The 72,089-nt window shown below is 41.9% G+C and overlaps 2 protein-coding genes and 1 long non-coding RNA gene across 4 annotated transcripts; 1 reads left to right on the top strand and 2 right to left on the bottom strand.

The window, feature by feature from the left end:
* The first annotated feature begins 14,707 nt into the window (after window positions 1-14,707).
* On the top strand, window positions 14,708-28,913 carry LOC138951628 (glucoside xylosyltransferase 2-like). 2 transcript variants are annotated; one of them, XM_070323159.1, is made up of 7 exons: window positions 14,714-15,227; window positions 16,038-16,215; window positions 18,074-18,199; window positions 20,088-20,280; window positions 21,013-21,162; window positions 23,135-23,316; window positions 24,786-28,911. In XM_070323159.1, exons 1-7 carry the CDS (start codon window positions 14,998-15,000, stop codon window positions 24,924-24,926), a joined length of 1,200 nt encoding a protein of 399 aa, XP_070179260.1. In that variant the 5' UTR covers window positions 14,714-14,997; the 3' UTR covers window positions 24,927-28,911. The 2 variants fall into 2 exon arrangements, with proteins under 2 accessions (XP_070179261.1, XP_070179260.1); XM_070323160.1 differs by lacking the exon at window positions 18,074-18,199 and having other exon boundaries at window positions 14,708-15,227; window positions 24,786-28,913.
* Window positions 28,914-29,639: 726 nt separating this feature from the next.
* Window positions 29,640-67,442, bottom strand: LOC138951707 (glucoside xylosyltransferase 1-like). Its single transcript, XM_070323269.1, has 7 exons — window positions 67,019-67,442; window positions 65,684-65,864; window positions 59,060-59,188; window positions 53,189-53,381; window positions 33,989-34,138; window positions 33,081-33,262; window positions 29,640-30,018 (listed from the first exon to the last, which is right to left on the bottom strand). The coding sequence occupies exons 1-7, from the start codon at window positions 67,432-67,434 to the stop codon at window positions 29,875-29,877; spliced, it is 1,395 nt and encodes a 464-aa protein (XP_070179370.1). The 5' UTR covers window positions 67,435-67,442; the 3' UTR covers window positions 29,640-29,874.
* LOC138952984 (uncharacterized) lies at window positions 43,093-46,275 on the bottom strand. Its single transcript, XR_011451464.1, has 4 exons — window positions 46,107-46,275; window positions 45,701-45,775; window positions 45,314-45,394; window positions 43,093-44,874 (listed from the first exon to the last, which is right to left on the bottom strand). It is a non-coding gene; the product is annotated as an uncharacterized lncRNA (long non-coding RNA).
* Window positions 67,443-72,089: the final 4,647 nt, after the last annotated feature.

Genomic DNA, 72,089 nt, shown 5'->3' with positions numbered 1-72,089 from the left:
AATTAAAGAAAACAGGTTGAGTATGCTTCGCGGAGATGAGTGTGATCCGTGACGGTTTTCGGGTATGGTTAGCCGAGACTATCTGAATTTAGTCTCGCCGATCGGACCGTTTTTTTTTTTAGTTTATCCTTCAATTTGATGCCTATAGATTGACTACATGTTTTTATATCGCTTTACGCGACTTGTTTTACATTTCGTCAAGTTATGAAATGTATTATAAAATTTGGTACATAACATTCTAAAAATTGCAAATAACAATAACACTTTTGATTACAGATTCAAAAGTTATTGCATTGTATCCTTTGGATTTCCTGGATCCCAATGTATAAACAGATATGTCATGCTTAGTGTGAAAATCTGCTCAAATGAGAAAAATCGCCCGTTTTGTTCATATGCTTCGCGGAGGCAACCCGTCTCGGTCTTCTGGTTTCGGCTAGCCAAATCTCACTAGCATTGTTAATGACTCGTCCCTGATTCCAATGTTGATCTTTTAGTTTCAAACCAACTTAATGTTTTATTATCGCTTCACATGACTTGTTCTGTATATTTTTTTTCGCTGTCATGATGTCACCATTTAGAGGGTAGGGTTACATTTTCAGGTATTTATTCCCCAAGAATATGCACAAAAAATTCCAAACTCGTTTTTTTCTATTGGTCAATGATTCTACTTTTTTTTTAAAGTGAGAAATGGAGTGCAATTAACATTGTTACTTTTGAAGGTATGCTCATGACGTGCATCACAGCGAAATAGCAGTTCAGAAGAACGGAATTCCCATAATTAGTCCTTATTTGCTGCTTTTTTCACTGAGCTCGGAAATGATATTTTGCTTGCATTGTTATTGCTTAATTTATTAAAGCCTCTGGACAATATTCTTTGAATAAATCGTTACCCAATTCTGTTTACGTCTATCCCTTTGTTTGATAGAGTACTGTAACAAGCTATCACATTATGTCGACAAGAATGCGTCTCCATACAAGTTTTTGTCTTGATTCCATCCAGGAGGATGTAAGGCTTTAATAAAAACACTATTTCAAAGATCTCTGTCAAGATTGATTTTGTTGAAAAAAAAGGAAGTCTGTGATTGAAGATTGTGAAACCTGCCTGTAGCGGTCAGAAAGATTCCAGAATCAGTTGGGTCACTGGAAACTGTGTTTGTTTGTTTTTTAACCTGAAACAGTAAGAATTATACGAATTCATGAAATATAATTTTCTTTCATTTTGGTCTGTTGTGTGAAGACTTGCTAACCCGGCTTTGACCGACTCTCTGAGATAGTAAACATTATTCAAATACATTCAAATAAAAATGTCACTTTTCATCTTTTGTGTGAAGGGTACCACAGGCTGATTTCCTGCACCATGGATGTAGAGGAGGCCAGACAGTCTGCTTCTCATTCCAGCTGTGTTGCGTTTTTTTCTGCTCGTGAAGTGTATCGCCACATTGCCAAAGCCATTGGCCAAGAGAAGTCACCCTGTCTGCCCATTTTGCATAGCCTTACAGGCTGTGACACTATGTCGTTCTTCAATGGTATTGGGGAATCAGAAGGCTTGGGAAGTATGGCAAGCATTTGACGACGTCACTCAAACTTTCTTCAGGTTGTCTGCTCCTCTTTGTAAGCTGAGTACCACTGACAGGGCAGCACAAGAGCTTTTTGGTGTACATTTGTAGGACAAAACAAGAGGCGAAGCCTTCAAGGCTCCCGTAAGAAATCAACAAACAGTAACATAACACAAACTCACTCACTCCGTAACACACACACACACACACACACACACACACACACACACACACACACACACACACACACACACACACGCACACACACACACACAGTTAAAACTAACGCATCATATCAACTCCATGTATAATTTTCAAAAGAAGGCAAACAGATAAAATGACTAGGGTAATAGGTTAGGTACCTACCATGTGGGCACTTTTTCCACTGCTGTCCTCAGTCCTATACTTTTCATCAAGACTTGTCACCATGCCGAGTAGATCTAAATTCGGAAGTCTTCATGTGGCTGAGGCATATATCTGACATAGCGTCGATCTTGTTGTAGGTTAACCTCCTTTCTGAAACAAATGGCAAAATGCGATTAGTTATGATGACTACAACCTACACAAATATAAACAGTGTTTTGAAACAGAATAGTCAGGTTATACAAGCCACTTTACCTATGCAGCATGGTAACCCTACAATATGCGAAACATGTCGACTGCAGCAGCCTGGTTCTTAAAATAATTCTGACGGTCAACACAGCCAGAAATGCCAACAAAGACAAGAAAGCTGTGGCAAGGTAAGCTTACCAAACGTTACATAGCGAATCATATATAGTGCGTAAACAGCAAACAGTAGATCTACAATCAAAGAGAGGATCGAGTCTGGAATGAAACGCGATACAGATCTAGCATTCAAAAACTGTCTTTCACGTTCAACTTCAAGGAAGTTGTTGCAAAGTACTTAAGACTTACTAAATTGTACAGACAAAACCATGACAGTGCATGTTTTGAATCTGAGGAAAAAATCGTGATCATTTTGACTTTGAGAACAGATTCATTCCGTTTCCTTATATCTGCATGTTCAAGTAAATGGTGGACAGTTTTTTTCGGGCAGAGTAAACTTAACTTGAGACTCTACTGCAAGTCTTGAAATTCACATAAATCGAACCACGAGCAAAGACATCCAAACATTACAGGCACTTTAGATCAACTCATTTCACTAGAGGTGACTGCCTAGCACTGTGTTTGACATCCGTGTCTGCTGAAATAAAAAGAAATGAAAACAAAACGGATTAACAGTAGGTGACACGTTATCAGAGTGGGAGACATGATCTGTCTCTGAACTTACCGGGATACGGCTGCAAGATCGACACTGACTGCCGCGCTTTCGACAGCTCTTCCTCGCGTGGACATTGGAAACACGCTGTGCAGATCAAATTGTAGGAAATCTCCCTTTGGTATCTTCTTTATTTACTTTTCTGGAGCTTAGAAACCGAACAACATGAAATCGTCTTCCCCGGCGAATCGGCGAGGTGAGAACTGGACCACAATCCTTCGCGCGACCCCTGACCTGATCTTGACACCTGACCTGCCGTCTACATGCCAAACACGACACAAATCAGTCAACTGCTTGTACCCCTTCAAAACCCCCCACCACCCGTTTTCTTTGGATACACGCTTTAACTACACACATGCCGACACAATGTTGATAATTGCTTCAATAATTTGGAGATGGTGCTTGAAAATTAACCACGTGAAATGAGTATTTCGGTGTTTAGCCAAAAATGTTAAAGTTTCTACCACAGACATACACACATACATACATACGCACGCACGCACAGACAGACAAAGTTTACCATCGCATAGGCTACACTTACGTGAGCCAACCAGCAACGTACTGGGTGTAAACAGTGCTAGACGGTACCTCTTCAGTAAAAAGAGCTGCCAAATTGACCATAATCCCCTTACAAGTGAGGTGCTGCTGCAGGACATGAGATTGAGAAGAGCCATCTACCTATTAGACTTCCAAACTCTGTGGGCTGGCAGTTCAAGGCTGGAAAGTGGGAGTCATTCTGGACGAGCTTTCAAGAGGTATCCAGCGTGTGCCGAGAACTCATGAGGTGTGCCTGCAAGAAGAGCTGTACAACAAAACGCTGCAAATGCTGCTAAGAAGGACTGCAGAGCACAGCTCTCTGCAAATGTGCTTGCATGCCTGTGAAAACTGTCAGCATCTAAACTGTGCAAAAATATTATTGCACCCATTTTCATACCTCAACTCAAACTTTTATTCCTGTGTCATTTTATTCAAACTGTCTATGCCATTAAAGGCTCGCATCTTCGCTATCTGGCACATTTTTTTTAACATCATCATTTACGCCGTCAAAATAAGGATACCCTTGACGTGACAAAGAGATGTGACAAAAACTTCGGGTACCTTTTAAAAAGCCGACGACAATTCCTGAGGCACAACTGGGTCACTGTTGTATACGAAGAGAAAGTCAACTTGATTATCCATCCAGAACAGGTTGTTTTATTTCGCCATCTTGCATATTTCTAGTGTTGTGCCATTGTACCTACTGATGTATGTGTCGATCTCACGGATGAGATGTTTATGTGTTAGATTTGAGGGATACCCAAATCAACTAAAATCCATGTATTTTAGCAATGACCAAGTGGGTTGCGTTGAAACTTTCAGGAATGTGTGTCTACGCACGAGGCGTAGTTCAACCGTTTGAGTACACTTTCAAATCTTCACGAAATAATATTTTAAAAACTGCCACAGGTTTGTTGACTTACATCCCACATATTTTTGACTTCGCATGTATATATGACAGATGGTTGTTTCAAGTACTGCCAAAGTTTCTTTTGAGTATAGACACTTGCCGGAATGTGCTAGTTGTGTAAACACATGAGAACAAACAACGTTTTCGAAATACAGCGATTATGAATTTTAGTCGACTTTTGAGTTGATACATTACATTTTTATCAGTTTTATTTTGGGGGTACCCTTATTTGGGCGGCGGTCAAATAACCCATGTAAAGGCCACCTTTTATCTTAAAAGTGTTCCAGTTAGCCAAGTTGAGTGCCCTCAATAGCATACATTGAATATAACAGCACAGGAATGAATGTTTTCGTTTTGGTATGAAAATTGGTGCAATATATTTATTTTTGCACAGTTTAGGTAATCCACAAATTCTTCAACCCTGCTACCCACACCGTCCAATCATTCTCTGCACCAACAATACATGTATTGTTTTGTTTAAAAATGTGTTTGTGTTAGTTTCTATTGCAAGAGAATGTCTTGTAGCATCAAAAATGCCTAAATACCCTTTTATTGGCGGCCATTTTGAAAATTGTAAAAAAACTACTGATTTCTTAATTTTTTCACGGTGGCTCTGTATCAGGTTTTGTTAAGCAAAAGCAAATGTCCATTTACGCCAAATTTGCTGTTAATCACATGAAGTGAAATATGCCTAACATACCCAACCGTTTACACTGGCGGCCATTTTGAAAAATTGTTTAAAAACTACCCATTTTTTATTTTTCGCGATGGCTCTGTATCAGGTTTTGTTAAGCACATAAAACTCTTCATATTTGCTTAATTTGGTGTTTGTTGCATGATTTGAATGATTTTGCAACATAGGAGCCCCACTACTCTGTCTGTGCAGAAGTGCCTGTGTCTGGATGATGAACTGTTGAATGACGTCACCGTTGTCCACAGCGAAGTCAAATGACGTCATCAACCACCGCGTCCATCAGTGTCTGCACTGGTTCTGATGTTTCAGGATGATCGCAGTCTTCGGACAGCTCTGACAACCCCCGTAGTTCTTCTGGTCGTGGGAGGTGTGGTTCAGCTCTGCTCTGTCCACTGTAGTTCCAGGACTTCCAGTCTTGCCTCGAAGCTTTGCCACTTGTGCAACACGTTCGTGTCCATGACTTTGTCGAGTTTTAGGTTCTGTTGGAAGTTCTGCATTGGTAGTGGTGGTGGTGGTTTATGTAGAGTTGCGGGTGGACGTGCAAGGGATGGTGTTGTGTCGGACCCAAGGAGACTATCATTACTGTGTTCATGATACTGTGTTTTCGATGTTCGTAATCCTGTTTGTAATCCTGTTGGTGCACTTGGTCCACTTTGGTCAGTTTATGTGTCTGCTGTGCGAGTTGATTCGTTGTTCCTGATGTTGATGGTGGTGGTGGTGTCTGTAGTTCTGTAGGTGGTGGTCGCTTCAGAGCTGGTTTTATGTTCAATTGAAGCAAACTGTCATTAGTTTGTTTGTAATGTGTATTTGCTGTCTGTGGTTGTGTTGGTGTAGATGAAACTTGGCCGCTTCTCTGAGATTGTTATTCTGCTGAACAGGCTGATTTGTTGTATCTGGTGGTGGTGGTGGTGGTGGTGGTATATGTAGAGTTGGTGGCGGTTGCTTCAGAGCCGGTGTTATGTCCGATCCAAGCAGTCTGTCATCAGTTTGTTTGCATTGTGTTCTTGTCTGTGCTTGTGTTGGTGTAGGAGAAACTTGGTCCGCTTCTGTGAGATTGTTTTTCTGCTGTGTAGGCTGCACCGTTGTTCCTGACATTGATGGTGGTGGTGGTGGTGGTGGTGGCAGTGGTGTTGGTGCTGTGACAAACACTGATCCTGGTTCTTGGGGTTCTGTGGACTGCTGGCAGAGGCGTGTAGCTGTCGTTGTTGGTGTTTTGAGTTGTGCAGGGTTCGTACAGGTCATGGAAAACCTGGAAAGTCATGGAATTTGATTTTTAATTTTCCAGGCCTGGAAAGTCATGGAATTTCAATTCAAGCCATGGAAAGTCATGGAAATTAACAAAAATAAGTAAGAAAGAAAAATTAACCTTTAGCACGCCAGCGGCGATTTTCGTTGCCCAGCCATCCCCCCCCCCCCCCCCCCCCCCCCCCCCCCCTTGCCAGCCAGCAGCGATTTGCGTCGCCAGCACAAGGCTTGTTCGTATGACCAACTTCTCGTTCGTATTTGCATACAAGAATAACGGTATTTTTAACGGCACTTGAGCCCAAGCGAGGCTCACTTCCTTCCGTTATCTCGTCGTGTCGTCTGCGCTGCATTTGAGTCGGTTTCGTCGAAGTTTTCTGCTTTTGTTTTTGCATCGATAAAGTACTTTAGCGCTTCGACAAGCAAGATGGAGGATGATGAGTTTGAAACTTTCTTTCGAGTTGTTTCTTGACAACAAAAAGTATGCGGAATTGGAACGAATTACCGAGGAAGATCTTCGCAATGAACTGTGTATCGCGGTGAAAAAAAATGACAGTTCATAACAGTGACGGTTACGAAACGGAATTTACGAAAGTGCAGATGGATACAAACAGTGGCTGGTCCAGTTTAGTGAAATGACAGGACCAGCAAACATTACCGATAATCTGACTGCGTAGCAAATGCTTGACTTGCTTGTCGAAGAGACACTGCGTAGAAACTGACTCAAATTCAGTGCAAAGCAAGCCAGTGTCAAAACTGGCAGTGACAAGACGTAAAAAGTTTGCGTGTTCGGAAATAGCGACCTGTGGATCTAGTCATGGAAAATGTTATTGAGGCTCATGGAAAGTCATGGAAAAGTCATGGAATTTTGTTTCTAAAAACCAGTGGGGACCCTGGTTGTGGTGCTTCTGATAGTAGTATTTTCTCAGTCGCGTGTCTTTCTTTGGATGAAGTCATTCTTTTTGCCTGCGACATTCGCTCCACTGACGGGGACAGCAATCTCTTCTGTCTTGGTTCTTCTTCCATGTTTGAGTGGGACCTGTTCGTGTGTAGTGTACCAGTTGATAAACACTTGGATAGAGCAGGGCCGGACTAGGCTAAGAGGAGGGGGGGTTGGGTTGCCAGCGGTGGTCCAGGGGGATGTTCCCTCTGGCGGGGTCAAGGGGCAGAGCCCCTTGTGGGGTTCAGGGGGCGAAGCTGATGGGTAGGTCATATTCTGAGATAGGAAAATGATCGCTCCTTGCATGAAACGGCATAAAATAAACAATAATAAAAAATGTTTTAAATAAGTGAGGTACATGTTTAGGCCAGGTTGTACTACGTTGCAAGCCCCTGGAGCAATTTTTTGATTAGTGCTTTTGTGAACAAGAAACAATTAACAAGTGGCTCTATCCCATCTCCCCCCTTTCCCCTATCCCGTCTCCCCCCTTTCCACGTCGCGATATAACCTCGAATGGTTGAAAACGACGTTAAACACCAAAGAAAGAAAGAAAGAAATGTTTAGGTCAGGGGGGGGGGGGGTTGCGCAACCCCCATAACCCCCCCCCCCCCCCCCCCCCCGGTAGTCCGGCCCTGTAGAGAAATGACTATCGTCGGATTCTGAATACTGTATCTTTTCTTTCTGGATGTAATTGTAAGTATTGTTCACAACGGGGTACTTTTTGTTTAAATAGTTTTTTGTTTGGGTGGTGTGTGAATTTTTTGTTGTTGGGTGTTGTGCCCTGCATGTGCTGTTTTCGGTGAATAAAGTTTCAGACATCGTGAGATGGTGTTGTCGTGTGCACAATTAGACACCATGGCTTTTATAGTCATTCTTTAGTTGAACTTTGGTCAGAATCGTTATTGACTTGTTGAAATTTGCCTTTTCTGCTGTGCAATATTGTGTTCCTACTAGAAAGGCGGAAAGGTAGCTAGCGACCATCTTATTCACTTTTTTTCCTCACATTTCCCCCCCCCCCCCTCAAGTTTGATCAACTTGGGAAGTTTAAAAGGAGCAGACGGGCGGATTGAACAGAAGCTACGTCATTAAATCAAAACAAACATGTCCCTACTTCTTGCGTGGCGAAAATCTAGATTCGCAAAGAGGGATGTGCAGGGGTCTCAATATCACATGTTTTCGCAACAATTTAAAACCAAGTAGATGGTGCAACACAACGGTCAGAAAAGTGTTGCTATTATTCTGTCAGCCTCATTCAAAGAAACAATATGCCGGATTGGGACCGGGCGCCCTCATTCTTTGCTTCAATACAGATTTGAGTGTCGACCATCTCTGGCATTCTATTATTACGTGTATCATCTTTTGTTGCATAAGATCAAAGAAACAAAGGGGCGTAAGCACTCTTAATACTATACACAGAGTAAGTGAGAGTTGTGCAGAAGCCATCTCCTTGCACCTCACCTGAGAGAATAATCCAAGCATTGAAATTAACAAGCGACTTTTATGGGTGGTTTTTTTTTACTTTAAAAAAAATCAGTGAATAGTTGTGGTGCCTGTTTGTGCAAACACAGGGAGTGGTTAAAGTGAAAACGGTTATGGTGATGGCCTACATATTCGGCTAATATAATTTTACAATGCACTCCATTATCGTATCACGATGCTCTACAGCCGCTTTCACAACGCCAATCATAGTGTACCTGGATATTTCACAATAATCGACAGTACAAAACCTGAAGAGGCACTAAAACACACCCTCTAATACTCCTAATCCCCTAATCTCCCCTTCCCTCCCCTCCCAGTGCATGTACAATGTCAGATTTTCACTGTCTATTAAAGGCATTGTACGTCCTTCCCTCCCCGCCCAGTACATGTACAATGTCAGGATGTTACTGTCTATTAAAGGCATTGTACGTCCTTCCCTCCCCGCCCAGTACATGTACAATGTCAGGTTTTCACTGTCTATTAAAGGCACTGTACGCCCTTCCCTCCCCGCCCAGTACATGTACAATGTCAAGTTTTCACTGTCTAGTAAATGCACTGTACGTCCTTCCCTCCCCGCCCAGTACATGTACAATGTCAGGTTTTCACTGTCTATTAAAGGCACTGTACGTCCTTCCCTCCCCGCCCAGTGCATGTACAATGTCAGATTTTCACTGTCTATTAAAGGCATTGTACGTCCTTCCCTCCCCGCCCAGTACATGTACAATGTCAGGTTTTCACTGTCTATTAAAGGCACTGTACGCCCTTCCCTCCCCGCCCAGTACATGTACAATGTTAGGTTTTCGTTGTCTATTAAAGGCACTGTACGCCCTTCCCTCCCCTCCCAGTACATTTACAATGTCAGGTTGTCACTGTCTATTAAAGGCACTGTACGTCCTTCCCTCCACGCCCAGTACATGTACAATGTTAGGCTTTCACTGTCTATTAAAGGCACTGTACGTCCTTCCCTCCCCGCCCAGTACATTTACATTGTCAGGTTGTCACTGTCTATTAAAGGCACTGTACGCCCTTCCCTCCCCGCCCAGTACATTTACATTGTCAGGTTGTCACTGTCTATTAAAGGCACTGTACGCCCTTCCCTCCCCGCCCAGTACATGCACGTACAATGTCAGGTTTTTACTGTCTATTAAAGGCACTGTACGTATGTGTGTGTGTGTGTGTGTTGTGTTCGCGGCCGTATGTGTGTGTGTGTGTGTGTGTGTGTGCGTGTGCGCAGCCGTATGTATGTGTGTTTGTGTGTGTGTGCGGCCAAATGTGTGTGTGTGTGTGTGTGTGTGTGTGTGTGTGTGTGTTTGTTTGTGTGTGTGTGTGTGTTTGTGAGCGAGCGGGCGTGCTGCGTTTGTTGCTGTTAGTGATTTGAGTCTTGAAAACAGTTGAGCTCACCATCTCCGATCTGACCAGGTCTTTTAATTGACATGGCCCGGGACTGATAAGACCATCCCTTCACAATCAGGTCTTTTAATTGACATGGCCCGGGACTGATAAGACCATCCCTTCACAATCAGGTCTTTTAATTGACATGGCCCGGGACTGATAAGACCATCCCTTCCCAATCAGGCCTTTTAATTGACATGGCCCGGGACTGATAAGACCATCCCTTCACAATCAGGCCTTTTAATTGACATGGCCCGGGACTGATAAGACCATCCCTTCACAATCAGGCCTTTTAATTGACATGGCCCGGGACTGATAAGACCATCCCTTCACAATCAGGCCTTTTAATTGACATGGCCCGGGACTGATAAGACCATCCCTTCACAATCAGGCCTTTTAATTGACATGGCCCGGGACTGATAAGACCATCCCTTCACAATCAGGCCTTTTAATTGACATGGCCCGGGACTGATAAGACCATCCCTTCACAATCAGGCCGTTTAATTGACATGGCCCGGGACTGATAATTATCAGACCATCCCTTCACAATCAGGCCTTTTAATTGACATGGCCCGGGACTGATAAGACCATCCCTTCACAATCAGGCCTTTTAATTGACATGGCCCGGGACTGATAAGACCATCCCTTCACAATCAGGTCTTTTAATTGACATGGCCCGAGACTGATAAGACCATCCCTTCACAATCAGGCCTTTTAATTGACATGGCCCGGGACTGATAAGACCATCCCCTCACAATCAGGTCTTTTAATGGACATGGCCCGGGACTGATAAGACCATCCCTTCACAATCAGGCCTTTTAATTGACATGGCACGGGACTGATAAGACCATCCCTTCACAATCAGGCCTTTTAATTGACATGGCCCGGGACTGATAAGACCATCCCTTCACAATCAGGCCTTTTAATTGACATGGCCTGGGGCTGATAAGACCATCCCTTCGCAATCAGGCCTTTTAATTGACATGGCCCGGGACTGATAAGACCATCCCTTCACAATCAGGCCTTTTAATTGACATGGCCCGGGACTGATAAGACCATCCCTTCACAATCAGGCCTTTTAATTGACATGGCCCGGGACTGATAAGACCATCCCTTCACAATCAGGCCTTTTAATTGACATGGCCCGGGACTGATAAGACCATCCCTTCACAATCAGGCCTTTTAATTGACATGGCCCGGGACTGATAAGACCATCCCTTCACAATCAGGCCTTTTAATTGACATGGCCCGGGACTGATAAGACCATCCCTTCACAATCAGGCCTTTTAATTGACATGGCCCGGGACTGATAAGACCATCCCTTCACAATCAGGCCTTTTAATTGACATGGCCCGGGACTGATAAGACCATCCCTTCACAATCAGGTCTTTTAATTGACATGGCCCGAGACTGATAAGACCATCCCTTCACAATCAGGCCTTTTAATTGACATGGCCCGGGACTGATAAGACCATCCCCTCACAATCAGGTCTTTTAATGGACATGGCCCGGGACTGATAAGACCATCCCTTCCCAATCAGGCCTTTTAATTGACATGGCACGGGACTGATAAGACCATCCCTTCACAATCAGGCCTTTTAATTGACATGGCCCGGGACTGATAAGACCATCCCTTCACAATCAGGCCTTTTAATTGACATGGCCTGGGACTGATAAGACCATCCCTTCGCAATCAGGCCTTTTAATTGACATGGCCCGGGACTGATAGGACCATCCCTTCACAATCAGGCCTTTTAATTGACATGGCCCGGGACTGATAAGACCATCCCTTCACAATCAGGCCTTTTAATTGACATGGCCCGGGACTGATAAGACCATCCCTTCGCAACCAGGCCTTTTAATTGACATGGCCCGGGACTGATAAGACCATCCCTTCGCAACCAAAAAGGAAAGACCTGAGTGCTCTGTGTGCATAGTGGAATTTTGATTTTGATAATTTAATTTTCCCACCCATGGCCAAAGGCACAGGTAACATTTAGAAAATTGATTAAGCAGCTCCAACACTATGTTTTCTTTTCTATCGCCTTGGTTGGTTTACTGTGTATCATTGATTTGGTCCAGGTCGATTCTTTCTTTCTTTATTTGGTTTTAACGTCGTTTTCAACCATTCAAGGTTATATCGCGACGGGGAAAGGGGGGAGATGGGATAGGGGAAAGGGGGCATATGGGATAGAGCCACTTGTTAATTGTTTCTTGTTCACAAAAGCACTAATCAAAAAATTGCTCCAGGGGCTTGCAACGTAGTACAATATATGACCTTACTGGGAGAATGCAAGTTTCCAGTACAAAGGACTTAACATTTCTTACATACTGCTTGACTAAAATCTTTACAAACATTGACTATATTCTATACAAGAAACACTTAACAAGGGTAAAAGGAGAAACAGAACCGTTAGTCGCCTCTTACGACATGCTGGGTAGCATCGGGTAAATTCTTTCTCGTCCCAACCAATATGGGACTTCCCCTAACCCGCGGGGGGTGTCCAGGTCGATTCGCGACCGTTTTTACAAACTGTGTTCTCAGGCTCGCTGAAAGGTCGATAGTTGTAATTGTCTTGGTCTGACTCAGGCGAATCCATAGGTACACGATGCCGGTTGGTGTGGAAGAAGACGTTAAAACAGAAGAGGAAAATTGGGCGCGGTCGGTAAAGGTGGGGTTGGGGGGATAATAATACAAGGGATAAAAGTGGATGTCACCCCGGGGGGAGATTGACGTAGTTTGGACCACAGGCACTATGAATAACTGTAGAAGAGTCGACCCTCCGTCAAGTGACATCCAAGACATAAGCCCCGCCCACCTCGTGTCACGTCGAGGGGCCGATGTCACGATTTCATCTTTCGCCTGTGTACATATTTCCCCCTCGATATATATACTCAAGACTGAAATGTTGTTTCCTGGTAAAATTAAGAAGTGAAATTATTTATGGACGAAAAGCATGTCAGTTTCTTGCATGTGAAGAAAATTGGTGGTGAAATGTAATAGATTTCACCCCCAAAATCGATTTATTCGAAAACGTGTACCGAGTGGTTACGTCCCTTGAGTAAGAAACATTTTAGGATGAATCAAATTTCTAAGTTAAATTAAAAAATTTGGTTGGACAAATTTGTCCCCAATGCATGAATTTAAGGTACACAAGGTCGCCCATCAGTAGATCTACTATCGAAGGGTGGTTTTTTGTTCAGTGTAGAGTTTATACTAGATCAACGAGGCCGAGAATCGAAATATCACCACGGCGAAAGATGAAAACGTCACACCGGTTTGCGTGTTGATTTTGGCTGACTTAACGCTGACTTTGCACGCCAAGTGAAGTACTTTCTAAAGTTCTTAGCCGCCATCTACGGAGTCTACTGAGAATCGGTATGGACAAAAAGCACCGAACAACCATACCTCCTGGTCCTAAGTTTTATCAATTTTAATATATCATTACACCCCCGGTATAGGGGTGTGTATAGGTTTCGCTCGATGTGTTTGTTTGTTTGTTTGGGTGTGTGTTTGTGTTCGCATATAGATCTCAAGAATGAACGGACCGATCGTCACCAAACTTGGTGAACAGGTTCTATACATTCCTGAGACGGTCCTTACAAAAATTGGGACCAGTCAAACACACGGTTAGGGAGTTATTGGTGGATTAAGATTCTACACGGACTTATAGCGGGACATATTAATGGTCAAAGGGAAATAACCTTCTCAGTTGGTGGCAGTGAGAATGGTTATTTCCCTTTGACCAACGGGGGTGTTTTTCCTACCTCGGAGGAATTTCTTGTTATTATACAGTTTTCTCCTTTATCGGCCTTCCCCCACCCAAAGTTACGTCGAACCAAGTGCTATAATTAAGTACCTTTTAATCATCACTTTTTATGTTATTCAGTTTTCGTTTTGTTCCTTTGCTCATCTTCTTCTTCTTCTTCTGCGTTCGTGGGCTGAAACTCCCACGTACACTCGTGTTGTTTTTTTTGCACGAGTGGAATTTTACGTGTATGACCGTTTTTTACCCCGCCATTTAGGCAGCCATACGCCGTTTTCGGAGGAAGCATGCTGGGTATTTTCGTGTTTCTATAACCCACCGAACTCTGACATGGATTACGTACAGGATCTTTTTCGTGCGCACTTGGTCTTGTGCTTGCGTGTACACACGGGGGGTGTTCGGACACCGAGGAGAGTCTGCACACAAAGTTGACTCTGAGAAATAGATCTCTCGCCGAACGTGGGGGACGAACTCACGCTGACAGCGGCCAACTGAAATCCAGCGCGCTACCGACTGAGCTACATCCCCGCCCCCCTTTGCTCATCTATCCGTTTGTTTTGCTTCGTGAATTGTTACATCTGTCATTCGATCTTCTCTCTGTTCTATTGTCTGTCTTTTACTTTTTTCCCCGTTTTGTGTGTCGTCTGAAGAAGACCCTAGGGGTGAAAGGTCGCCATTACTTGTTTGTGTTCTTCGTTCACACGTGTCGAGTCCAGTAGTATTTGTTGGTCTTTTTATTCATCACTTTTTAATCAATTATAGCTAGCCAATTAGCTCCCCGGCACCTCCCCTCCCGTGTGGCCAGGTGCCCTTCCTCCCCCGCCCGGTATCGCATAACCAACACAACAGTCCCTAAAAAGGCTATGAACCTGGGGAACAGGAACCACTGATCACCAACCGCAAGCATCATGCATGTGCCTGTGGTGTGTTGATTTTCTCGGGACTCGCGGCAGTGTTTGCAGGTCGCAAGAGACAGCAAGCAGCGCAAAACCGTGAGCTGATTGAGCGAGGGAGCCTAAAATGAACCAGTCAACCAAAACGTGACCGTGAGAAATCGAACAACAAACAATTGTCACGTGCGGCTACTTTTAAAGATCGTGCTGCTATGTCGGCGACATGCAGGCCAGAGCGTGCACTGAAATTCTCCGAAGTGTAGGAACCGGTTCATGCGTCGATATTATTGTGGTTGTACGGTGACAAAATGCACTCGGCGGCAATGTCTCGATACAAGGCAGTCTTGTTTTTCATGGTGTTCGCGTGTGTGATGTGGATTGTGTTGCTGTATAACTTTCTAACTGCGACATCGTACAACAGAGACAGCTTTCTCATTCTGCCCTTTCCCGATCATTTTCGTCTTGATGGCAATTTGACAGTACCTGTCTGTGCGTGTACATGGAAGAAGGATTCAGGGTTGATACCATGTGTGTACAGGTGAGATATGTGCTGAGTGTCGGTGGTGTGTATGTTGTGATGTGCTCGTTGTGAAGACGACAGGTTGGCCTATGAGGATGTGTTTAAGTGGTGTGTGTGTCATTGTGTGTAGGTGTCTGTGTGTCATTGTGTGTAGGTGAGTCACCGAGTGAGTGGCATTGTGTGTGTGTCATTGTGTGTAGGTGTGTGTGTCATTGTGTGTAGGTGTGTGTGTCACATGATTGTGTGTAGGTGTGTGTGTCATTGTGTGTAGGTGTGTGTCATTGTGTGTAGGTGTGTGTGTCATTGTGTGTAGGTGTGTGTGTCATTGTGTGTAGGTGTGTGTGTCATTGTGTGCAGGTGAGTCACCGAGTGAGTGGCATTTGTGTCTGTGTGTCATTGTGTGTGTGCGCGCCACGGTATGTTTTGTGTGTATTGTGTGCAGTGAAGTGTGTGTGTCAGTGTGTGTGTGTCATTTAGTTGTGTGTGTGTCATTGTGTGTGTGTGTGTGTGCACCACTGTGCCAGTATTGTGTGCATGAAGTGTGAGTGTGTCACGTGTGTGTGTGTGTGAAGTGCAGGAATGTGTGTGTCACTGTGTGTGGTGTAATGTTTGTGTGTTTAGTTTTGATCACTATCAGGCTGGTTTTCCAAGCATTGAGTACGCAAAATAAACACACATGCAACTAAGCCGTAAGCATCTCATGTGAGAATTTGAACTTCGCATAAACTATTCAAAGCTTAGTCAGATCAAAGCAGAATGAAAGAAAATGAGTCCGCGAAATGTTCTTGATAATATTTAACCAAATATTAAATGTCAAATGTCCAACAGAACTGGCAAGCAGATGCAGACGACAAATGGAAGCAGACTTCACTTGGCAGTTGTAGCCTGTGGGGAGAGATCAGGAGAAGCCCTGGTTCTTATCAAATCAGCCGTTGCCTTGACAACCAGCTTCATAGTATTTTATATCTTCACTGACACAAAGCAGCATTCTTTTTTCGTAAAAGAGGTAAACGGATCAATCGTGGGTTGTGTTTTATTGTGTATTGAAATGTATTATGCAGTAAGCTTTGCCCGTCGCGATATAACCTTGAATGGTTGAAAACGAGTTAAACACCAAATAAAGAAAGAAAGTAAGCTTTGCCATTATGGTGGTGATGTTGTGTAGCAGTGGTAGTGATGGTTGTGGTTGTGTGTGTGTGCTCTACCTGACCACTTTTCGACCGGAACAAAAAGCTGCTCAGAAAGTGTGTGTGGGGGGGGGGGGGGGGGGGAAGAAAACATTCTCTGTACTGAAGCAAATTTACTGACCTAGTTTTGAAGCTGACCTTGAAATGTTAGCTACCTGTGAGGTTTTTTTTCTTTGTATAACTAGGTTCCTTGTACCTTTAACTCAGATTAGACTGTTAATTGTCACAGAGCTGGCCTTATAATCACATTGGGGCAATGCAAAGTATAGTCTCCTTATAACTACATGTACAGTGGAACCCCTCTTCTAAGACACATGTAAGACCTCCCTCCTTTTAAGACCTTACTTTTTCAGACTGTTTGTTCATAACCTCCATTTTAAGACCCCCTCCTTTTTACGTTTAGTCAAGTTTTGACTTAATGTTTTAACATAGAGGGGGAATCCAGACGAGGGTCGTGGTGTGTGTGTGTCTGTCTGTCTGTGCGTGTGTGTGTGTAGAGCGATTCAGACTAAACTACTGGACCGATCTTTACATGAAATTTTACATGAGAGTTCCTGGGAATGATATCCCTGGACGTTTTTTCTTTTTTTCGATAAAATAATGTCTTTGATGACGTCATATCCGGCTTCTTGTAAAAGTTGAGGCGGCACTGTCACACCCTCATTTTTCAATCAAATTGATTGAAATTTTGGCCAAGCAATCTTCGACGAAGGCCGGACTTCGGTATTGCATTTCAGCTTGGTGGCTTAAAAATTAATGACTTTGGTCATTAAAAATCTGAAAATTGTAAAAAATGAAATAAAATGTATAAAACAATCCAAATTTACGTTCATCTTATTCTTCATCATTTCCTGATTCCAAAAACATATACATATGTTATATTTGGATTAAAAACAAGCTCTGAAAATTAAAAATATAAAAATTATGATCAAAATTAAATTTTCGAAATCAATTTAAAAACACTTTCATCTTATTCCTTGTCGGTTCCTGATTCCAAAAACATATAGATATGATATGTTTGGATTAAAAACACGCTCAGAAAGTTAAAACGAAGAGAGGTACAGTAAAGCGTGCTATGAAGCACAGCGCAACTGCTACCGCGCCAAACAGGCTCGTCACTTTCACTGCCTTTTGCACTAGCGGCGGACTACATTCAATTTCATTCTGTGAGTTCCACAGCTTGACTAAATGTAGTAATTTTGCCTTACGCGATTTGCTAAGACCTGATTTTCTAAGATTTTTGTGGGTCTTAAAAGGGGGTTCCACTGTATAGCCTTATGGGTTGGTTTCACAATCTAGCCCACTTGGATGAAAACTTGAATTTTAAATTGAGAACAACTTAGCCCTTGAAGCTTGAGTCTGCATGTATTGTGCTATACAAAAGGTTGCATGTTGCATATAGAAATGGTCCCAAATTCAGGGATGTTACTAGAATACACTTATTCAAAACAGTTTGAGCAAATTTGCTGAAATTATGTACAACACAGATTTGGGCAGTTTTCCCAAGTTTAAGTTGTTTCTCAGTGTCGTTTTAATCACAAAAAGAAATATGTTTGGGCACACCTGCTAGAAAAACAGTTTTTGTCGAAATTATGCCGAGAGTTTCTTCGTTTTGCCTAAATATCGCTGCCAAATGATATCCCTATTTTTTAATACACATGATATCTTTTTGTGCAGTTTAAGTCCTGGCCCTCAGCCTACCTGGAGAGAGTAGAGTTGAGACTCTACCCCGACACATACCCCGACATGCAGAACTGGAAACACAAGTTTGCCCCCTGTGCTTCTCAGCGCCTCCTGTTTCCTGTAAGTACAGTGGAACCTGTCTACAACCACCACACGAGGTACCACCCAAAAGTGGTCTTTATTCTTCTTCTTCTGCGTTCGTGGGCTCAAACTCCCATGAACACTCGTGTTTTTTGCACGAGTGAAATTGTACGTGTATGACCGTTTTTTACCCCGCCATTTAGGCAGCCATACGCCGTTTTCGGAGGAAGCATGCTGTTTTTGTGTTTCTATAACCCACCGAACTCTGACATGGATTACAGGATCTTTTTCGTGCGCACTTGGGCTTGTGCTTGCGTGTACACACGGGGGTGTTCGGACACCGAGGAGAGTCTGCACACAAAGTTAACTCTGAGAAATAAATCTCTCGCCGAACGTGGGGACGAACTCACGCTGACAGCGGCCAACTGGATACAAATCCAGCACGCTACCGACTGAGCTACATCCCCGCCCTGGTCTTTATTGACATGTGGCCATTATGGAAAGGTTAATTATACTGCAAAGAATCTCAAGGTTTCTTTGGGATGGGCGTTGTGGGCAGGTGGTCGTTATCAAGAGGTGGTCGCCAGGGCAGGTTCCATTGTATCAGTTCATGTTGTAGTGGAACCCCATTTTAAGTCCCTCGTTATCAGACCCCATCCCCACCTGCATTATTGTTTCACCAACATTTATTTTTAAATATTTAATTTTAATGAATTTTTAACTATCTCAGTCACAGTTTTCTGAATAATTATTATTTTTCACCATTTTTCCTTTTGCGGGGGAGGGGGGGGGTTGGTGTGTGTTACCAAGTGTCATTGCTGACATATGATAATCCCACATTCTCAGTCACAGTTCACTGCTGAAGACTGTTACACTTGTTGGCGCGGTGTTGTAGTCACCACTGAAAGAAATGACATGTACTCCCTTATACTGTTACAGTTTGCTGTCTTTACCATTGTCACTCCTCTCTATTGCCTGTTTCAGTCACTGCTGACAGATCTATTTCTTACTCTTTTGTTGTTGTTGTTGACAGTTCACTGCTGAATTTGTTCTCATCTGTTGCTGCCGTGTTTCGATGGCTGCTTACAAAAGAGTCAAACAGAATTAAAGACATTTGAAACTCCCGTGTAGTACAGTGGAACCCCCCTTTTAAAACCTCCAGAAATCTGCAAAATTTGGGTCTTAAAAAGGAGGTAGTCTTAAAATGGGGGTACATTTACAGAGGTTTTGAACAGAAAGTCTGAGAAAACCAGGTCTTAAAATGGAGGGTCGATCTTAAATTGTGGGTTCTTAAAAGGACGGTTCCACTGTACCCCTGATTTAAAAAAATCCCCGCCCCCACATCCTTACTTTTTCAGAAAATATACCTCTATTTTAAGAATCCCTCCTTTTTAAGACCTGGTTTTCTCAGATTTTTATGTCTTAGGAGGAAGGTTCTGCTGTATATGAATACTCTCACCTGTTGGCGCCATGTTTCAGAAACTGCTGACAAACATGAATCCTTATTCTCAATCACAGTTTACAGCATGACTTTCTCATCTCTTGGTGCCATGTTTCTGCTAAGGCTAACAAATCTAGTCGCTTTTTCATTTCTTTCTTTATTTGGTGTTTAACGTCGTTTTCAACCACGAAGGTTATATCGCGACGGATTGTTCATTTCAATCCTTGTTATTCTCTCAGGGGCCAGGAGATGGGTTCCGGATAACTCTCGCTTACTGCATTACACTTGTCGTATGTATTTAGAGAGCTTACTTCCCTTTGGTTATAATGAATCTCTTTTCGCATTGTCAAACGATTGACCTGTTTGCATAACGTTTAAGTCGCTGCTGAAGGATGTAGACGCCGTGGTGTAGTGGACACCTTTCCATGATTCTCAATCCTTGTTTATAGAATGTTTTTTTTCAAGATCGCTGTCATCATGTTCCAGTCGCTGCTGAGGGATGTAGACGCCTTGGTGTATGTGGACGCGGACGCTGTGTTATTGTCTCCCCTGGACAAGATGTGGAACTACTTCTCGCGCTTCAACTCCACTCAGATGCTGGCACTGGTTCCCGAACATGAGGACCCCACCGTTAGTTGGTACCATCAGAGCTCAAAGATTCCATACTTTGGTCCCTTTGGTGAGTCTGTATATAATATTATGCTCCTTAGCAGTAGATTTTCAGAATCTTTATTTTTTTTGTCTATCAAACCATGTTCTATCAAAATAATGGCCACCCTGCACAGAGAGCAGCTAGGTGAGACAGGTGATGTTTGGTATGTGTCCAAGGGGAGAGATGATCTTGTCCCAGGTAAATGCCGGGACAGATCTCAGATTGCGACACATGCACAGCTGAATTATTGCCAGATTTTGCATAATAATTTCCACAGAAAATAATAAAAACTCAAATTTAAAAGATGATAAAACAAAAGTCATTCACAATATTCAAGAGTATTTGTCTATTTCAATTGTAGTTTTTAAGAATTTGTTCTTGTACCTTAATTTGCATTTCAAATTCTTGCTTCAAAACAGTAAACAATAAACAGCAGAAAAGCTATATATATATATATATAGAATTCAAGAAACTCTTTTTTCTCTGCACCACTCCACACAATGAAGGCTGGAAAACCTTTTAAAACTTAAAAAAGCTTATTTAAACAACACAATAAAAAGTCCAAAACCAAGCCAGAATGTCGCATCTTTTTAAATCCAAATTGTCTGTGCACCTTGAAGAAGGCCTGCGGGCCGAAAATTTGGATTTAAAAAGATGCGACATTCTGGCTTGGTTTTGGACTTTTTATTGTGTTGTTTATATATATAATATATAATATTGTCAAATGACTAATTAATTACACTACACGTCTTTTGACAGGTTTGAATTCAGGTGTGATACTGATGAACCTGACAAGACTGAGACAGGTGAACTGGTCATCAACGCTTGTGCAGTACCATCAGGTATATGAGAAGAACATTGTCTTCTTTGACCAGGATCTGATCAACATTTACTGCCACTTTCACCCAGGTATTTGCCTCAGCTCTTATTCAAAGACCCTAGGACTCGTATGTAACGATTTTCCACAGGTACACATTAGGCCAAAAAAAATAAATACATAGTCTGTTTACGGTAACCCGACCGACCCTATTTTTTTCGCGCGACCCTAGACTTTTTTTTTGGCATTTGGGGGAAGAAAAAAAAATTCTTGGTTTTTTTGCAAAATAACTTAAAAATATGGGTTTTTTTGGGGAAAAAAAAATCCCGGCCTACCGACCCTATTTTTTTGGCCTATGTTACCGTAAACAGACCTTTTTTCTTTTTTTTTGCCTTATATATAAAAGCACTTGGCCCCTGGACTCACATGTACAATGGAACTTGCCTTTTAAGACCCACCAATTTAAGACTCCTTCCTTTGTAAGACCTTGTTTCTGTTCATAACCTCCGTAAATTCACCCCCGTTTTAATTAAGACTCCCTCCTTTTCAAGACCTGAATTTCTCACATTGTTTGAGGTCTTAAAAGGGGGTTCCACTGTAGCAATTTTTCACATGCAGTTACACATCTTATATCTTAAAAATAAAATAAAAAATAAATCCCTGCGCTTAGAAATGTACCCAAGGAATACGCGCGATATAAGCCTCATATGATACTGCTTGGCCTGTTGGTATGCTTGCCGGTATCGCAGCACGAGCCTTGCATTGAATAGAATGCTGTTCTGTTCTTTAATCAATCAATCAATCAATGAGTCTTATATCGCGCATATTCCGTGGGTACAGTTCTAGGCGCTCTGCAGTGATGCCGTGTGAGATGAAATTTTATACGGCCAGTAGATTGCAGCCATTTCGGCGCATATTTACCTTTCACAGCCTATTATTCCAAGTCATACGGGTATAGGTAGGCAATTATTAACTGTGCCTAAGCAATTTTGCCAGGAAAGACCCTTTTGTCAATCGTGGGATCTTTAACGTGCACACCCAATGTAGTGTACACGGGGGGAGGTTCGGACACCGAAGAGAGTCTGCACACAAAGTTGACTCTGTGAAATAAATTTCCGCCGAACCTGGGATCGAACTCACGCTGACAGCGGCCAACTGAATACAAATCCAGCGCGCTACCAACTGAGCTATATCCCCTTTACAAGCCTTTTCATTATTTCAAGCTCATGAGACTAGACACAAATGATTTAAGCTGTCTGTTTTTCATGCATTTTGTATGTGTATGAGTGTTTTTATGTATAAGTTTGTGTGTGTGTCTTTTCAAGCTCATGAACTCAGACACACATGATCAAAGCTGTCTGTTTTTCATTCATTTTGCATGTTTATGTGTTTTTATGTGTAGGTTTGTGTGTGTGCTTGTCTATTCAAGCTTGTGAAACTAGACACAAATGATTTTAGCCGTCTGTTTTTTTTTAATCCATTTTGTATGTGTATGTATTTTTGTATATAAGTTTGTGGGTGTGTGTGTGTGTTTCTGTAGTGCGCGCGTGCAGCTGTGCCCATCCCTCTGTTTGTTTGCCCAGTTAGTTTAGTGCTTTGGTTGTTGCTGTTTTATCTCAGTTATTTGAGCTTTATTCAAGCTACAAAACTTGAAGTCTGACCTGAGGCCAAAAATCCTGGAACGCCGAAGAAGAAGAAGAATGCTTTGTATGCTGGTTTAATTTGTGCTGTTTTGTTTAAGAATGAATTTGTAAAGCGCCTGGAGCTAATTGATGGGACTCGCGCTATAGAAAAGTTATTTACAGTGGAACCCCCCTTTTAAGACCCCCCAATTTAAGACTCTCTCCTTTTTAAGACCTTGTTTTATTAGACTTTCTGTTCATAACCTCTGTAAATGTACCCCCATTTTAAGACTCCCTCCTGTTTAAGACTGGATTTTCTCAGACTTTTGGAGGTCTTAAAAGGGGGGTTCCACTGTATTATTATTATTATTATTACTATAATTATTACTTTTGAGTCAGTCTATCCATCTCCCTCCACTACTAGACTTCTCACTACTTTCAGAGCGGCTGTATGTGATGGACTGCTCCATGAACTACAGAGTGGATCACTGTGAGTCGAGGGAATCAACATCTGGCAGTGTTTGCAAATCTGCAGAATGGAATGGTGCTTACTTGCTTCATGGCAGCAAGCGGTCCTTTAAAAATGTTCCTTCGTTCAAAGCTGTGTATAGAGCGTTTGAAAAGGTAGAGCGTTTCACCACTTATATTCTTCTATGTCTTTTTTTCCCTTCACATTTCCACCGCCCTGATATGGCCCTTCGTGGTCGGCTGGGCGTTAAGCAAACAAACAAACAAACAAACAAACAAAACCCTTCACATTTCCATTTCTGAAGTATTCGTTTTAATGGATAATAAAGTGTTGTTATTGTTGTTATCATTATTGAGTTAAACTTTCAAAATTGAGCATGAAAGTTGCTTGTTAATTTCAATGCTTGTTGTTCTCTCAGTTGGTTCCACATATAAGTCTAACTTACTCTTGTCGCACGATTTGTTTGCATTTAATCATTTACTTCCCTTTGTTTCTCAGATCCTTCAAATTTAGCTTAAGTAAAGTTGTATGCAGAGCATTTGGGAACATTTTAAACCAATTAGTGTGGTTTGGTCTGGGTTTTTTCTGGATGTAACCTATTGTTTTATTTATTTTTTAATTACTAATATCACTGTAATTATGTTATCATTGTGTTGCTGGCAAAACGAAAATAATAATAATGAAAGCTTATAAAGAGCAAACCACAGAATAATTCTGTGCTCTCCGCTCTGCAAAATACTAAACTATGAATAAAAAGATGAATAAAAAGATACAATTTCAACATTGAAAGATCTAAACTATGAATAAAAAGATACAATTTCAACATTGAAAGATCTAAACTATGAATAAAAAGATGAATAAAAAGATACAATTTCAACATTGAAAGATCTACATTCCAACATAAGAAAATTGTTAAAAAATACATGAACCTGTCTGTATTATTGTTTGATTTCACAGGCAGGTCAGATGTGTCAAAAACAATTTTCCATTTTAATGTATTCATTTTAATGGACAATAAATTGTTTGTTATTGTTGGTGTTTAATGGATACAAAATCAGATAGACTGCTAACTTTCCAAAATTCAGAATAAAAAACCAAGACTGGTGGGTCATTGGAACCTTGTCTCCAAGTGTCATAATGGCAGTTGATGCGTAGTGTTGTGGTTTGTTGGAGTGCGCCGTGCGGCCCAACACATACGTCTTCAGCACTCGAGGTTTCTGTCAGGGTTACCTCACCCTTAGCTCATGGCCCAAGGACCTGCCCTGTGAGCACAAGGTTGGTCCATATTAGTCTGGCCTCTACCCTTCGACCTGTCCAGCTTGGGAAGCCCTGCCAGGAGTTTACACTCCCGCTGGCATAGCTCTTAGGGTCACCGAGACACGCAAACCACCACACCACGTTAAGGAATGGACCATGTGGTGACTTGGAACCTTTATTATTGACAAAACGGAACATTACATTTACTGGTTAATTTTCATTTGTTAGTGTTATTGTTATTAATGTTAAAGCATAATAGGCACATAAAGTGCGAATGCATTTAAGCTTGTGTTTAACTTTAAGCGACTTTAAACAAAGAATTGTGTCATGGTGTTTTGATACCTGGATGTTTTGTTTTGTTTTTCAGTATAAACTTGGGGACAATCTACTCAGCGGTTTACTCGAACCTCTGCAAGGGGAACTCTTCAAAATACGAGAGAACCACAGAAAAAAGTCATCTTGTGATCACCTCCCCATGATATTTCTCAGACATTTTATGATGAGATAGTCCCTGTATGTTGGGAGGGATGGGTTTGTGTGTGTGTGTGTGTTGGGGGGGGGGTTGTGTGGGGATGGTAGAAGTGGCTTGGATTTTGTGTGTGTGACTGCGTGTCGAGGCAGATAGAATTATTTGTGTGTGAGGGGATGGGTATGTGTGTCCCTGTGTGTGTGTGTGTGTGTGTGTGTGTGTGTTGGAGGTGGTTGTGTGGGGATTGGCTTGGATTTTGTGTGTGTGACTGCGTGTTAAGGCAGTAGGACACACCTCCCTTCCCGGATTTAGAACGCGTTTCGTGTCGTAACAGATTATCCACTTATTAGCCATATCCGTATGCAAAATAATGAAATAAACATTAGGAAATGGCAGAAGTTTACAACTATCGACATTCTCTATCAGTGCAATAAAAAACAATCGTTAGAACTTGCATTTACGACATGTCGTGCGTGAGAACGTGTCAGTAAACAAGCACTTCTTGCCTGGCTGAAGAACCCTACGAGTCAATCTAAAACAGACAAGTAATGGAAAGCAGTCTGCGGATAAACATAACAAACTGCTGATGAAAAAGTGTGTTCATCCCTGCTCTGGATAGTAAAAGACATCGGACTGATGACAAAGATTATCGCTTCTACATTTTATTGCACGTACTTGGGGCAGATCTGAATTTCACACTGGAAGATGACAAATTGGTCTTGTGAGTTGAGAACCACATTTATCAGGTAACTTACCAAACCGGAGTGTGTGTGTGTGTGTGTCAGTGTGTGTGTCAGTGTGTGTGTCAGTGTGTGTGTGTGTGTGTTTGTGGGTGTGCCGGATTACCACCATTAACGCACCCTTTTGGACTTTTCTACGTAACTTTACTATGCCTGCTGTGACATTCACGAGGATTATTGCGATTCTTGGACAATCGTGTGCCTGTGCTGAACTTGCAGGAAGACAAACGGCGTCGGAACGGTATACGTGCTGCCAAGTTTGCACGCCCAGAGCGCAGTGTGAACCGAGAGGGAGTGTGTCATTGTGTGGACGTTTTGCTTGATTGATTTATTCATGATTTAATTTGCTTTTTGGTTCAATAGAAAAATCTGTGTACATTATACTTTGTATTTTGTGGTGTGATTCGCCCGAGTGCGAGACCCCCATCCCCAAACGCCTCTGTGGGTAGAATTGTATACTTGTGTGAGTAACGTGAGTGTGTAGATGAGTTCAACGCAACAGCTAAGTTTCAGCCTGACAAAGAAATTTGAGTGACACAGCTAAGGGCTGTACTTGTTATTTCTCTATTAAAACAAATGTTTCAAGATCTTTAGGCCAATAAAAATAAATTGTCTGTTTCTAATAACATGGGTGAACAAAATAGGGTAGGTAGGTAGGGATTTTTAATTTTTTTTTGCCAGGATATAGAATTCTTGAAAATAACACAAAGAGACAAGACTCGCTATAGATAGATTGATAAACAAAATTTAACAAATGTGACAAAGGATATAAAATGATTGTTTTACTTGGTCTGGAATCTTCAGTAGTAATTGCATAAAAAAGTCTGATATATCAATTATGTTAACTTTTTTTTAAAATGGGTGCGCTAAATCCTAGTCTGTTTGTTTTTAATGGACTAAGCAATCCTTGGACTGACAGAAAAGATGTATTTTAAAAATGTCCAGTTGCTTAAAATTACTTATTTTTCTAATTGGAAGAGAATATGCACTCTTTTGTGTTCAAATGGGTAGGGGGCGGGGGTAGTAAAAGGATCACAGTTCAAGATTGTGCGCGACAAGAGGTGTGTTTCTTTTAACTGTGATAAAGAGCGAAAACTCCACTTGGTATCTAACACTATTTCTGAACACTGTAACCACTTTAGCACTTTTAATTTATTTTTTCTGTCTTCCAAACTTCTAATTCAGCTTCAAAAATGAGAAAAAAAAGTGTTTTTTTCTGAATTCAACAGTTAAATCACTATGTTGGATATCTATTTTACTTCCCTATTTATCTTCTTAAGTTTTTGATCATCTGATTACCTTGCTTTCCTATTTGGAAGATAATATGCACTCTTTTCTGAAAAATGGGTAGGGGGTGGGGGTTGTAAAAGCATCAAAGTTCAAGATTTTGCGCGACAAGAGGTGTGTTTCTTTTAACTGTGATGAAGAGGGATAACTCAACTTGGTATTTAACACTATTTCTGAACACTGTAACCACATTAGCACTTTTAATGTTTTTTTCCTGTCTTCCAAGCTTTAAATTCAGCTAATAAAATGAGTAAAAAAGTGTGTTTTTTCTGAATTCAACAGTCTAATTACTATGTTGGATGTTCTATTTTGCTTCCCTATTTCTGTTCTTAAGTTTTTGATCATCTGATTACCTTGCCTTTCTATTTGGAAGATAATATGCACTCTTTTCTGAAGAATGGGTAGGGGGTAGGGGTAGTAAAAGCATCACAGTTCAAGATTTTGCGCGACAAGAGGTGCGTTTCTTTTAACTGTGATGAAGAGGGATAACTCAACTTGGCATCTAACACTATTTCTGAACACTGTAACCACATTTGCACTTTTAATTTATTTATTTCTGTCTTCCAATCTTTAAATTCAGCTAATAAAATGAGTAAAAAAAGTGGGTTTTTTTCTGAATTCACCAGTTAAATCACTGTATGTTGCATGTTCTATTTTGCTTCCCTATTTCTGTTTTTAAGTTTTGATCATCTGACTACCTTGCTTGTCTATTTGGAAGATAATATGCACTCTTTTCTGAAAAATGAGTAGGGGGTGGGGGTAGTAAAAGCATCACAGTTCAAAATTTTGCGCGACAAGAGGTGTATTTCTTTTAAAATTTGTGAAGAGGGATAACTCAACTTGTTATTTAACACTATTTCTGAACACTGTAACCACTTTAACACTTTTAATTTATGTTTGACTGTGTTCCATGCTTCAAATTGGGCTTCAAAAATGGATACATACAGGTTTTTTCCAAATTCACCTGTAAACTCTTTATGTTTGATGTTCTATTTTGCTTCCCTATTTCTCTTCTTCAGTTTGTGATCATCCGATTGTTTTTTTGTTAACATATTCACAATAAAATATCACAAATTCTTCAGTAGGGTTTGCGTGAAAAAAATCTCATACCTATGCTCAAACTTCAGTCGTTATCTCAAAATTTTGCGCGACAAGATCTATTCATTTTGTTTTTTCCTGATAAACAAAACACTGAACTAACATAAAAACAAACCTTTAAAACTGCCTAACCACTTTGAAATATGGCCTCAGGTGTATACTCCAGCCTTAAGGTAGATAGAATTATTTATGTGTGAGGGGATGGGTGGGTGTGTCCCTGTGGGTGTGGGTGTGTTTGGGGGTGCCCGTGTGTGAGAGAGACAGACAGACAAACAGACAGAGATATAGATAGATAGTAAACTGCATGAAGTAGAAATTAAATACTGTGAGGGAAGGTTTTTGTATATATAAGATGAATGTATACAGTCATGTGGAGGAAACAAAAAGGGCATTCTGAAAAGCAAAAAACACACACAAACAAACGTGTTTTATCCCAACACAACAGGGCGGTTGTCTGCTGCTGATATGCTTAACACCCTGGCTAATTCACTTCCAGTTCTCTCCCCTCTTCCTCCCGAGAAAGACGAAAAGAAGACGGCGGGTGGTGGGGACAATAAGGTGTTGGGATGAGCCGGTGTAGGATCCGGTCCGGTCCCCCCTCCGAAGTAGTCCCCCGGGGGACCAATTCGTGGCAAAAACTGCTCTATAATGGTCCCCCCTTAGACATCCAGCCTCGTTTTTCTTGTTACAATGTTAGTAATGTTACCAGCAATTTCAGAGAAAAGAAAGGAAAGAATCAGAGACTGGTTTCCTTTCTTCTTATCAGTATTTATTTATTATTCATTTTATTTCATGTGATTTTTCTGTTGAACGGCATTATAAATCAGATCTATTTTATTTTCTGCAAAATATAGTCAAAGAGATTGGTGTCTGTGCACTACATAATACCGGACGAAGATATAGATTGAAAATGGCTTAAATGCCTAAGAAAAACGAGGCTGGATGTCTAAGGGGGGACCATTATAGAGCAGTTTTTGCCACGAATTGGTCCCCCGGGGGACTACTTCAGAGGGGGGACCGGACCGGATCCTACACCGGGTTGGGGGGCAGGGCAAGGTGAAGGAGGAGAGATGGAAAGGAAAACAAGTAGAACACTGTGAGTCTGCTAGGGCCACAAAAAAAAAAGGTCTGTTTACGGTAACATAGGCCAAAAAAATAGGGTCGGTAGGTCGGGATTTTTTTTTTCTCCAAAAAACCATATTTTTACGTTATTTTGCCAAAAAAAAAAGATTTTTTTTTTCTTTTTTTTTTCCCAAATGCCAAAAAAAAGTCTAGGGTCGCGCGAAAAAACTAGGGTCGGTCGGGTTACCGTAAACAGACCTATTTTTTTTTTTTTGGCCTAGACAAAAGTTGTTCTACATCTGAACCTTGTGTCTTTTTTCCCGAGAAAGGATTGAGGAGTAACATTTTAATTGTGCATGTTCTATATAAACTAAATTATGCGTTTTTTACATTTGTTTTTGTGTGTGCCGTTTTTGTCAATGAATGTTGATATTAAAGGTGGGCGCAATAAGGGTATTTATAGTTCTAAGCGCCTTTGTTTAAACAAAAAGCTCATGTTGGTGTCTTTCACAACCAGGACAAATGTTCAGACATCTGGTACATATACACGTATGTATATAGATCACAATTTATTCTCAAACGGGCAAAATCACATCATCAGAAAAGCGTATTGCAACACACACACAAACACACCCGTCAACATCTCTCTCTTACACACACACACACACACACACACACACACACACACACTCACAGAGTCTATTTCTCTCATACTCATACACTTTATCCACTACACCTCTGGCGCCGACCCTACACACACACACACTATTGCGGCACCCAAGAATACTGTATACACGGTATCAGGAAGGTTGCACTTTCTTAACAAGCTCCACTATATGTTTTAGGAAGGCATCGTACATGAAACCACACTGTCTATACCTAGTCTTCGCTAATTTTGCCTTCATGCTGTCCAGTAGAGTTGTTAAACTGCTCCCAAGCTTGAACTGAAACAAAAAACAACATGCAAGACATTTAAACTGTCAACATCTGTTTGCATTGTGAACAATTTGTTATTAATCAGTTCTCCAACGATAGAATCTAAACTAACTTGATAGAATGTGGAGGAACTCTTTGAGTCCATTTTGCAGCGCCCCCCTCCCCCCCCTCCCTACAAATGTTGTACCCAATGTAGGTCTGCAGAAGCAAAAACAACAGAAACAAGTCGCGTAAGGCGAAATTACTACAGTTAGTCAAGCTGTGGAACTCACAGAATGAAACTGAACGCACTGCATTTTTTCACAATGACCGTAGTCCGCCGCTCGTGCAAAAGGCGGTGACATTAACGAGCCTGTTTAGCTTGGTTGTGGTTGCGCTGGGCTGCATAGCACGCTTTTTATATTTAGTCAAGTTTTGACTAAATATTTTAACATCGAGGGGGAATCGAAACGAGGGTCGTGGTGTATGTGCGTGTGTGTGTGTGTGTGTGTCTGTATGTGTGTGTGTGTGTGTGTGTGTGTGTGTAGAGCGATTCAGACTAAACTACTGGACCGATCTTTATGAAATTTGACATGAGAGTTCCTGGGTATGAAATCCCCGAACGTTTTTTTCATTTTTTTGATAAATGTCTTTGATGACGTCATATCCGGCTTTTCGTGAAAGTTGAGGCGGCATTGTCACGCCCTCATTTTTCAACCAAATTGGTTGAAATTTTGGTCAAGTAATCTTCGACGAAGCCCGGACTTCGGTATTGCATTTCAGCTTGGTGGCTTAAAAATTAATTAATGACTTTGGTCATTAAAAATCTGAAAATTGTAAAAAAAAATAAAAATTTATAAAACGATCCAAATTTACGTTTATCTTATTCTCCATCATTTGCTGATTCCAAAAACATATAAATATGTTATATTCGGATTAAAAACAAGCTCTGAAAATTAAATATATAAAAATTATTATCAAAATTAAATTGTCGAAATCAATTTAAAAACACTTTCATCTTATTCCTTGTCCGTTCCTGATTCCAAAAACATATAGATATGATATGTTTGGATTAAAAACACGCTCAGAAAGTTAAAACAAAGAGAGGTACAGAAAAGCGTGCTATCCTTCTTAGCGCAACTACTACCCCGCTCTTCTTGTCAATTTCACTGCCTTTGCCATGAGCGGTGGACTGACGATGCTACGAGTATACGGTCTTGCTGAAAAATGGCATTGCGTTCAGTTTCATTCTGTGAGTTCGACAGCTACTTGACTAAATATTGTATTTTCGCCTTACGCGACTTGTCTGTACCTCTCTTCGTTTTAACTTTCTGAGCGTGTTTTTAATCCAAACATATCATATCTATATGTTTTTGGAATCAGGAACCGACAAGGAATGAGATGAAATTGTTTTTAAATCGATTTCGGAAGTTTTATTTTAATCATAATTTTTATATTTTTAATTTTCAGAGCTTGTTTTTAATCCGAATATAACATATTTATATGTTTTTGGAATCAGAAAATGATGAAGAATAAGATGAACGTAATTTTGGATCATTCTATAAAAAAAAACATTAATTACAATTTTCAGATTTTTGATGACCAAAGTCATTAATCAATATTTAAGCCTCCAAGCTGAAATGCAATACCAAAGTCCGGCCTTCGTCGAAGATTGCTTGGCCAAAATTTCAATCAATTTGTTTGAAAAATGATGGTGTCACAAAAAGCCGGATATGACGTCATCAAAGACATTTATCGAAAAAAGGAAAAACATGTCTGGGGATATCATAGGCCTACCCAGGAACTCTCATGTAAAATTTCATAAAGATCGGTCAAGTAGTTTACTCTGAATCGCTCTACACACACGAACGCACAGACACACACAGACACACATACACCACGACCCTCGTCTCGATTCCCCCTCTATGTTAAAACATTTAGTCAAAACTTGACTAAATGTAAAAACATCCCGTCAAATATAGTACCAACGTTATATTTCCTGACTTTATTTTGTATAACATAATAAGTAGTGAAGCACTCCATATATCGGATACGCATCATTACAAAAACAAAAACAACTTAGTTACAAGTCTGAATTCGCTGTAGAAAGCGAACATTATTGTCTATAAGGTCAGCTAGTGCTCCAACCAACCGAGTCTTCACAACTAACGAGATTCTTGCGCCGAGACGAGATGAGACATGGACAAGTTTGACTCGCGCTGTTTTTCCCCACTGCAGTGATTTCGTAGGATTAATTCTGGGTGATGCACGATGGAAAATCAACAAAAAATATATGTTTAATGACATGTTGACACTTTCAAAGAAATTTTCTTCAAAAATGTCTAGCGTCTCTAATCTTTCCGCCGAACATGAACGATTCAGTGACCACGCAGTCAGTCGATGTTGTGCCTGAACACGTGTGGCTAAATTATTTTGTAAAGTGTGATTAATTTGGATAAATGTTTTCCCCTCTCTCCCGCGCGATTTTTCTGTGCTCTTGTTTGTCCATTGCCTTTGCCAAGAGGATTGCATATATATATATATATGAGGAACTCGCTTCTTCCTGGATTCACATCAGTCAGGAATGTACGTGGTTGGTGAATATTTATTTTGATTTTTTCGCTTCACATCTCGTCTGCCCAAATAATTAATGAGTGCATCATGTTTGAACGAGTGGAAGAACACGCACGTCGCTGCATCACGCCCCCCACCCCCACCCTCTCAACACCAGCACTCACACACACACTCCTCTCTCTCTCTCTCTCTCTCTCTCTCTCTCTCTCTCTCTCTCTCTCTCTCTCTCTCTCTCTCTCTCTCTCTCTCTCTCTCTGTGTATGTCGGACTGTGTATCCTGCCCAGTTCGTCGTTGTCTTTATTGCTGTGTCTCTTTCTCTCTTCTCAATAACCCGAACTCAATTTCGTTCATTTCTTCAAATGCAAACTCTAATAATACACTTGCAAGTCGCTTTACACATCCGAGAGAGAGAGAGATTGAGAGAGAGAAAAAAGAGACACACGCACATTGTCATCAATTCTTCACAGGCATGCACACACACAAACACATCAATCATACGACAAAAGTATAACTTACTTCCCGAAAAGAGTTTTGAACAACAATGAAAGGAGAAAGTTTATGAAAGGCACGTTTACTGCCGTGTAGCACGCTGACACCGTGTTCTTCGGCAGACTTGCATGCGCTTTTTGGTATTCGATGCATGTCAGTGCAGTGGTCACCTCTGTAATTCACGGAGCAGTTTAGCTGGTACAGCCGATCTAAAACAAACAAGTACATGCATTCACGCAAAATTAGCAGTCCCATGACTGAAGAAAAAAAAACCCACCAAACAAGCTAACAAGTAAATAATGTCTTTAAAGCAAACAGGTACATGACGCAACAAATCAGTAACCTATCAATGAAACTTACGGGTACAAGAAAGTAGATATGGTACCAAAAAACCGAAAGCGGTCCAGGATCTCTCTAGCTCTCTCTCTCTCTCTCTCTCTCTCTCTCTCTCTCTCTCTCTCTCTCTCTCTCTCTCTCTCTCTCTCTCTCTCTCTCTCTCTCTCTCTCCTCTCTCTCTCTCTGTTACAATCTTTAGCTTTCAATCTGAGCAGAAATAGCGTTTTCAGGTCTGTACATCATGTGTCTGTAACATGTGTAGATGCTTTTCTTTAACACACACAGCCCTGAAAATCAAAAAAATGTTGCACAAGCCTCTGGTCAGTGTTTCTCAAAATGTACTAGCCAGAGAGCAAATTTTGTACTCTCCAAACCAACCAATTGTTTCAGCAACGTTACTCGCACTTGGCGAGTAGATGAACATTTCTACTCGCCAGTTACATGTTTCTACTCGCCATGGCAAGTAAAATACTCGCCACTTATAGGGCTGGCTCACACACACACACACACACACACACACACACACACACACACACACACACACACACACACACATGTATACGTATCTGGGTGAAAGAGGCAACACGGTAACTTAGTACCTGGGTGAAAATGACAGAAGATGTTGAACAGATCTTGGTCAAACCAGGCCAGTTTCTTCCCGTATTCCTGCTCGTACTGAACGATAGTGCCTGTGAAGTTGACTTCTCGCAGTCTTGTCAGATTCATCAGCAGCACCCCAGAATTTAACCCTTGTAGAGATAAAGTGACAGTTTAGTTTTCTTGCGAAGAAATTGATTTAGTGTAGCCTAAGACTGTCAACAAACAAGCAAGGAAGCAAAAAACACAGTGCCCTTAATTTATGACGAGAGATGGTCAGAGGAATTACCGGTAATGGGGAACTTCTACTTCTTTGTTCATGGGCTGAGACTCCCGACTCCCGATACGCCGCTTTCGGAGGAAGCATGCTAAGGTATTTTTGTGCTTCCATAACCCACCGAACTCTGACATGGGTTACAGGATCTTTTCCGTGCGCACTTGGTCTTGTGCTTGCGTGTACACACGAAGGGGGATAAGGCACTAGCAGGTCTGCACATAAGTTGACCTGGGAGATCGGAAAAATCTCCACCCTTAACCCACCAGGCGGCAGCGGCCGGGATTTGAACTCGCGACCTTCCGATTCTTGCCACTGTGCCCGTCGGTAAGGGGAACAAATTCATTGTTTTTGATTCCTCGACCGACCCTTTTTTTTCTTCTCGACCCTGGAACTTGTCTGACCTTTCAAAGTCATTTGTTATTAAAAAGGACAACATTCTATTGCAAGTTTCACAAGGAACGTTACTCTTCTCCATAGGAGCTTGTATCAGCCGGCGTTTTAGTGAATACTAGTAGTAGAAGTACAGGAAGCATACAGGAGTAGATCGACCGGCGTTTTGATACAAGCTCCTGTGATCTTCTCCGACATCTAGGGGAGACAATTCGCGCGACTTTCGACCCTTATGTCTTTCACCTTGTCCTCGGAAACAAACATTTGGGGTGGGAGGGGGGGAGGTTGTGGAGGGGTTGGCTAATAAGGCCTGGCGCTCACCAATGTAACTTCAGCTGCGATAGGGATTATGACGAGTACTTGGCCTGTTTTCTTTTCAGCAACGTGTAGCGGGCTGGGATAATCTGCAGTGCGTCGTCTGTGCCGCTGACTTTGCGCAGGTATAATCTGCCCCTTTGGGGCTCCGCTCACATATGTAACTTCAGCAGGACCGACGACGCACTGCAGATTATCCCAGCCCGCTACAGGTTGCATGAAAGGAAAACAGGCCAAGTTCTCGTCACAAGGCCAACAAAAATAAATAGTCTGTTTACCGTATCCCGACCGACCCTATTTTTTCGCGCGGCCCTAGACTTTTTTTTGGCATTTGGGAAAAAATTTAAAAAATTTTAAAAAAATTAAAAAAAGTCTTTGTTTTTTGGCAAAATAACTTAAAAAAATAAGGGTTTTTTGGAGAATAAAAAATCCCGACGTACCTACCGACCCTATTTTTTGGGCCTATGTTAACGTAAACAGACTATTTTTTTTATTTGGCCTAATCCCTATCGCGGCATAAATATTATGCAGTGCGTCGTCTGTGCCGCTGAAACTGCGCAGGTATATTCTGCCCATTAACGTCTATACGTGAGCCACTTGCGTTTTATCGTCTCTCGCCACTAACTCCCCTCACCCATTGGTTTAAACAAAATTTTATTCAGAATTTCTTCGCATGAACAGTTCAAAACATACAGCTAGGACACGCACTCAAGCAAATGCTTATATCACGTGACCAGAACAATACTAAATTACACACATTTTCGTAATGGTGGACATAACAACAATAAACCAGAAGAACACATTAAAAGAATGGGGATGGGAAACTAAATAGGAACAGAAGAATCTACAGAAGATAAAAGGGAGGGGGAGGGGGAAGAAAGTACTAACAGTCACAAGGAGAGACTAGGACGAAAGCGCATAGTAGGAAGAGAGCATCAAGTCTAAGACATGCAACATGTAAATTCAAGTAAATGTAAAAAAACAAATTGATGGAAGGCAGTAATTCATTAAAATATAAAATACGAGACAAACGATAATAATTATTACTTATACGCTGCTTATGTAATCAAATACGATAACACAGAGAGAGGCAGTGTGGAGGTACACATACGCCTGCCCACACACATATACACCTCACCCATTAAATGTAACCCTCTTTTGTCACCGAGCACAATATTGCTGGTGCTGTGACCTAAATCTAGCACGTACCCTATATTGATACCACAGAATTACCTTCAAACGCCCTCAACCCTAATGGGCAGAATATACCTGCGCAGAGTCAGCGGCACAGACGACGCACTGCATATTATCAGAGACATAGATTCAATGTATGTCTCTGATATTATTGATGCTGCGATAGGGATTATGACGAGTACCTATGGCCTACAGCCTGTTTTATTTTCACGCAACGTGTAGCGGGCTGGGATAATCAGCAGTGCATCGTCTGTGCCGCTGACTTTGTGCAGGTATAATCTGCCCCTTACTGTCTATACGTGAGCCACTTGCGTTTATCTTCTCTCGCCACTAACTCCCCTCACCCATTAAATGTAACCATCTTTTGTCACCGAGCACAATATTGCTGGTGCTATGACCTAAATCTAGCACGTTACCCTCTATTGATACCACAGAATTACCCGGGCTTCAAACGCCCTCAACCCCGACCAGTCCCGCCGTGCTGACACAAACTTGTCGATGCGATTAATGTACCGTACTATCTCAAGGGAGCAAAAAAATGGCACTTTCTCGTGGCCATTAAAAGCGACGCTGAATGAACAAAGTAAATTTCGTCTCCGAAACGAGTTTGTAATTTGATTTTGTTAGTTGTAGGCCTACTCACCCTCGTCAGTTTGTTATTATCGAGGCAGAGCGCTCATACAATGACAAAATCTGACAAAAAGTCACAAGCGCTTTAAATATGGATAACTAGTTCTTCTATATATGGGCAACTCCCAAAAGGTGCCCCCTGTCAGATCTAGATGACATTTTTAGTACTGAAAATGTTGTGCGTCACGAGAAACAGTTTTACAAGCAACACATCAAACACTAATTTCTCATTATGTCGACAACCTGCAGTCTTTTAAATGAAAAATTTGAACAGTTCAATCATTTAACATAACAAAAATACAAAAGACATATTGAGAAACCCAAAATGAAAATTCAGTGTCCTCTTGGGCACCTTTTGGGAGTTGCCCATATGTATATATAGAACGCTAGTGTCCCTTTGTGTGTTTAAGGCAGAATATACCTGCGCAGTTTCAGCGGCACAGACGACGCACTGCATATTATTGATGCTGCGATAGGGATTATGACGAGTACTTGGCCTGTTTTCCTTTCACGCAACGTGTAGCGGGCTGGGATAATCTGCAGTGCGTCGTCTGTCCTGCTGAAGTTACATATGTGAGCGGAGCCCCTAAGGGGCAGATTATACCTGCGCAAAGTTAGTGGCACAGACGACGCACTGCAGATTATCCCAGCCCGCTACACGTTGCTGAAAAGAAAACAGGCCAAGTACTCGTCATAATCCCTATCGCAGCATCGATAATATGCAGTGCGTCGTCTGTGCCGCTGACTCTGCGCAGGTATATTCTGCCCTTAACGTGTTCTTCTTTTTCTTCGTTCCCAAAACATGGCCATGATGAGTATAAAGCGTGGTGTCTGGTTTTCTTTTGCGCCTGTTACTCTGCAGGAGGTCTGCTCGCGAGCTTCAACCAACACGGTCAGCTAATGAAGTGTGTGTGACCCATACCTGGGGGTTGGTTCATGGGCACCAGGGCGTGTCCACACGGTGGGCTTGCATGCCGGATGTCCCCCGTTACCACCCAACACCTCATGGAGGATTGCTTTTAAAGCTTGCATACTATATGATTTTCGGAGCTGTCCGCCCCCGCAGAGCACTGGACTTGTGATCGAGAGGTCGCAGGTTCGAATTCGGGCCGGGACGGACACGGGCCAACTTTATGTGCAGACCCAGAGACGGAAGCCATGTCCCACCCCCGTGTCACCACAATGGCACGTTAAAGACCTCGGTCATTCTGCCATAAGCGCAGATGGCTGATACCACCTAACCATGCATAGGCCTACACTTGTGTATCTCGCCAAAAGCCGTGAGGGCGTAAAACTGGAATCATATAACCCATATCTTGTCCTTAAGAAGCGAAACATTTAGCCTGTAGGACAGAAACACGGGGGATAACCGGTCAAAGGCCGAACAGAAGCCGAAGGCCGCTCATGACACGTGTGAAGGCAAGTTTTGTCTGTTTTCTAGGTATTGTTTGATTTATGTCGGGATTTAAGGTAAGCTACTGATTCAGCGATGACTAAATTTGTTTCTCGATGCATAAAAAGTCAGGGGGCGATTGAAATTTGCCCGTAAATAGCCTTCAAAGCTGAAAATGTCCGCGATCGAGCACCGGAAATGGCTGTTCGATGGGTATTGCAAGTGGAAATGTGCTTTATTTCATCAAATCAGCTCGTATTTAGTGTGGGTACGGGATTCTAGAGGACGAAGGAGTCATAAGAGGTGCAAAGAAGTGCTATTTGGGAGTAGAATAAATCTTCCGAGACAGTAGACAAGAGAAGGTCATATTTGAGAGATGCGCGTAGGCCGATTGTCTTTCCGACAAGCGAATGATACAGCAGATTTATCATTCGTTTTGACCAGAAACCTAGTCTCTAGTTTTTATGAACGAGTTTTTTAATTAAAACAATCACGAGAACTCTCTCGCTTAGCCTAATGGCTGTTCGATGGGTTTAGCAAGTAGAAATGTGCTTTATTTCACCAAATCAGCTCGTATTTGACATCGGTTTGGTATACATATATATATATATATGTCGTGCCGAAATCACGTAATTGCCGAATTCGCGAAATCGGCAACATTTTTGCCCATTTCACGTAATCGGCAAAACGCTGCCCATTACGCGAAATCGGCAGCGTTTTGCCGAAAATGCGTAAAAGCTCCTAAACATTTTCCATTTCGCAAAAGTGACAGCCAGTCTGTTTCTTTTTTTGTCACCAGAACATTGCATTAACATGAAGTTACCTCCCTATTGTGGTTGTTATGGTCTGTGTTGGTCTGTGTCAAGCATAACTCTGGTAATGCACGAAAACTACACTTTTTGCAATAACTTGCCATAACTTATCAATTATTGCAACATTTATCCATTCGAGTATCTAGCTGTCTAAGTGTGATGATATCCTAGGCATTTGATAACTTTAAAGCCAAAAACGGGCTGCCGATTTCGCAAAATCGGCACATTTTACAAGCCTTTACGCGTTTTCGGCAAAACGCTGCCGATTTCGCGTAATGGGCAGCGTTTTGCCGATTACGTGAAATGGGCAAAAATGTTGCCGATTTCGCGAATTCGGCAATTACGTGAATTCGGCACGACATATATATTCTAATCCTACCGCGAACTGGATAGCAGACGCGGCACGTCTAATGTGTAAACATGAGGGCTAAGGGGGCACTGATACCATAGGGGGAACTGAGGGGGTTGGGGGTGAGATCCCTGGCCTCAGTGGAGGGGACACCATAGTATGACGGCATAATTGCGACACAAGTAAAAATTACATATATCACTTCCACATTGATAATTTACTAATTACCAATGACATGTATAAATATCAATGCGGAATTACCTATATAAACGCACAACTATGACTATTTCTAACGTTTGAGGCTGTTATGCAGTCAGGAAAATTATCCAAAAGGAATATTTACTTCTATAACTGCAGCAGAAAGTATCTAATTCAACCCACACAAGTGTTGTTTTTTCAAACATGTAGGTCTACTTCTTGTGGGCGTCAGGTTTGCCTGACTACAGAGAATGCACCAGGGTGTATTTGCCGGTGGTTTTCTCGGATCTTGCTCCTTGTAAAAACCATTTTTCTGCATGATCTAAAAAACAAACAGAAACGGCTACAGGAAATGCACATACATTTATATTATCACAGATATTTGTAACTTCTGGAGATTTTAGTAAATGTATAATATGTGGATATTACTAAGACTCACAGGTATATTACAATTGCTTGTCTTAACATGTGCTTGTATAAGACATCATGCAATGAAATGAGTAATTTTACTTTTGGTGCTACTATGCTGCCATACATCACTTTGGAGAGTTTCCTCTTTAGTCGGCTGGCCGGCAAAGTTACCAGCGGCAGAGTCCGCGGCTGCCCCCTCACCCTTTCTTTCAAGGCGTACAATTCCTTGCCGTGGCACACCCCTCCCCCTCCCCGGTGAGTAGACATGGAGGGGCAACCGTTAATAGCCACCCCCCCCCCCCCCACCCCCATTTGGCCTATTATGGTCCGCTGGACCCGAAAAGCAACAGCTAACTAACTAACTAACTAACCACCCCCACCCCCTCCCCAAACCCGGGCAGAGACACAGAGTGCAAAACGACGCTTCCTGGCAACATCTGCTGCCACTCCACCCCCCCCCCCCCACTCCCCCCGGGTACCATGTGTTATCAACAGTTTTCTATTATTTCCACGAGTGAGAGAAGACTTGCCAACAGGCCAAAAAGAAACTATGAGAGAGAGATAAGAGACCAGGATTCTGGTCAAAACGAATGATTAATCTGCTGTATCATTCGCTTGTCGGAAAGACAATCGGCCTACGCGCATCTCTCAAATATGACCTTCTCTTGTCTACTGTCTCGGAAGATTTATTCTACTCCCAAATAGCACTTCTTTGCACCTCTTATGACTCCTTCGTCCTCTAGAATCCCGTACCCACACCAAATACGAGCTGATTTGGTGAAATAAAGCACATTTCTACTTGCAAAACCCATCGAACAGCCATTTCCGGTGCTCGATCGCGGACATTTTCAGCTTTGAAGGCTATTTACGGGCAAATATCAATCGCTCCCTGACTTTTTATGCATCGAGAAACAAATTTAGTCATCGCTGAATCAGTAGCTTACCTTAAATCCCGACATAAATCAAACAATACCTAGAAAACAGACAAAACTTGCCTTCACACGTGTCATGAGCGGCCTTCGGCTTCTGTTCGGCCTTTGACCGGTTATCCCCCGTGATCATAGATGTGTATTGACGGGATCGCCAACTCGTTGCGCGCGCTCACCAAGTAGCGGAAAGCGGAAAAGACGATTTTGACAGTAACTTTACTTCCGGTGCAGTCTTTCAACACATGGAGAAGAAGGAGAATTTCGAAGGGGAGGTGGAGTTTGTGGCTGAGGTATGTGAAAAGCAAGCAAAGCAATATAAAAAGATCATTGCTGATGATTGAAATGAGTCATGTGAATCAACAATAAAGATTGATTGTGGACGGCACGTCATTATTTTTGTTTTTAACACTTGAAACGCGAGAGCATCTGACACACTGGTAAATCCGAAGCTGTGCACGCAAGCTGATCAGCAGATCGTTTTTCTGCAGAATTCTCGCTCACATCGGCCACTATTTTAGCTCAGCGAACCGACAAATTTGCAACAGAACAATTTCTGAATGTTAGAAATTCGGCTGTAGATTTATAGATACCCTTTCTATTCCATGGTTGTTGTTTTTTCAGGGGGAAAGTACCGACATCTCAATCGCTGAAAAGATGACAGCATCACCACAAAAGAAACTCCAAGAATTGCCAAAAGTAAGTAAAAATATTGACAGATCTATGTAAAAGACTATGAAAATTTAGAACTGGAACAACAGATATTCAAGAAATAACCGATAAGTGATATATTATAACTGAACCATTGATTGATTTGAATGTACATCATGCATGGAAGTTAAAAATGGTGCAGGAACTGAAGTCAGATCAACACATCAAAAAGATCAGTGCAATATATTTGTTTTCTCTCCCCTCTTGCATAATTCTGTTTTGATATAGTCTATATGCTTGATGTCTTCTGTTGTTTTTAAATTCATTGTCACTTCTAAATTGCATGCTTTATTGCAGAACGCTTGTTCTTTCTGCCTTTCAACTGCCTTTCACCGGAGCTCAGAGAGCTTGTCGACCTATTCTCCACCAAATCGTTCAACTTCAAACGTCTATCAACTGCCATTAATAGCTATCATCCAGCTATTTGTATAGACAGTTAGACTTATTTCTCTAGAAATTTAGTTTTACTAAGGGTTTATTGTTCTGCTTTTTTTCAGACATTCCGTCCCGCACCAGAATTGCCAGAGGTTGTTGCAACTACAACTTTGAAGAACTGTGTCGTGATGTACAGCAGCTTCCCGAGTCGTGGTGCCTCGCGAAGAACAAGGGGAACCAGGTGGTTAAGGTTGTTGTGCTGGAGCCTGGAGGCCAGCTTGGTTAAGGTTTGACTTTGAGTCAGCATTTTCAGTGATTTTTCTACGCAGCCGATGGTGTTTGGATTTAAAGTGTAAAGGAAAAAGTCCCTCCCGAAGCAGCGTGCTGCAGTTTAGACTGGCTTGGCGACAGTGTTGAAGGGAGTGACAAGTAACATTTTCAGTAAATCGCTTTGTGTTACAATTATTCAACACCAATTCTGAGCCAAGAGAATGATTTTTTTTCATTTTTTTCATTTGGAATGTTGTGTTTTATAGGTTAGGTGTGGAACATTGGATTTGACTGTAAAGCTCTTTAGCAGAGAATGTAAATAAACTTGACCAAGAAATTATTGCGACAAATTTCAAACTCCCAAATTAAAGCATTGATTAATTCCCGTTAATTAATTAATTAAATTAAATGTCACAAGAATTTATGCTTTAATTTGGGTGCAACATGTTGAAACTTTGTTTGAGAATGTATCTACTTCATTGATTAAATATATGCATGTGTATGAATAGGAATCTTTCTTGTGTCAAATTGTGCGAATTGAGACTGAGTGAGATAGTGAATGTTGGTACATTACAGGGCCGGACTAAGCAAAGAGGAGGGGGGGGGGGGGGGGTTGCCAGTGGTGGTCCAGGGGGATGTTCCTCTGCCCCTTGTTGGGGTCAGGGGAAGGGTAGGTCATATTCTGAGATAGGAAAATGGTTGCTTCTTGCATGAAACAGCATAAAATAAACAATAATACATTTTTTTTAAATAAGTGAGGTACATGTTTAGGTTGGGGAGGGGGGGGGGGTTGCATACCCCCCCCCCCCCCCCCCCCCGGTAGCCCTAGTCCGGCCCTGCATTAATTGTCACTGTATGGTGTGTGTGTGTGTCACTGTGACCAAAGATACATATGCTCTATTTGAGTTCATACAACTTCCAATTCCATTCAAACGTTAACAAAGTGTTGCTTTCTTTCTTTCTTTATTTGGTGTTTAACGTCGTTTTCAACCATTCAAGGTTATAACAAAGTGTTGCTGGTATGCGACTGAACATGTTCTATTAGGAAAGCAAAGCAAATTCCAGTGTACATAGTGGTCAACATAAAAACAATCAGATGCATCGATGCAAGACATTTATCAAGTGGCTGACAATTGATTTTGAAATGAAAACTGTTTGCAAAATATCTCGCTGTCAAAATTATATTTTGAACAAGTACATAAAGGAATTAGGTTTGAACCATAGCAAAATGAATATGTTTCAATTTTTCATGTTGCAGACTTAAATTTACATGGACTCATGAAAATACAGAACAGGCACTGAACAAGCCATACATGTGATACAATACTGAACCAAATAGGAAGAGAAGTACATTTTAACACAAAAAATTGACACCTAAGACAACAATCAAGAAGTTCAAATTCAATGTACATGCACTTGATCAGATAGGATAGTTTGTACTGCATGAAGAAAGATCATACACAACACACTACAGAGATCCTTCCTGATTGTTCTCAACATTGTATGTTTTCAGCTTTTTCCTCAAACTCCTTTCTTTCCATGTGCATTTCATTTTGTCCAACATTGTATGTTTTCAGCTTTTTCCTCAGTCTTTTCTTTCCATGTACATTTCATTTTGTCCATCATTGTCTTCAGTTTGTGGTGGAGTCTTATTTAAAAAAAAACAGAACATTTTGCAAAGTGTCTTCTTGAACAGCTTGTGAAAGATCAAATGAATACAAAGTGTCATAAAAACACACCGGAACAGCATCACTGTTCCTGCATGGTTCAATAAAGTCATCTGCTTTTGCCTGTGTGTTGATGCACAGGTTTCCCAGAAAATATGTTCCATGGACATCAAATCACCAAAGGGAAGTAATCGCTCTTTATGCATACGACATGTGTAATAGATTAAGCGAGAGTTGTACGCAACCTTTTCTCCTGGCACGAGAGGATGAAAGTCGCTTGTATATTTCAATGCTTGTTATTCTCTCAGGTGCCAGGAGAAAAGGTTTTGTACAACTCTCGCTTACTCTATTACACAGTCATGTCGTATGAATAAAGAGCAATTACTTCCCTTTGGTTATTTGATATCATCAACGCTTTGCCTCATTCTGTTTAAGATTTCTGCTTTGTGTTGCATGGACAGACACATCTGCAATACATTGGGCTTGGCAAAGGTCAGTTTGCCCTTGTTCAGCATGCTTGTCATGTCAGTTTGCCCTTGTTCAGCATGCTTGTCATGTCAGGGGTGGTTTCACTGTAGGATTCAGGTGCGCAAGTCATGGCTTCCAAACACTGCAATTTCTCATCTCTGTACGCACTCTTTTGGAGACACCAAACTCTCTGTTTTAGCTTTTTGGCAACACATCCTCCAACATACTTTGCATTGTCCTCTTCATCCTCTTTGATTTCTAATGCACTTACTGGTTCCCTAGTTTTTCTTCATAGGCCTTTAAGACACCAACAGTATAAACATGTTCAAGGCAATCCAGGCTGAAACTGCAGGGGATATTGTCAACTCAGTAATGCCTGAATGCTGGGTTGAAAAAGCAGAGTAGTACCTGGCCCACGCCTTCTCCTTGGCAGCATTCCCAACCTTGCCTCAGGGAACTAGGCAGTCATGAAGAAGCAGAAGTTTCTCTTCCAGATCTGCACCTAAAACACAGAAAATAAAATATTATAAATAAAACAACACACAAATATAGCAGAAATCAACCCAAGAGTGAAACTGAAGATGTAGATGCATGCACACAATCAAAACCAACAACACACGACAACAACCAAAAACTACACTTTACATGAATGGATGTGAACTTATTAAATTTTTGTATTCCATTTGTCGTTATAGAACGTGTTGACAAACCACTTTCATGAATCCTTATTATGTCTTTCAACTATGACATGTGCTATCAATGATCCTAAAAAACACATGAAATATTGTAGTGGCAGGCATGTACCTAAAATATTTGTAAACAGTAGCCTCTCTGTGCAACGAAGCAGTATTTTTGCTTGAAAACTATGAATGAAAGTGATCTTTCAGGTACTGGGACTTTGCAAGCTGATTTTTTTTATATCGCCTTACTCAAAAACTTACTTTTCAATTACTGAATTGGTCGACAAGCCCTCTGAGCTCCGGTGAAAGGTAGTTGTCATTCTTGATAGATGCACAAGCGTTCTGCAATAAAGCATGCAATTTAGAAGTGACAATGAATTTAAAAACAACAGAAGACATCAAGCATATATCAAAACAGAATTATGCTGGAGGGGAAAGAAAACAAATATGTTGCACTGATCTTTTTGATGTGTTGATCTGACTTCAGTTCCTGCACCATTTTTAACTTCCATGCATGATGTACATGTATTCAAATCAATCAATGGTTCAGTTATAATATATCACTTATCGGTTATTTCTTGAATATCTGTTGTTCCAGTTCTAAATTTTCATAGTCTTTTACATAGATCTGTCAATATATTTACTTACTTTTGGCAATTCTTGGAGTTTCTTTTGTGGTGATGCTGTCATCTTTTCAGCGATTGAGATGTCGGTACTTTCCCCCTGAAAAAACAACAACCATGGAATAGAAAGGGTATCTATAAATCTACAGCCGAATTTCTAACATTCAGAAATTGTTCTGTTGCAAATTTGTCGGTTCGCTGAGCTAAAATAGTGGCCGATGTGAGCGAGAATTCTGCAGAAAAACGATCTGCTGATCAGCTTGCGTGCACAGCTTCGGATTTACCAGTGTGTCAGATGCTCTCGCGTTTCAAGTGTTAAAAACAAAAATAATGACGTGCCGTCCACAATCAATCTTAATTGTTGATTCACATGACTCATTTCAATCATCAGCAATGATCTTTTTGTATTGCTTTGTTTGCTTTTCACATACCTCAGCCACAAACTCCACCTCCCCTTCGAAATTCTCCTTCTTCTCCATGTGTTGAAAGACTGCACCGGAAGTAAAGTTACTGTCAAAACCTCTCGCAGCCGCAGACGGGAGTTCGAAACAGGGCCAGCGTTGGCGCGCGCGCAGAGTTGGCGATCCTGTCAAGGGATATCTATGCCCGTGATAAAGCATTCTCTCTTTCCTTTTTTGACTTTCGGAGCAGTCCGCCCCCGCACTTCGATAACGTTTTTTTTATACAGATGACATACTATCAGGCCCCTGTGAGAGCCAGCCAATGCGAGCGAGCCCTTTCACGGCGGATTCAAGAGGTGGGCTGTCAAATAATACTCTATCATCGTGGCGTAATATTAATAAGATGGCTTTTTTAGTCTCATTTTTACTTGTGTGGCATATACACAAACAGTGGGTCTTCCTGTTTGTTTGATGTTCTTGTTTTTTATCACTGTCCTGCGTGCGTGTGAATGAGAGTTAATGTTTTCTCCCCCCCACCAACCATCATCACCCTGCACATAGTGTATATTATATATATCATCATTTCAGAACCGGACTTTTATCTTTAAAAAAAAAAAAGGTGGTCCCAAGTGTTATCAATTTTATCATATTATGGAATAAACGTGTTCTCCTTTATCGGTCCATCCCCATTCCAAACCTGTGTGAAAAAATATCATCTATACCTTTTAACCTACAAGTTCTTTATAATCAAATAGCGGATCAACAACCCCGTCACCGCCCCTGTAGTGGCCAGGTGCCCCCCTCCTGATAGCGTATCAACAAATCCAGTTCCTAATAGGTTTTTGCCTGTGGGACATGAAGCATCATCAACGGCTAACTAGCAGGGACTTACGCATTGCTCTCTTTTCGCCGGTGCTGCATGCAGCTTGGCCAGCCAGCGCTGAAGGCTGAAAGCGAGGTGTGACTGTGACAAGCACACTTGCAATAACATTTAATAGCATTAAATGACACAGTTCGTTTCAATGGCTATTTAGCTCGCGTAAACCACACAGTTCGTGGTTTATCTAACCCCTGAGCCATTGTGGACCCGTGTAATTCCCTTTCCTTTTTTTCACAATTTAGTCGTCAGTTTGTGATTTCAATGCGACTCGCTGTATCTGCAATAGCACGTTATTGTGTACCTCTGAATCTAAAACGCAACAAACGGCTGCGAGTCACACGAACTTATCGGCGGCGGTTGCATTCAAAGCAGCAAGCGCTTTGCAGAAAATTCGTCTGCGTGGGCAAACACGACCTTGCGTGAACTCCTTCCGGGCTCCCTTTTTTCAAACCTTCGAATTGTACTGATCTTGCCTTGATGAAAAAATAATTCTTTTACACAGGATAAATCTCTCCCTCCACTTGGACACATACCAACAATCAAAACCTGTGTACAGGAAGCAGTCAGGCTGTTGGTATGTGACCAAGTGGAGGAATGGTGTTATCCCGTGTAAAGGCCTGGCCCGATCTGATATGGCCAGCACAACTGCGCCTTTAAACGCTAACAAAAACAAGAAGGGCAAAGCCCATACGACTCACATGCTTGACCTTGACCTTTACATGACCTTGACCTTCAGGGTCAAAGTCAAATAACTAAACCTAGCAATGACATACACTAACTGCTTTACACATTTTTCCTACCAAAATACATGTGACCTTGACCCAAGGTCAAGGTCATCCAAGGTCATGCAACACAAAGCTGTTAATTCAAGACATAGGAAGTACAATGGTGCTTATTGGCTCTTTCTACCATAAGATATGGTCACTTTTAGTGGTTCACTACCTTATTTTGGTCACATTTCATAAGGGTCAAAGTGACCTTGACCTTGATCATATGTGACCAAATGTGTCTCATGATGAAAGCATAACATGTGCCCCACATAATTTTTAAGTTTGAAACAGTTATCTTCCATAGTTCAGGGTCAAGGTCACTTCAAAATATGTATACAATCCAACTTTGAAGAGCTCCTGTGACCTTGACCTTGAAGCAAAGTAAACCAAACTGGTATCAAAAGATGGGGCTTACTTTGCCCTATATATCATATATAGGTGAGGTATTGAATCTCAAAAACGTCAGAGAAAATGGGAAAAATGGGAAAAATAGCTGTTTTTTAGGCAACATTTATGGCCCCTGCGACCTTGACCTTGAAGCAAGGTCAAGATGCTATGTATGTTTTTTGGGGCCTTGTCATCATACACCATCTTGCCAAATTTGGTACTGATAGACCGAATAGTGTCCAAGAAATATCCAACGTTAAAGTTTTCCGGACGTCCGGACGGACGGACGACTCGGGTGAGTACATAGACTCACTTTTGCTTCGCATGTGAGTCAATGATGTATTCAACTTGGATTCTGTTACTCGCATTTTCAAATACTTTTTAAACCACGAACACATACAAATACACATGCACACGCACACACACACACACACACACACACATACACACACACACACACACACACATATACACACACACACACACACACACACACACACACACACACACACACACACACACAAGGGCGGGAAACTACATGCAGAACAACATGATCCGGAAGCGTCTAGTAGCTTCCCCCCCTCCCCTTCCCTTGCAAAAGAAAGGACATATTTTACTCACACACACACACACACACACACACACACACACAGGGGCGGGAAACTACATGCAGAACAACATGATCCGGATGCGTTTAGTAGCTTTTTGACCCCCCCCCCCCCCCTTGCAAAATAAAGGACATATTGTACTCAGCGAAAAACTCCTAGTTCTAGGCTTACAGAATGATTTTTCTTCAGCTTTATAATATTATGTATTGGTGCTTTGTGCAAAAGAGTGGCTTCTGTAGACAGACGTGACACTGTCCATTTAAAGTCGCACTTACCCCTGTCTCTCTCTTTCTCTCTCTCTCTCTCTCTCTCTCTCTCTCTCTCTCTCTCTCTCTCTCTCTCTCTCTCTCTCTCTCTCTCTCTCTCTCTCTCTCTCTCTCTCTCTCTCTCTCTCTCGGTTCTCCCCCTCCTTAGTGTGTGTTTGTGTGTGACAGACGGACACATTTGTAGAGACAGCTAGGCAGAGAGAGGCAAAGACAGACTGATGGACAGATGTGAAACAGACTGAGATCATCACAAATTACAGAACCTCTCTCTCTCTCTCTCCGGCTTTCTCGCTCCTTCTCTCTTCACCACGCCACTACCTCGCCCCTGTGTAGATCTCCCTTCTCTCTACTGCTATCGGGAGAATCTTAAGTTGGAGTCTATTTCTAAAGACCGCGACATGTTTTTTACATTTAGTCAAGTTTTGACTAAATGTTTTAACGTAGAGGGGAGAATCGAGACGAGGGTCGTGGTGTATGTGCGTGTGTGTGTGTGTGTGTGTAGAGCGATTCAGACTAAACTACTGGACCGATCTTTATGAAATTTGACATGAGAGTTCCTGGGTATGATATCCCCATACGTTTTTGAGTCACTTGAGAAAAAGTGACTCTATGTAATCGGTCAGTGTTAGTCTGTCCGGCCGGCCGTCCGGCCGGCCGTCCGTAGACACCACCTTAACGTTGGACTTTTCTCGGAAACTATCAAAGCGATCGGGCTCATATTTTGTTTAGTCGTGACCTCCAATGACCTCTACACTTTAACGATGGTTTCGTTGACCTTTGACCTTTTTCAAGGTCACAGGTCAGCGTCAAAGGAAAAATTAGACATTTTATATCTTTGACAAAGTTCATCGGATGTGATTGAAACTTTGTAGGATTATTCTTTACATCAAAGTATTTACATCTGTAGCCTTTTACGAACGTTATCAGAAAAACAAGGGAGATAACTAGCCTTTTCTGTTCGGCAACACACAACTTAACGTTGGGCTTTTCTCGGAAACTATAAAAGTGACCGGGCTCAAATTTTATGTGAACGTGACTCATTGTGTTGTGAATAGCAATTTCTTCCTGTCCATCTGATGCCTCATATAATATTCAGAACTGCGAAAGTGACTCGATCGAGCGTTTGCTCTTCTTGTTTTCATTTTTTTGATAAATGTCTTTGATGACGTCATATCCGGCTTTTCGTGAAAGTTGAGGCGGCACTGTCACGCCCTCATTTTTCAACCAAACTGGTTGAAATTTTGGTCGGGTAATGTTCGACGAAGCCCGGACTTCGGTATTGCATTTCAGCGTGGTGGCTTAAAAATTAATTGATGACTTTGGCATGGTCATTAAAAATCTGAAAAATGTTAAAAAAATTTTTTTTTATAAAACGATCCAAATTTACGTTTATCTTATTCTCCATCATTTGCTGATTCCAAAAACATATAAATATGTTATATTTGGATTAAAAACCAAGCTCTGAAAATTAAATATATAAAAAATATTATCAAAATTACATTTTCGAAATCAATTCAAAAACACTTTCATCTTATTCCTTGTCGGTTCCTGATTCCAAAAACATATAGATATGATATATTTGGATTAAAAACACGCTCAGAAAGTTAAAACGAAGAGAGGTACAGAAAAGCGTGCTATCCTTCCCAGCGCAACTACTACCCCGCTCTTCTTGTCAATTTCACTACCTATGCCGTGAGCGGTGGACTACGAGTATACGGTCTTGCTGCGTTGCATTGCGTTCAGTTTCATTCTGTGAGTTCGACAGCTACTTGACTAAATGTTGTATTTTCGCCTTACGCGACTTGTTAACCCTGCTATATAACGAGCGCCTTCATTCTTTTGACGAGACGCCACGGGCAGATTAACTCTGATTCATTGTTTTTAGCACTTTCATTTATAGTTTTGCAATTACAGTACTTCATTCTCGTCTTCAAATTTGGTCCTTGGTTTCTCGAAGCGCTGTCTACATTCAAACTTATATTGGCTTTCGTTTTGTTCAATTAGTATTGACAACAACAACGACGACGACAACAACAACTACCCTAAATGTTTTGCTCTTCAAGCTCTCCGAAGTTGAGGCGTCACAAAAATTGCTTTAATATTTTAACATAGCAAAATATTCACCAAAACAAGTGAAAGTTTTGTTTTGTCTAAAATGAAACGTTCCACTTACTAACCTTGTCTTGTTTGTTTTTACTTGTTTTGTCAAAAATGTAACGCTCCATTTTCTTACCATTCTGTTTTTTTTATTACTTGTTTTATTTTGTTAAAAATTAAACGAATAAACGTCCCATTTATTTACTAACCATTCTTGTTCATTTATCGATTCCGGAAGACAAGCGTTGACAAGGAGATCTAGACAAAGTCTGCGCAAAATCTCTTACGCCACCACCCGGTCTTTTAAATCTTGCCTAGCCATTTGGAAGCCACGAGTTTATGGCTCTCTATATATTGTTCCGCCGCGTAGAGGGCTGATTCATTGCAAAACGGGTCCGGTTTCTTGAGGAAAGGTTAGCTCGCTTATGATCCATGGAAGCAATACGCAAACGTATCTGTTCGTAAACACACGACAATAACATAATATTAAAGTCACGAAGGTTCAAATGAGTTGTTATTTGTATACAGGGCTCCCCACGGACGCCCGTCCTGGAGGGTCCCGGGACCCCCGCTTTAAAGGTTTAGAGGGTCCATGGACCCCCTAAGCGGAGTTTTAGAGGGTACCAAGAGTCCCGGATTCCCATTGTGATCGCGAATAATGTGATATGAAGAGAATTTTGATCACCAGAATATTCGAGGAGGACACTTCAAGTATACCTTGTTAAATGCAACACACGCACACTTTCAACTTGACTTCTGGTTTTTCTTTTGTAATGTTAGCTGACGACTACAGTCTGAAAAGAGTGCCTACGGGACGCACGATAACGAAAAGTTACTGCGTCCCGTCACCCGTTCCTTTTAGGTTTAGGGCGTCCCGGGACCCCCTCCATGCTTTTCTACAGGGTGACCCCCAAAAAAGAGTACCCAAACAAAACGTCATAAATTGAACAAAAATAAAGCAATCTTCATAAAATTTATTTACACACACAAGTAGCCTCTGCATGATTTGCACAGAAAATTTTAGCGTTCTAGCTTGTCTTTCAGGAAAGTTATGCTCATTCTACAGAACATGCTCCAAACGCCGCTGCAGGCAAACGAACTCGCCGCGCAAGGTTATCAATCACCCGCACACACTCCTGTTGCGAGATTCCGCGAATGGTTGTTGTGATGGCTCTCTTGAGTTCTGTGATTGTCTGTGGGTTGTTCCTGTAGATGTTGTCTTTCAGGAACCCCCAAAGATAGAAATCGCGCTGACCGAAGTGTCTCTGGAACTGTACTTGCACATCTCTGTATGATTTTGTGCGAAAATAGGTCTCTATGCAAAACGTCCGTTGATCATTAGTATAGTTCATTGTGAGAACAGCTTTTATTTCATCCAACCATGCAGTGGATTAGCTTGACTCACCTCAAAAAGAAAGAAAAAAAAGTTAAAATTGACAAAGTTATTCAATTTTGTTTGGGTACTCTTTTTTTTGGGTCACCCTGTAGTACGTGATTTCGGCTTCTAGTGCGTATAGGCAAAGTCGCAGGGACGCGCGCTCTAGGGAGCCCTGGTATAAAAGGTGCGAGACGCTACCTTCTGGAGGATCAAAAGAAATGGATATGATATGAAAAAAGAAGTGACATACAATGTTGTTTTCTGCGTTGAGGACTTTATATCCCTGATCCGAATTTAAAGATGTACATTCTTTGTTGCATTTCCACGTTTGGGTTTTCGATTGTTTGATTTGTTTGTGAGACGTTACTCTCTGTAATCTATTCTCGACGGGAAAAATAGGTTAAGCGGCAATAGTACACATTTGCGCCCTAAATGTGAAAGTAAGTAGAGCGTAGCCTATTAATAGGAGATTTAATTCTTCTCGCGTGTAAACCTTTGTTAAAATAAACGTATGTTTAAACCAAGAGGCGAAATATTTAGCCTGTAGGACATGAAGCAATCTCTATTTCTGTCTTTTCTTTGAGACTAGCGATGTCATTTGACACAACAATTTCTATTTGCGGCCAGGACATTTTGACTGATTTATATACTCATATATATTTTGAATCCAGTTCCATTGTTCTGTATCTGGGAACAACAGCAGGTAACGGTACAAGTAACACTCACCAGACGGGCGAAAGAAGGGGATCTGGGAATGCTGATGGTACCAACTAACGGTAGTGTCCTCGTGTTCGGGGGCCAGTGCCAGCATCTGAGTGGAGTTAAAGTGCGAGAAGTAGTTCCACATCTTGTCCAGGGGAGACAACAACAAAGCGTCCGCGTCCAAATACACCACGGCGTCTACATCCTTCAGCAGCAACTGGAACATGATGACAACGATCTTGATAAAACCATGCTATAAACAAGGATTGAGAATCATGGTAAAGTGTCCACATACACCACGGCGTCTACATCCCTCAGCAGCGACTGGAACATGATGACAACGATCTTGATAAAACCATGCTATACACAAGGATTGAGAAGTATGGTAAAGTGTCCGCATACACCACGGCGTCTACATCCCTCAGCAGTGACTGGAACATGATGACAACGATCTTGATAAAACTATGCTAAACAAGGATTGAGAATCATGGTAAAGTGTCCACATACACCACGGCATCTACATCCCTCAGCAGCGACTGGAATAAAGAATTGTCATTCTCTCTCTCTCTCAACACATGAAAAAACTGTACGTGATTTATGTTCGTATTTGTATAAAGCATTTAAGATACGAGAAACACTGTTATCGTAATTTCGTATGTAGATGTTTGCACTGATATATCTGTTATCCACTTTTGAGAAAAATATGCACTGTTTTGAGTCTACTGAATGTAAAAATGATTCAATGTTATTGCTTTTGTTCACAACCCTTCACTAGGGGCAATGGCCTATGTGAATAAACCATCCGAATCTCTCTCTCTCTCTCTCTCTCTCTCTCTCTCTCTCTCTCTCTCTCTCTCTCTCTCTCTCTCTCTCTCTCTCTCTCTCTCTCTCGTGCAAGTAGCTGTCAACAATTGGCAAAGCTTTATGAATTACAAAAATATGTTTTTTATTACATGTATTATGTGGAATTTATGTTGCGATTTTCCATCATCAACATCATCATCATCATTATCATCATCAATCATCATCATCATCATCATCTTCATCTTCATCATTTACACCATATAATCATTGTAAGCATTAGTGTAAACGTTGGTATTGTGTGAATTTTACCGTCGATCACTTTACATGTGTAACCTCAATTAACATGTTGCATGTTTCGCTTTTGATTTGTATGTTGCTTACTTTGTCATTTTGTTGTTTGTGTTTATTTGCTTGTTTGCTTACTTGTCGATTGTTTGCTGGGTCGTTCGTTTAATTTGTTTATTTGTCATGTTGCTTTACTTGTTTATCATTTATTAGACATTTGTATTAGAAGTAAGGACCGGTTGTAAGAAAAAGCGTCGCCTTAAACCTCTATCCTTGAAAAATAAAGTTCCATCATCATCATCATCATCTCTCTCTCTCTCTCTCTCTCTCTCTCTCTCTCTCTCTCTCTCTCTCTCTCTCTCTCTCTCTCTCTCTCTTTCTCTCTCTCTCAAGGACAGATTGTAAGAAAAGGCGTAGCCTTAAATCTTAATCCTTGTTAAATAAAGTTCAATTCAATTCAATTCAATTCTCTCGGCCCTCCTCTCACTCTCTCTCTTACACTTTCTGCCCCCTCCCCACTCTCTCTCTCTCTCTCTCTCTCTCTCTCTCTCTGCTGCCCCCCCACTCTCTCTCTCTTTCTCACCTCTCTCTCTCCTTTTTCTATCACTGTCTCACCCTCTCTCTCACTTTATCCCCCCCCCCCTCTCTCTCTCTCTCTGCTCCCCCTCTCTATCTCTCCTTTCTCTCTCTCTCTCTCTGCTCAGTTTCTCTCCTTTTCTCTCCCTCCGCCACCCTCTCACTTTCTCCCCCCCCCCCCACTCTCACTCTAACTTTCTCTCTCCTCCCCCACCTCTCGCTCTCTCTCCATCTCTCTCTTTTCAACAAGAGGCTTTGAACTGTTTGAGCGAAAATATCGAATTGGCTGTAAACAAGTTTAATGAAGTATTGTTGGGCGGTGTGCATCAACCCGGGACCAGGATTATGATAGAAACGCATATCATAAGTGGTGTGACAAGGAATGCTATGGTGCGCCAAATTGATATTACTATCGTTAGGGCCTAACTGTTATATAGGGTTTTGAAACTATCGTTAACTGTTATACAGAGTTTTGAAACTATTGTTAACTGTTATGTAGAGAGTTTCGAAACTATCGTTATCTGTTATATAGAGTTTCAGAAACTCTATATAACAGCTAACGATAGTTTTATCAAAAGCGCGTCGGTATCGTTCCCGAAACGGGAAAACCCTGAAATGCCATTGCAAAACTGTCTTTTTGCTACGAAATGTACATTTTAACTAGAAACACAATTTAAAAAACTACAACATTAGTTATTGGCCGTTCTTCTGTTGTCGTCTTCTCAAATCATTGTTGAGTTTGTTTAAATTTTAATATTAGCTTTATCATATCATTTGTACTTTCGGCCGTACCGTTTTCCACGTGTGCGGTTTGAAGACGGTAGGCCTACTGAATATTCGCGGAAAAGACCATGACAGACACACTACACAAAACAGTGGGGTTTTTTCAAAACAAAAAACAACGTGTCACAGTTTCCCGAGTGACCTCCCCCACGACGCGTTTTGGAAAACACTGCATGCTTTCGCATTGTGTTTTGGGTACTGCATGCCAGCCGTATGTGTACCGGCAAACTGACCCGCACACAGCGCGGTAGCTAGAACGGGTCAAGCTGACACTGACCAATATTTCTGTGAAAACAGGAAGCGTGCTAGCTGTAACGAATATTTGATTCCTTGATTAAACGAAGCAGTGAAATGATGGACTTATCAGACGAAAGTTAGTTGAATATGATCTACTAAATGTTGTAGTAATTTAGTGCAAATTCGCTCGAACGAAACGTTCATCAGCGGCCATTTTGCCGGCATCGAAACATCCGACCACGCCATCGCTATTTTAAGAAACTCTATATAACAGTTAACGATAGTAATATCACTTGCGCGCACCATACCGCCGTTTTGCGAAACCCTCGTTATCTGTTATTCATAGTTTTAGCAATAGCGCGTTTGTACGCGCTATTGATATAACTCTAAATAACAGTTAACGATAGTTTCGAAACTCTATTTAACAGTTAACGATAGTTTCGAAACTCTATATAACAGATAACGATAGTTTCGAAACTCTATATAACAGTTAACGATAGTAATATCAATTTGGCGCACCATAGAATGCGTGGCTGTAAACAAGTTTAACTTGATCATAGATATCCCTTGACACATCTATGACTTGATGAAGTATTGTTGGGCGGAGTGCATCAACCCGGTGTAGGATCCGGTCCGGTCCCCCCTCTGAAGTAGTCCCCCGGGGGACCAATTCGTGGCAAAAACTGCTCTATAATGGTCCCCCCTTAGACATCCAGCCTCGTTTTTCTTAGGCATTCAAGCCATTTTCAATCTATATCTTCGTCCGGTATTATGTAGTGCACAGACAGCAATCTCTTTGTTTGACTATATTTTGCAGAAAATAAAATAGATCTGATTTATAATGCTGTTCAACAGAAAAATCACATGAAATAAAATGAATAATAAATAAATACTGATAAGAAGAAATGAAAGCAGTCTCTGATTCTTTCCTTTCTTTTCTCTGAAATTGCTGGTAACATTACTAACATTGTAACAAGAAAAACGAGGCTGGATGTCTAAGGGGGGACCATTATAGAGCAGTTTTTGCCGCGAATTGGTCCCCCGGGGGACTACTTCAGAGGGGGGACCGGACCGGATCCTACACCGGGACCAGGATTATGATAGAAACGCATATCATAAGTGGTGTGACAAGGAATGCGCGCAGAAAAAAAACGAGAAACGCCGTGTATCGCTTTCATAGAACAAGGTGAGATGCCAAAAAGAACTACAGCGAGTATCGAAACAGGCGCTCGAAAAATAAATTCCTGATAGAGGAAAAGAAAAACAGAGTATAAAAGGACCGTGCACTTATCGCTTATTGAAAATAAAAGGAATTTATTAATTGATTGTATGCGGCTTTGTTATCTGAAAACTTTTCTGAATAAAATTGTTTAAACCAAAATAAAAGGAACATCCACAAATTTTGGAACACCGTTAAGACCGCCAGACATAAAAGACAAGTGTTTCTTGAAATAGATATTGGAAATTGTCAAGAACATTTTTGTTTACTATAATTATTGAATGAGGGCGATGCCGGAAAATATAGATGTGTAAACGAGAATAAGTTGGAAGATGAAGGGGAAAAGTAATCTACATGTAGTGTATTTGTTGTTTTAGTGATAATGTGATAATGTATATAAACATCTAGGGCTGTTTTTCAGTATTGTTGATAACATGTTCTGTTTGATTAAGGGTATTCAGCTGGTATTTCCTTGTTTTCACTACCTATTTTATTCATGTTTTTATTACTTAGTTAGTGGAAGAATCTTTTGTAATGTATGTTTGATGGTGTATGCTTTTAATTAAGCGTTGCTGACTATGAATGTAGATGTAAATGCTTGTATAACTGTGTTTTAATTTTAAATGTGTCAAGCGCAAAGAGCATAATTGTAAAGTTATGATGTTGCGCTATATAAATGCTCATTTATTATTATTATTATTATTATTAGTATAATTCATATTTCGGAACTTGACGACCCCATTAGGGAGCAGGAGGTGAGGCATGCTGTCCGGAATTTGATACGTGTAATATTTGCTTTTCTCTCCACCATGTTTGTGAATGGGTCGTTGGCCTACACAATAAAATCTGTGTCAGTGTCAGTGTCTCCTTTACCCCCCGGGGGCGGGTTAGGGGGAGTCCCATATTGGTTGGGACTAGAAAGAATTTACCCGATGCTACCCAGCATGTCGTAAGAGGCGACTAACGGTTCTGTTTCTTCTCTTCTTTTGTCTTATTTCTGCCTTACCAGTCCTTTCACCTATATTTCCTTCCAAGAAAACTCTCCCTACTATTCCCTGCAGTTTTCCAATTCTTTTCTTGTTGTCTTATTTCTAACTGACTGGATCCATCACCTTTATTTCACTTACCAAAGTCTTCTTTTCCACATCCTTATTTCTCTGCATCCCGCATGTCGTATGAGGCGACTAACGGATTCTGTTTCTCCTCCTTTAACCCTTGTTAAGTGGTTCTTGTATAGAATATAGTCAATGTTTGTAAAGATTTTAGTCAAGCAGTATGTAAGAAATGTTTAGTCCTTTGTACTGGAAACTTGCATTCTCCCAGTAAGGTCATATATTGTACTACGTTGCAAGCCCCTGGAGCAATTTTTTGATTAGTGCTTTTGTGAACAAGAAACACTTAACAAGTGGCTCTATCCCATCTCCCCCCTTTCCCCTATCCCATCTCCCCCCTTTCCCTCGTCGCGATATAACCTTCGTGGTTGAAAACGACGTTAAACACCAAATAAAGAAAGAAAGTGTCTCCTTTCTCTCTCTCCCTCCTCTCTCTCATTTTCTCTCAATCTCTCTCAGCCAACCTCTCTCTCTCTCTCTCTTGAGTAATAAAGTTCGTTCGTTCGTTCGTTCGTTCATTCGTTCGTTCATTCGTTCGTTCTCTCTCTCTCTCTCTCTCTCTCTCTCTCTCTCTCTCTCTCTCTCTCTCTCTCTCTCTCTCTCTCTCTCTCTCTCTCTCTATTTCCTCTCAGTATGTCTGTCTGTTTGTTTCATACGAAACAATATATTATAAACATGTAGCAGTTGTTTTCTTTACTTGTTTATTCTTTAGCCATTTTAGACTAGTCTCTCTTCAGGGCGAGGGCCAGATGTAAAAAAAATCAATTTACAAAAAGCTGATCACCGCTTACTCTATTACCCTCGTTAGATAAAATCAGGTTCTGGTTCTCTCATACTGTGTAGTGTGTTTTTCTCGGCGACAGCTCTGTTTGTACTCACAGGAAACAGGAGTCTCTGAGAAGCACAGGCGCCGAACTTGTCTTTCCATTTCTTCATGGCATCAGGGTAGGTGGTGACATAGAGTCTGTACTCCACTCTCTCCAACACAGATTCTGGCCATGCGTTCAGCTGCAAGGAAAAAAAGAAACAATTTATTTGAAAAACATTTCGAACTGTATTTTGGCATTGTTTGGCTTGATCTGCGGTAACGAATTGCGCTCCAGCAACCCCAGAAACAGTGTACCGGCCTTTAAATAACGTGACGAACGCGGACGCGCATACACTCACGCACGCACACACAAACACTGAATATCTATGATGGAGAAATGTCCCAAAGTAACGTTGTACCGGCCGTCTGTTATGTAGAGGTTACATGCCGAGTGAATATTAAAAATAATGGTAGAAGTTTAGCGGATCATAAAAAATGCGAGATTCAGCGAGCTTTTTCATGACCGCAAACTGAGACCATTATTTTTGATTATCACTGAGACGAGGTTTGTAACCTATTTATTCCTCCTTTCTTAAGATTTTCAAAGAAAAGCGGTGTTTTTGTGCCACAGTGTGATGGAGTCCTAATCACTCTGCCAGTCTACCTGCGCAAGCAAGTGATTAATGCGCGGTTGGAGAGTTCCGTGAAAATCGTTCAATTCTGCTAACACTTTACATCAGTTCATTTGGTTTGGAATAAAATCAAGTACATAGTTATGCTGTTGTTCTGCTGAGGCGATAAAGGCAGATACTTGTGTGTTCTTTTCATGTTTTGGTATCGCGTAAGTAGCAGAGTAGCGGACGAACTTTTGCATTCGTTTTCCAACGTCAAATACTGTATGAAGTTCGGTTTTCTGAGGCAACCGCTTCATTTTCTTGACATTCAAGGATTTGTGCATTTGCTTGTGTATGTTCTGTTGATGAAATTAGAAACATAGTTGATAATTGACCGACAGATTGCTGTCTTTTTGTCGAAGTGCCCCAGTTTGAAGAAATCCGGAAGGGAAACTACTCTAGTCTCTAAACACTGCGTGAGAGTTACTGGCCTTGAGAACTGCTCGCGCAGATTTGTTTGTACAAGGTAGATTTCGATTCAACTAACAAGCAAACTCATGGATTTTATATTGAATTTCGTGTGTTGAACCCTGTAGTTGTTAGTATAAATGAGGGATGTTTGTGTTGTCTGCTCCAGATATGTATATTTCGTACATTTGAGCGTCCGGAACATTTCAGTCGTAAAAGCAGTGCCCACAAAGAGCAGCTTTTCAACCCGTGTGCTATCGAGGATACATGCTGTTGCTGGGAGTTTATTTATTTGGTTGCTGGGTGTTTATCGAAAAATAACTAGCCCTGCAAGTTTAATTTACAGAGGTAAAAAATCACTTATAAGTGAATTATTCGGCACGCGATAAGATTGTGCACCGCTTGGAGTTTTGGATTTATAAGCGACACTGATATGCAAGTGTCAATACAAGAAGGGGGAGGAAAGTTACCAGATCGATTCAAGTATTTGAACACTGTTTCCATTTATATTTTATCAGCTGTCTCAGTGGCAGGCTATATTCAACCGAGGGGGTCACACTCTCACACTCTCTCACACACACACGCACACACACACACACACACACACACACACACACATAGTCACACATAGTCACACAAACACACACACACGTCCGCGAGCGCTCGAGAGAGAGAGAGAGAGAGAGAGAGAGAGAGAAGGCTGCTTACCGCCTATAATGTGTGTGTCTGTGTATGTCACAATTCATGCTTACTACCTAGAGGGTCCCATGACCCCTGACTTTAATACATATTTTTAATTTAGTCAATTTGTAGAGGGTCTGAAGAACAGGAGGTTCATATTGTTGCTTTCGGAAGGACACTCGGATCACTCCTCGCCGACGCACGATCTTTCCAGCGCTCATTTCAACGCAATTCCGACTTTTGGCAGTTCTCTATGCTGTTCACAAAAACTTTATTGTAATATCGGTTAGATTAACTCAGGTTAAGAGCGTCACGGCACCCCCCCCCCCCCCCCCCCCCCCCCCCCCCCCCCCCCCCCCCCCCCCCCCCCCCCCCCCCCCCCCAATGAATTTCTAATTGTTTTTTCTCTCCGGCATGCACATAGGACCCAGGGACGTACATGCAGTTTGGGGAGCCCTGACGGTGTCATTTTTGGCTCACGTAAGTGTAGCCTATGCGATCGTAACTTTGTCTGTCTGTGCGTGCGTGCGTGCGTGCGTATGTGCGTGCGTGCGTGTGTATGTCTGGTAGAAACTCTAACATTTGAAGACGTCACATTACATTGACGTCACATTATGACGTAAGAGGGTTAGACGTCACGCGAAGGAAGTACTGAAAGTCTCGGTCATTATTTTGAGCGGGCCGAGACTAGTTGGCAGTCGTGTCCCTGTAAGTAGGCTACATGCAGACAGACAGATCTAGATCTAGTGTCTCGCTTTCTTGCACAATTTCACTTATGCTCTTTCTGTGTGTGTGTATGTGTGTGTGTGTGTATGTGTGACGGAGTGATTGAGTTTGTGTTACTGTTTGTCGATTTCTTACGTGAGCCTTGATGGCTTCGCCTCTGTTTGACTTGCCTTTTTAAGCGACCGGTTTTGATCGATTCACATATCTTGGAGTGCTGTTTCTTATCAGTGCAGACAACTTAACCTAAAACAAATCATTGACATGACAAGTTCATAGGACCTTCTTCAGGGCCAGGGAATGTTTACTTTGCCACATAGTTGCCAAAGTGTTCTGCATTTATGCAACACAACACCTGTCCGATGTTGCGAAGAAAAGGATGCAAGGCACGAATTCATCGGTCAAGTAAAAAGTACAATGCTAAACCGGTACAATATTCGATCACGGGCGTGAGCAAACAGAGATGTATATTTATAAAGATCGTTGCGACATAGAAAGCTTTTTCGAGTACATTTGTTTGCATTGTATGACCTCCTTGCAGTCGGGTCTTGCCGGCTAAATGTAGGCCAATATCCGTGATGAAAGGAGAGAAGCATTATAAACCGTCGCTCAAAATTTAACAAAAACAAATAGGCGGGGAAAAAGATAAAGAATTAAAAAAAATGAGAAAAAAAGGGAGACAAAAAATACCACACCTTCACTGGCATGTTTGAGAGATAGTAAGTACGTGACTACTCCTTCAGCAAACCCAGCTCCCGTATCCAACTCGCCTCCTCCCCCCCCCCCTCCCCCTCACACACTCTCTTCCCTTCCGTTGTTCCCCCTTTGCAGGTTTTCTCTTGTTTCTGAGAGTTCGTGATGTGCTTTTAGTAAAGACGAAAGAGAAGTTTTGCACCGTTTCGAAGAGACGCCACGGCGATTTGTTTGATGCGTAAAGGTCACGATCACAGCAAGCCAATATCAGATAATCAGTATGAGTTATTTCTAATATGCTGACTGTTAGCAAATGATAACAAGATATGTCGAGAAAAAAGATATCAAGCATGAGCCTTTTAGGCGAATGCTGATATCGTTTGTTTGTGGCATGCCCCCCCGGAAAATTTTGAAAAAAAGGATGCAAAATGGTGCAATCTGGTGCATTCTGAGGATGATCATTACCAGTTTCAGGCAGCAGATTTTGTCACTGATTAATACCCCAAAAATTGAAACTCAATGTAAAATAAAGAAATGCATACCTCATTCAATATTTTTATTTTTTGGCTGGGGGGAGGGGGGGGGGTCCGGAAACCCTAGAACCCCCCCCCCCCCTCGTTGTGGGGGTCAGGGGGCAAAGCCCCCTGAAGCTGATGGGTAGGTCATATTCTGAGATAGGAAAATGGTCGCTCCTTGCATGAAACGGCATAAAATAAGCAATAATAAATAAAAAATTAAATAAGTAAGGTACATGTTTAGGCTAGGGGGGGGGGGGGTTGCGCAACCCCCATAACCCCCCCCCCCCCCCCCCCCGGTAGTCCGGCCCTGCTGAATTAGCCAATCAGAGTAACACACCTCACGTGATGAATATTCACAGGTCAAATGCCTTTGACACACAACAATCTCACAAGATAAACCATGTTGAACATGCGTTTCGGTTGCTTCGCTTTTTCTCGTTGAACAGAGAGCGACAGATTTAGAACTTGTGACCGACTCCAGACGGATGGGAAATGACGTAAAGATACATTTGATGTAAAGCGAGTGGCGCAATTTGACTTGATTTTTCCGAACTTTGATCATTTAGATTTCAAGTGAGCGGTCGGCATTGCACACTCAGACGATGGGCGGTGCCTTGCTGTTCCGTTACGCACCCACCGACAAAAACTCGCTTTTCGGTATTTTTTTTTTTTAGATAAAGAGAGCATTTGAAGTGTCATTCTTTAGAATAGATCACGCTGATATTGTTGAATTACATTTTTACTTTGTCTTGTTAATTTTTAGCGTGATAAACAAAAAGGGTCCCTGCCTGAACGTTATAACATTTAAAGGGTCACCTAGAATCCGTCCTGATTGGTCAAAAAGCCATATGGGGCACTGAATTGGTAATAATTTGTCCCCGAGTACGCTAGTACAAGGGTCCAGCAGACTTTAATTGTCTGTGTGTGTGTCTGTGTGTGTGTCTCGACTTAACAGCTTATTGCTGGGAAACTACTGGGCGCAGTTCGTTCAAAAGTTGATACACTAACTTGATAATAGGTCCGATTGATCGTATTAAAACTTCATAATGTTACCTGGGACCTAAATGCGAAATAAACCACAAAAAAACGACTTGGCGGTGGGAGGAATTCGCGGTGCAACAGCCAGCCAGGCAGTCTGATAGAACGGTGCAAGGTCTCGGCAAACCAAGACTATGCCATACTCGTAGCAAAGCCGCCGAATGGTACCGTAAACCAAGAATAGTGACGTAAGAAAATAGAATGTCGTCTTTTGATTTGGAACGTGACGTGTTTTAGAATGGAGATGTGGTAGTGTGTGCGTGCAGGGGCGGATCAGTTGCTTTGTAAGGGGGGAGGCACTTTGAATCGAAAGTGAATGTGATGGGCGCGAAGCGCCCGAATTTGCTAGGGGGGTCCGGGGGCATGCCCCCCCGGAAAAATGTTTGGCCCAAAGAAGCAAAATGGTGCCATCTGGTGCCATTTGAACTTAGAAATAGTCATAGAATCAGCTTTCCAGTTTTTTTTTAGTTTTTTTTCGGGGGGGGGGGGGGCACGTGCCCCCTGTGCCCCCCCCCCCTCGTCCGCCCCTGGTGTGTGTGTGTGTGTGTGTGTGTGTGTGTGTGAGAGAGAGAGGGAGAGAGATAAGGAGTGAGGGAGAGAGAGAGTGTGTGTGTGTGTGTGTGTATGTGTGTGTGTGTGTGAATGTCTGAAGAGTAGCCTACTCGGGTCCAGCGCGAGCGTTTTTTATGTTATTGCGCAAGCCTTTATTCGAACCGTTCTTTCTTAAAGCAGGGCTTCCCACGGACGCCCGTCCTAGAGGGTCCCGGGGCCCCCACTTTTAAAGTTTAGAGGGTTCCTACGTGGAGTTTTAGAGGGTCCCGGGGCCCCCACTTTTAAAGTTTAGAGGGTTCCTACGTGGAGTTTTAGAGGGTCCCGGGGCCCCCACTTTTAAAGTTTAGAGGGTTCCTACGTGGAGTTTTAGAGGGTCCCGGGGCCCCCACTTTTAAAGTTTAGAGGGTTCCTACGTGGAGTTTTAGAGGGTCCCGGGGCCCCCACTTTTAAAGTTTAGAGGGTTCCTACGTGGAGTTTTAGAGGGTCCCGGGGCCCCCACTTTTAAAGTTTAGAGGGTTCCTACGTGGAGTTTTAGAGGGTCCCGGGGCCCCCACTTTTAAAGTTTAGAGGGTTCCTACGTGGAGTTTTAGAGGGTCCCGGGGCCCCCACTTTTAAAGTTTAGAGGGTTCCCACGTGGAGTTTTAGAGGGTCCCGGGGCCCCCACTTTTAAAGTTTAGAAGGTTCCTACGTGGAGTTTTAGAGGGTCCCGGGGCCCCCACTTTTAAAGTTTAGAGGGTTCCTACGTGGAGTTTTAGAGGGTCCCGGGGCCCCCACTTTCGATCACAAGTCCAGTGCTCTACCACCTGAGCTACCCGGGCCCCCCTAGTCGTTCCCGTGAAAACGATTGGGCTTATCATCTGGTCAGGAGTTTGCCCGTCACCCAGCTTGTTGGTATGTGTGCAAGGGAAGGAATGGTCTTATCCCTTGTAAAAGCGGGAAGAGACCTGAGAAATGAGTATTCTACATTCTACATTCTGAGCTTGCGTGCATAACTTTTTTCGACATACATGTGTTCGTGTATTTTAAGCAAGTATAACAGATAATGCACGTTGCAGACTTACTGACAGAATATTCTGATCATCCCATGCATCTAAACTTCTCTCGGGTTTCAGAGCACCATTCGCCTGGGCGTACAGAGCGTGTGTCTTTTCATATTGATAAACTTGCAAACGAGATGGCGAGAGTGGAAATTGGACAGACTTTTTGTCCCGAGAGCCTGGTGTGGTAGGATGAATGCTTGTGGTTGAGCGAGTGAGTGAATGTTTGATTGAGTGAGTGAGTGAGTAAGTCAAAAAGAAGGCCGTTAAAGCAGTGAGTCAACGGATGAGCGAGTAGCAAGAAAGTGAGTAAGTAAGAAGGAAACAAAACGTAACAAACGAGCGGTGTAGAAACTACAGCAAAGTCTCACCTCCTTTTCAAAGAAGCTCAATTGGTTCAACTCGGAGAAGATATGGAAGACCACGTGACTTTTGGTTGTCAAGGTAACGGCCGATTTCAGGAGAACCACCGCCTCCACCACCACTCCCCCACACGCAACGACTGCCAGGTGCAATTTCTCCCCATCTGTCGCTTGCAACATTTTGCCAATCCTACAAAAAAGCACAAGGACAGTTCGATTTTCCTTCTGGCTTAAATTGACAACGCTCACTTTTTGTTGAAAAGTTTGATTTTCTCTAACGACATAGGATAGGACGTTTGAATTAATCGACTGGAGAATGGATGTTTTTGTTGGGGTACGAAAAATGTCGCAAAACCTTCTTTTTACATTTAGTCAAGTTTTTACTAAATGTTTTAACATAGAGGGGGAATCGAGACGAGGGTCGTGGTGTATGTGTGTGTGTGTGTGTGTGTGTGTGTGTGTGTGTGTGTGTGTGTGTGTGTAGAGCGATTCAGAGTAAACTACTGGACCGATCTTTATGAAATTTTACATGAGAATTGCTGGGTATGATATCCCCAGACATTTTTTTCATTTTTTCGATAAATGTCTTTGATGACGTCATATCCGGCTTTTTGTACAAGTTGAGGCGGCACTGTCACACCCTCATTTTTCAATCAAATTGATTGAAAAAAATTTTAAAGCGATCTTCGACAAAGGCCAGACTTCGGTACTGCATTTCAGCTTGGTGGCTTAAAAATTAATTAATGACTTTGGTCATTAAAAATCTGAAAATTGTAATAATTTTTTTTATATATAAAACGATTCAAATTTACGTTCATCTTATTCTACATCATTTCCTGATTCCAAAAACATATAAATATGTTATATTTGGATTAAAAACAAGCTCTGAAAATTAAAAATATAAAAATTATGATCAAAATTAAATTTCCGAAATCGATTTAAAAACAATTTCATCTTATTCCTTGTCGGTTCCTGAATCCAAAAACATATAGATATATGTTTGGATTAAAAACACGCTCAGAAAGTTAAAACGAAGAGAGGTACAGAAAAGCGTGCTATGCAGCACAGCGAAACCATGCACTACCGCGCTAAACAGTCAGTTTCACTCCTTTTTGCACAAGCGGCGGACTACTGTCATTGTGAAAAAATGCAGTGCGTTCAGTTTCATTCAGTGAGTTCCACAGCTTGACTAAATGTTGTAATTTCGCCTTACGCGACTTGTTTTTTTTCTTTTTTTTTGCACAGGTGTTACGCCACATATGGATAACTGACATATATTTTACACGTATAATAGTAAACACAAAGAAAAGAAAGAACAAGAAAAGAAAAGAAATACATCATTACCTGTGTTTGCAAGGTTTTAGCTGTCCACCATCATACTGAGTGCAAGTGTCGACAGGAGGTGTCGCAATAACTGTTTCACTGTCTCTGTTGCGCGTGTCTCTTTCACTGGAAATCCCAGCCCCATCCTTTCGTTCTCCATTGCCAGCGGATTTGGGTCTTTGCGTGTGCTCGTCCTTTTTTGCTGGTTCTTCGTGTTTGTCAAACCATTCTTCCCTGTTATGGAACGTTGGGTTGTGAAAATGGTCAAAGTATAACACTACTAACAGCATTCCCATGATGAAGACAGCAACCACTGGAAGAAACCTGCGTGCGGATGGCATAGCGGTGAAGTACGCAAATGACAAGGGCGATATCGTGTTACTATCAGACACCGACACTGTCCTGTACCCTTCGCCGCGCCGGGGATTTTGACGCATATAGCCCCGTGAAACCAATTCTACTCACCAGGAAGAGGAAGAAAATCAATGAACCAGCGAATGCCCACTAATGCCTCGGTCTCACATCTACGAATGTCACCCGACTTTAGGTAGTCGGCTGGAAGTCGGAAGAGGTCGGAGAGTTCGTGAGAATTAGCAATTTTGTTTTTGAAAAGTCGGTTAGTTCGGAAGGCCCTTCAGACTGTTTTGAAATTTTCAAAACAGTCGGAAGAGCCTCCCGACTCAGACGAATAGAAATTTGTCGGGTGGTTGTCGTAAGCGTGTCGGTTTGGTCGTAAGGCGATTCTGATTAGTCGTAACGGTAGTCGGAAGACTCGTAAGGGTGGTCGGATTTGTCGGTAGCATAGTTTCGTTCGGATTAGTCGTAAGGGCAGTCTGATTTGTCGTTAGGACAGTCGTTAGCTAGTCGGTTTAGTCGTTACACTGGTCGTGAGAGTCGGCTATTGTTCGGAAGTTTTTTCAGCCGGGCCTGTCGTAACTGCAGTCGGAATTGTCGTTACTGCAGTCGGAAGTGTCTGGACACATGTCGGATTTGTCGGCCCTAAAGTCGGGTGGTTGTCGGCTGCTTGTCGGCTACATGGTCGGATAAGTCGTAAGGACAGGTCGGGAGTGAAATTTGGAGCCGAATTTGCATCCGACACTTCCGACCTAGCCGACTTAACTATCCCCGACACTTCCGAGTCCGAAAAATCGTATATGTGAGACCGAGGCATAAGGTACAGTTTTTCTCGTGTAAACGATTCAGCGCATCTCACCAGGCTTTTACATTGGATACGACCACCCCTCCACTTACACACATACCAACAATCAACATCCTACTGCTTCTAGTAAAGAGAGTGATTGTTTTGTATGAAATAATTTCTCAGTTGACACCAGTGTTAGTTATGAAATACCATCTTGACAACTTCCTGCGAAGAATAGGTATTGGGTATACTTATATGAGTTCTGTACATTGCAAATATAGTGTAGTAATTATTTCACAGAAATGTTTGACTCTGCACAGTTGGCATCCAGTCAGTTGATTTTTTGACTAACCAAAAGTAGGGATCAGGGCCGGACCCAGGGAGGGGTTCCAGGGGTTCCGGAACCCCACCCCTGGAAAAAGCATGTACCTTGCTTTGACTTTTACTCGTTTTAGCACCAAAACAATGCTGCTCTTAACCCTCAAAACAAGGCCCAGATTGCACAGATTTTAACCGTTTTTCAAAAAATTTCCGGGGGAGCATGCCCCCGGACCCCCCTAGTTCGCTCGCCTGCAAAACTTCGCTGATTTTCCCCCCCAAAAAAGGAGGAACCCCCCCCCCCTTACAACTCATTTGGTCCGGCCCTGGGGATGGCCTAGTTTATCTCATGTACAGGCCTGCCAAGACCTGGCGTCAGTCGAATTGTTTTGGAGGGAAGGACTGTACTGTGAATTGTCTCTTGCTGTGTATCTCTTTCTTCTTCTAAAAAAAAAAGTGTCATAATTATTTACCGCACACAGGTTTTTGTTAGAACTCTTGAACCCGACTGACTGGTTTTGCTTTTCGTGCCTCAACACATTAAAGGCACAGTACGCCTCCCGAAACAGGCGTAACACTGTCCCCGGATATATTATCTGCACTATATATTCATGCGTCGGATCAAAAAAAGTTCCCTTTTAAAGTGTTTCTGCACCAGGTCTCCTTACATTATAACGTTATGCACGGATGATTGTGTATGCTGCACGCAGTAGTTAGTTTAGGCCAACGATATCAAAACATTGAGTCAGTCTGTTCGCCGGAATCGTAAAGATCAACACTAAAACCCGGTCATCCTCGAGACAACATGAAGTATGGCTTGGCTAGCAGAAATCCGAAGACCGACACGTCAGGTTTTGTGCTCGTCTCCGAAAAGTATGCAAACGTAGTGGGCCTGCCTAATTTGAGAAAAGAAAACGCGATTATCTTTAATTCTGAGTTCATTTTCGGACTTTTTTTATTTTTTATTCAGGAAATGACCCAAAGAAAATGCAATACTGCAATCTTTTGAAAAACAAAAACTGAACTTCTGATTTAAATTAGGGTGTATAAAATGTTGATAAACAGACTAATTAATACATTAATAAATCAAGCTTCCAAGCTGATATGCAATCTGATAGTCCCGTTTGAGTAAAAAATTTGCTTTACCTATATTTCAATCAATTTGGTTAAAAATTGAGGTGGTTACCCTGTGTGCGGCCTCAACTTTCACGAAAAACTGGATCCGACGTAATGAAAGACATTTATCGGAGGAAAACCCTACAAAAACATGGACTACTGAACAGATGGTAATGAAACTTGAAAAATGGGTTCTTGCAGAAACGATCTTTAGATTGTTGTTACACCATCTGGATAAACGTCTTTGGTGACTTGATATCCGAGTTCTTACTGGTGCGACTTCAATAATCAATCAAATTGTGTGTGTGTCTGTGTGTGTCTGTGTGTGTGTGTGTGTGTTTGTGTGTGTGTGTGTGTGTGTGTGTATGTGTGTGTGTGTGTTAGAGAGAGAGAGTGTGTGTGTTTTTGTGTATGTGTGTATTCACACGCTCGCACGCACGCACACACGCACCCCCACCCCGTGTGTTTGTTTCTGTAAGAGAAAGAGAGAGAGAGAGAGAGAGAGAGAGTGTGTGTGTGTGTGTGTGTGTGTGTGTGTTAGGGAAATCGAGAGTGTGTGTGTATGTGCGCGTACACACACGCACGCACACACACACACACACACACACACTTTCATTGTATTCTTTATTTTTTTAATACAGAACGACAGATGGCATGTCTGAATTAAAAATGTGCTCACATTTACAGACAATCTATTGTACGCAAAATAGGTTCGTTGTTTGTCTGTTTCGCCTAGAGAAACTTCTTTGACACTGTCACGATTTAGTGACATGGATCGAGAAAGTGTCACTCTGTGGGGTGCCTTCTCTTGGTCAATTGCGATAGAAAGCGCCTGTGCTTTCTGTCAACGGCTGGGTTTTAGCTGACCGAGCATAGCAAACACGGGAATTTCGTGTCGCACGGATTTCACGTGGGTGATTTCTGCTGTCGGGGCAAAACTGGCGATAGCTGAACTTGGAATGTGACAAGGTGAGTCACGTGATTTTGTCAAGGTTGTCTGTCTGAGACATATTAACTACACACTCGAAACTCAGCAGCGAGAGAGAAGCGTCGGTGTCAGAATTCTCCCACAAGTTTGATGGTCTTCAACACGTTCTAAATACTTCACTGTATATCAACGTGCCATGCCGCTCGCCGGTGGGGCTTAAAAGGAACTACAAGGACAGACCACCTTCTCCCTGTATACATGCTGGCTGACAGTCGGGGCGTCAAGGTTTCTCCGCTGTGCGGGAAAGGTTTTTCACCGCGTAAGGATTCAGCGCGAGAGGAGGATGACGGTATTTCTGTGACGAACAGAAGTCATTCGAAAGGAAGCGGTTTCGCTTAAAAGAGAGCTACCTACATAAGGCTGTTGAGGTAATAAATCATTATTTAACGCTGTTGACGAGTCTGTGTTTGTGGAATGAAATACTCTCTGTTGTTCTTTCCAGGTAGCGCATAATTTGCTCTTTGTGACGCTAAAATATTAATCTGTATATGGTTTTTGCAGATATGGAGAGAAGGAAGGAAAATAGCTGATTTGTTGTTGTAAAAGTCCGTTTTGCAGGCCCACGTGCTCGATGAAATATGTCAGGGTGACATGTTTAAAGGTGGTGTGTGAGGGGAAGCATGACATGTTTAGTGCACCGATGCTTTTGTTGCAGCCTTCTGTTACTGCCAACGTATTATTACGTGCTACGCTGGGATGCTGTAACCAGGTCGTCCGCGGCATTGCTGTAACCTGCTAACCTGCTATACTGGTGATTTGCTGTCGCTGTCGCCGTCCTACCAGCTACAACTCTACTTTTCTGGTGGACCGGCTACGGGAGGACCTTCAGCGACTGAGTGAGGCGCCTGATGTCTCCGCTGTTCCCTGCTTCGTTGCCACGCTAACCGGCACTACATTCAACGGAGCAGTTGTGGAGACTATAGACTAATTACGGGCCGCCCACTCAGTGGCAAAAAGCTAAGTTGCACCATGTCTTTTGCACCCTTACCACCAAGTCATCTGTATTATTTGTGATTATACTCAAGTGGTGACGACGTGGGGTGTGTGACACCTGCATATAACCAGCACTTTAAGGCAGACAGCTATATTTCTTAACTATACACGGGATCAGCGTGTTATTATTATTTCCTGTACTTTAACTGGCATTTTTGTCAGTGACCACTTGTTTTACGTTTAGAACGCAAAAAGAACATCTTTTGGAGTGAAGTCTCGAGGGAGGTGGCGTGATATTACATAAACAGGCGTCTGAAACTTATACTTTTGTTGATTCTATCTATTTGTATGACTGCGAGAGTGGATCGTGGTGTGGTTAGTTAGTTAGAAGTAACTAACCGTTCATAATCACCTTATTGTGATATTGAAACGTGACAGACACTGTTAAAAAGGGCTTCCACTGGGAGCTATTGAGCAACAACCCCCCCCCCCCCTCGCCTTTCTCCTACCTCCCCCAAACACCCCACCCTTCCCCCGGCCAACTCTCTTCCCGTTACTTTGAAGTCTTGAAAGTCAGTTTTCAATTATTTCTTTCA

Source organism: Littorina saxatilis, linkage group LG17 (genome assembly GCF_037325665.1).
Source record: "Littorina saxatilis isolate snail1 linkage group LG17, US_GU_Lsax_2.0, whole genome shotgun sequence".
Classification (NCBI taxonomy): Eukaryota; Metazoa; Mollusca; class Gastropoda; order Littorinimorpha; family Littorinidae; genus Littorina; species Littorina saxatilis.
This window is presented reverse-complemented; position numbering and strand designations above follow the sequence as displayed.

Bases quoted from the DNA above. Each gene is read 5' to 3' on its own strand.
- LOC138951628 (XM_070323159.1), top strand. From the start codon at position 14,998: ATGCACTCGGCGGCAATGTCTCGATACAAGGCAGTCTTGTTTTTCATG. The intron at 15,228-16,037 runs GTGAGATATGTG...AATGTCCAACAG, and splicing joins TTGATACCATGTGTGTACAG to AACTGGCAAGCAGATGCAGA. The intron at 16,216-18,073 runs GTAAACGGATCA...CTTTTTGTGCAG, and splicing joins ATTCTTTTTTCGTAAAAGAG to TTTAAGTCCTGGCCCTCAGC.
- LOC138951707 (XM_070323269.1), bottom strand. From the start codon at position 67,434: ATGCGTCAAAATCCCCGGCGCGGCGAAGGGTACAGGACAGTGTCGGTG. The intron at 59,189-65,683 runs GTGAGACTTTGC...TTTTCCTTGCAG, and splicing joins TGAGCTTCTTTGAAAAGGAG to CTGAACGCATGGCCAGAATC. The intron at 30,019-33,080 runs GTAAGTTATACT...TTTTTGTTTCAG, and splicing joins TTCAAAACTCTTTTCGGGAA to TTCAAGCTTGGGAGCAGTTT.